Source organism: Gossypium arboreum, chromosome 1, assembly GCF_025698485.1.
Source record: "Gossypium arboreum isolate Shixiya-1 chromosome 1, ASM2569848v2, whole genome shotgun sequence".
NCBI lineage: Eukaryota > Viridiplantae > Streptophyta > Magnoliopsida > Malvales > Malvaceae > Gossypium > Gossypium arboreum.
In genome coordinates this window covers 96,116,585-96,188,673 of record NC_069070.1, presented here as the reverse complement: position 1 = coordinate 96,188,673, position 72,089 = coordinate 96,116,585, and the positions used below count along the sequence as shown (strand labels likewise).

General features: G+C 36.7%; 1 protein-coding gene across 1 annotated transcript; it reads left to right on the top strand.

Moving 5' to 3' along the window:
• Positions 1–54,607: 54,607 nt before the first annotated feature.
• LOC108464938 (uncharacterized) lies at positions 54,608–55,042 on the top strand. The gene has a single exon (XM_017765220.2). The coding sequence runs from the start codon at positions 54,608–54,610 to the stop codon at positions 55,040–55,042; it is 435 nt and encodes a 144-aa protein (XP_017620709.2).
• Positions 55,043–72,089: the final 17,047 nt, after the last annotated feature.

Below are 72,089 nucleotides of genomic sequence, written 5' to 3'. Positions count from 1 at the left end.
TATTATTATTATTTTCATTGTAATTACGAGAAGTTGAACATGAATTTCTTAAATTATAGTATGTTTTCTACGTTTCCGCAACTAAGTTTTTTTAAAAAATCAAATGTTTTAAACAAGGCTTTCGTAACTGAAAGGTCTTTTTCTAGTTAATCAGGGTTTCTTTTATTTAAGAAGGGTTTTCAATTAAAACACGATTTTCACTAAAACACTTCAATGTGATACACCAAATTCTGCCATAACGTCCGGGTTGGGTTTGGGGTGTTACATTTACTGGTATCAGAGCCCAAGTTGCAAAACTAGGGTTGTGAAGTGGGCCTTATTACTATTTTTTTCTGTTTTAGAAATATGTTGAATCACACTGTTATGGAAAAAGGGAAATCTTACTGAGCGGCGCACTGAGTCTCCAACGTCGAACCAAGTAAGTACTTTTATTTAATTTTGTTTAAATTATTATACAGTAGATAGTTAGAGGGCTACTTTAGATGATTGTTAGAACGAAACTAAAGCCCGTACGGTTTGGAAACTATAGAGAATTTTCGAAAATAATCTTCTCTTTAAATATTTTCATAAAACATCGATGTAATTACTTAACTAACCAAAATTTCATAAAATTTTAATCCAGATAATACCCGAATCGATGATGAGTGCTAGAGAGGTGCAAGGGGCCGTGGCTAAGGCCGCGGAAGCGTTAGGGTTGAATTGTCAGCATCAGGCCATATGCCCGATGTTGGAGTAGAAGAGGCTCCGGCCTCACCTGTGGCTGGGAATGGACAGTATGATTGGGTTGCGTGAGAAGATGCATTGTCGTAGGCAATGTTGAGAATTTTGGAAAGGGTCGCTGGGCCCAATAATGGCAGCAGAAATCGGGGGTCCATTCCGGAGTGACTTTTTTCGAACGAGGCTGAGATCTTTAAAGGCGTGGCTGGTGTGGCTCCTAATGTGACGAAATATTGGTTGGAGGCCACTGAAAGGATAATGGAGGACCTGGACTACTCACCTGAGAAAAAGTTGAAAGGATAAGTGTCACTGCTTAGGGAAGAAACCTACCAATGGTGGTTGACAATGAAAGAGGGCACCCAACAGGAGCGGGTCACTTGGGAGTTTTTCAAAGCTGCATTCCAAGGGAAGTATGTGGGTGCAAGCTATGTGGATGCTTGAAGGAAGGAGTTCCAGAACTTGACCCAAGGAAACAAATAGGTGGTGGAGTATGAGGTAGAGTTTCTATGCTTTGTAGGTATGCAAGAGTAATGGTGGAAACAGATTATGAGTGTTGCGTTAGGTTTGAGGATGGACTTAGAGATAGCCTCAGGGTGTTGATAGCTCCACAAAGGGAATGAGTTTTCTTAGAATTGGTGGAGAAATCAAATATAGCAGAGGAGGTAAATCACACTGAGTGCCTAAATCGGGAGAAAAAAAGGGGTAAGAATAAGAAGGAGGCTGAGGCTCCTGGTGTGGGACAAAGGCCTAGGGCTAGGGCCAGGGCCAGAAATAATGGGCCAGTTAGAGCAGGGCCCCCTGCTGCTAATCCAGGGGTGCCACATTGTGCTGATTGCGGGAGAAGACATGGAGGCGAGTGTTGGAAGAGAATGGGAGCTTGTTTCGCGTGTGGGTCTATAGAGCATAGGATTAAGGATTGCCCTAGAACACTAGGTCGAGAGCCAGTAGTGGGTCAAGGTGGTGCTCAGCCACCAAGGGGTGGACAGCTGCCGCCAAAGGGTCGTGGACAGGCCAGGGGCGATAATGGCAATGGACAAGGATGTGGAGCACCAAGCGAAAATGCAGGCCATACTGAAGTGAGACAACCAGCTTTGGTTTATGCTGCTCATTGCCATGAGGACGAGGATGCCCCAAATATGATAACGGGTATGTTCCTTATATATGAGTTACCTTACACAACCTTGATTGATATTGGATCGACGCATTCATATGTTGCATGCAATAAGACTGAGTCTTTGGGTGATATGTTTGAGATTATTGTGAATGAGATGACTGTGATAAGTCTGTTAGGGCAGCCTGTAGGAGTGAATAAGTTGTTTAGGGAGGTACCCTTAGTAGTCCAAGGGGTTACCTTTTTAGCGAATTTGATGGAGCTTTTGTTAGCGAATTCGACTTATTCTTAGGTATGGATTGGCTGGTGAAGCACCGAGCCACCTTAGATTGCGCTGCAAAGTGAATGGTGTTAAGAACGATGGTAGATAAGGAGGTGGTGGTGATTGTTGAATGTCGGAATTACCTATTGAATGTAATTTTAGCGTTGAAGGCTGAAAAGTTAGTACGAAAGGGATGCGAAGCCTTTTTGGCTTATATTACTGATACGGATGTTAAGAGCCTTACTGTTAATGAGCTGAGAACAATTAGGGAATTTTTGGATGTCTTTCCCGAGGGGCTGCCTGGGTTGCCACCCAACAGAGAAGTGGAATTTGGAATCGAGTTGTTACCTGGGACAGCTTCAGTGTCTATTGCTCCTTATCGGATGACACCAAAGGAGTTGGTAGAACTTAGGGCACAAATTCAGGAATTGTTGGATCAAGGATTCATCCGACCAAGTGTATCTCCATGGGGAGTACCGGTGTTATTTGTGAAGAAGAAGGATGGAACCTTACGAATGTGCATCGATTATCGATAGTTAAACAAGTTAACAATTAAAAACAAGTACCTTCTACCGAGAATTGATGATCTTTTTGATCAATTTAGGGGAGCTTCTATTTTCTCAAAGATTGATCTGCATTCAGGATATTACCAATTGAGGCTTAAGGAGGTAGATGTTCATAAGATAGCTTTCAAAACTCGTTATGGGCACTATGAGTTCTTGGTGATGCCATTCGGGCTGACGAACGCACTTGCCGCTTTCATGGATCTCATGAATTGGGTTTTCCAACCCTACTTAAATCGGTTCGTGGTAGTTTTTATAGATGACATTCTGGTGTACTCAAAAGATGAGGAGGAGCATGATGCACACTTAAGGATTGTGTTGCAGACTTTGAGGAAGAAGCAGCTGTAAGCCAAATTCAGTAAGTGTTAATTTTGGCTAAGGGAGGTTACTTTTCTAGGACATGTGGTGTCAGCCGAGGGGATTAAGGTGGATCCTTGGAAAATTGAAGCGGTGGTAGACTGGAAAACATCCAAGTCAGTATCGAAAATCTGAAGTTTTTTGGGCTTGGCAGGATACTACAGGTGGTTTGTTGAGGGCTTTTCAGTAATTGCTGCACCCTTAACTAAGTTGTTGAGGAATGGGGTACCGTTTGTTTGGATGGACAAGCAGGAGGAGAGTTTTGGAAAACTTAAGAAAGTTTTAACTGAGGCCCCTGTGTTGGTTCAGCCAGTGCCTGGGAAGGAGTTTACGGTTTATAGTGACGCGTCGTATGTGGGCTTAGGATGTGTCTTGATGCAAGAAGGAAAGGTGGTTGCATATGCGTCACGACAACTTAAGAATCACAAGGTGAATTACCCAACCCATGATTTGGAGCTAGCTGCGGTGGTTTTTGTGCTTAAGATATGGGGGCATTACTTATACGGGGAGAAGTGTACAATTTATTCAGACCATAAGAGTTTGAAGTACCTCCTTACCCAATAGGAGCTAAACCTTAGGCAACGTAAGTGGGTGGAATTATTGAAGGATTATGATTGTACGATAGAATACCACCTTGACAAATCAAATGTGGTAGTCGATGCGTTGAGTCATAGGGTTAAGTCAGACTTGAGGGCTATGATCGCCCGTTTAAGCTTGTTGAATGATGGTAGCTTATTGGCTGAGCTTTAAGTAAAATCGGTGTGGGTCGAGCTGATAAAGAGCAAGCAATTAGTGGATGCGACTTTGAGTGCTTATTTTAAACAAGTAGAGAGTAGAGAGACATCAGACTTTAGGATAAATAGTGAAGGAGTATTGTGTTTCCGTGGGACGATGTGTATACCAAAGGACGATGATCTAAGGCAGTCCATTCTGCGGGAAGCACATAGCGGTGTCTACGCAATGCATCCTGGTGGAAACAAGATGTATCTGAATTTGCGTGAGCTTTATTGGTGTCCTGGACTTAAGCGCGAGGTTATAGAGTTTTTAGGTAAATGCTTGGTTTGACAAAAGGTGAAGGCAGAACATCAGTTGCCTTCAGGGTTGCTTCAACTAGTAAAGATTCCACTCTCGAAGTGGGAAAGGATCACTATGGACTTTGTTAGTGGGCTACCCTTGACGCCTACTAAGAAAGATTCGATATGGGTTATAGTGGATCGGTTAACCAAGTCTGCCCAATTTGTACCGGTTCGCACCGACTACTCGTTGCAAAAGCTGGCTAGGTTGTATGTGGTGGAGATTATAAGGTTGCATGGAGTGCCAGTGTCCATAATATTCGATAGGGACCCATGTTTCACTTCACGATTTTGGATGAAGTTGCATGAGGCATTAGGTACTAGGTTGAACTTCAGCATGACATTCCACCCTCAAACTGATGGACAGTCAGAAAGGGTGATCCAAATGTTGGAAGATATGTTGAGGGGATGCGTGATTGAGTTCTGAGGTAGTTGGGAGGACTATTTACCGTTAGCCGAATTTGCGTACAATAATAGTTACCAAGCAAGCATTGGGATGGCTCCGTACGAATCACTGTATGGGCGAAGGTGTCAAACTCCAACATGTTGGATGGAGTTGGGCGAACGAAGAGTTTTGGGGCTTGAGTTAGTAGCCGATACTGAGGATAAGGTAAAATTGATTCAGAATTGTTTAAAGGAGGCCTCGGATAGGCAGAAGTCGTATGCTGACCGTAAGTGTCGAGAGATAGAGTATACAGTGGGGGACATAGTTTTTTTTAAGGTCTCTCCGTGGAAGAAAGTGTTAAGGTTTGGACGAAAGGGGAAGCTAAGCCTAAGGTTTATTGGGCCATATCAGGTTATAAGGCAGATTGGGCCAGCCGCTTATCAGCTAGAATTTCCTCCTGAACTAAGCCAGATCCATGATGTGTTTCATGTTTCCATGCTGAGAAGGTATCGCTCAGATCCCTCGCATGTCGTGGCGGTTGCAGAAATTGAGGTCAGGCCAGACGTAACTTTTGAGGAAGAGCCTATACAAATAATTGATTGAGATGTTAAAGAGCTGAGAAGGAAGTCCGTTCCATTAGTCAAAATGCTTTGGCAGAATCACAAAGCTGAGGAAACTACTTAGGAACCTGAGGAAGCGATGCGACGCCAATATCCTCAATTGTTTGAATCAGGTAAAATTTCGAGGACAAAATTTCTTTTAGGGGGTAGAGTTGTAATGCCCTAAAAGTCCCGAAATCTTGAATTTTTTTTTTTGTACTTAGCATGTAACATCCTGATTTTCGGGTTTTTCACGATTCTTGATATTTTAAGTAAATTTCTAAAATTTGGTATGTGATTATGGAATTCATAATTTGGGTATGTAAATGGGCTTATGGAAGGCCCATGAGTTGGCCAAAACCCTGTAGAATTTTTAAATTTTGGACTTAGGAGTTAGGGGTTCTGGCTAGGTGCCCTTATATAAAGTTGTGGGTAACATGCATCACAAAAAGAGCTGTAGTAAAGTGGCAAGGGTGATGCCACTAAGTTCCTGAAAAGGTGGCGTGTGGAGCATAAGGGAAGACCTGGGATCGATCCCCTGTGTTGGCAATAAGAGTATTTATTTTTATGTGTAGGAAGGGTAAGTGTTGGAACCTAAGTGGATTCTGTAAGAGGAGAGTTGGATCAAGTCAAATGCATAGATTAAGGAGGGATAAGGGGAGAGATTTTAGGGATTTGATATGGAGATAGAGTTGGCCGAATAAGGGAGATTGGGAGAGGGGATTTTCGGCAGAGGGGTTTTAGTTAGGGATTTTTGGCACTTAGGTATTGGTGTGCCGTTTTCTCCCTTGAGGTTAGCCTTCTTCTCTCTTTTTCTTTTTACAGCCGAACCTACCATCTCTTCTTCCATCTTTTCTTCCTTCTCTTTCTTTCAAACCAGCCCATTATTTCCCTTCATTCACCCATTATTTCTTTCATTTATCTCTACTTCTGCCGAAATACCGCAAAAGCCGAAATCAGTGAAGCTAGGGGGGGTGCCGATTCTTTGTGACCAGCAACCTTTTCTTTCCTTTTCAATTGTTGGAGTTCAATTCCTTTACCTTTTAGGCATCCGGATTCAAGAGGAGAAAGACGTGGTAAGTGCCCAAACTCTAAACGATTCCTAGAGTAATCATGGTTAAAAGCAAAACCCTATAATTTAGGAGATGGCCGAATATGGGTATAGGATTTATGGGGTCTTCTTTTAATATTTTTTGTGGTTTATTTAGTGGAGGAGCAGAAGGGTGTAGTGTCGACTTGGGGTAGCTTGGATCTCCGGAGTGGCTAGACCTAGTCATCAATCGCGACAAAGGTAAGATTCCTAAGGCCATTATAGATGGTGGCCGAATGTGTAAGTATTAGTATTAGATGATTTTTGGTTTGGTTCAATTATGGGAAGTTGATTATTAACAATGGATTATAGGAGAAATCGTGTAGGAGATATTGTCGAGGAATATCGCCAAACAGGTGTCTAACGAACCCTTTTTCATAGCTTAAAGCGATAAATGCTGAAAAGCCGAAATGCCGAAATTCTGGCATTTCGAGGACTGGTGAGCAAGCGAACGCTCACTAGTTAGTTAGAATCGATGAGATGATGATCAGGAACAATGGAAATGGTAAGAATGTGATTTTTGGCGTTCTCGGTAAGTTGGGCCTCGAGGGGCCGAAGTGGGGCCCATTGGGCTTTCGGGCCCATTTGGGTAAAATTGGTAGAAAAGGAGAACTTGTTAAATTACACATCGTGACTGATAAAATCGTTATGGAATATAGGCTAAATGGGCCTAGATGACGAAATTGGCTAAGTAAGGCCTATTTGAGGTTTTTAGGCCCAATAACTCAATTTCGCTAAAATGGGCGGACTCACTTGTTTGCACACATGAATTGTTAGTATGTAGTTAATGAACATGGAAACCCTAATTTTGGTAAAATTACAAGATTACCCTTATAACATGAAAATGACCATTTTGCCCCTAGGTAAAAATGACCATTATACCCCTAGGGTTTATGTATGAATTTAATACATGGGACTTTGATAAACATGGTATGTATGATATGCACATGACATGTATGATATGCACATGATGTAATCATAAATGCATTGGGTTGGGTTTTATATGAATGGAGGAAGTGAAAAAGGGCTTATGCCCCAGTTATTAAAGGGCTTATGCCCCAGTTATTAAAGGGCTTATGCCCAGTTATTAAAAGGACTTTTGCCCCAGTTATTAAAAGAGGCTAGACCTCTAGTTATATGATAAAGCAGCTATGATGCCAGTGGAGAGTTATGGCGGGGTGGGTTGAGTTAATCCCCACATGGTGTGTTGGTTGGTACGGGTGGAGAGTAGCGGATGGTGGGTTGAGTTGTCTCCCCAAATGGGCTTGCATTCTTTCATTGACATTATATGTGATATTGAAATGGGCCTATGGGCCATACCATTTACAGTAAAGGCTTCGGCCCAATAATATGAAATATGAAAAGGCTTCGGCCTAGTGTTATGAAATATGAAATATGAAAAGGGCTATGGCCCAGTACATGTTGAGATTGGATTTGGGCTTAGGCCCAACAGGCTGTTATTGTTTTGGGCTCTGAAAGGGGCTTGTTGCACACTGAGTTTCCAAACTCACCCCCCTTTCCTTAACCTTGCAGGTGAGCCTTGATGTGGGGACTTGGGCCGGAGGGGATTCAGAGTAGCCACGGCGATCGCCTTTGGACTTTTAAATAAACGTTGGTTTTCATTAAATTTCCTTTAATTATTATTTATTTTTGGGTTGTAATAAGGCCATTTTAACTTTCCTTTTATTTCTTTTTGGGATTATTTTAATTTTAATAACTTTAAACCTGGTTTATAATTATTCAAATGGGCTAGACTTAGGACGTGTTTTCAAAATGATACTTGTTTTCAAAATAGCTCAACACCACGATTAATCGATTTATCAAAGACGTCCACTTAAACAATTTTAAACTCGATATAACAAAGTGTGGCTATGGTTGTGGGCATGTCTAGGATTGGATCCAATCAAAGAGCTTGGCACTTAAGCAACCTTCATGGCTCACCTCCTCTGTCTCGGATACCTACCTGGTGCCCAGCTTCCATACACTTTGTTAACTCAACAAAATATATGGTTTTTAAAACACTAAGATGGAACGTGGGTTTTCAACTCCAATGTGGCACGTCAGATTCTACCATAACGTCTGGGCCGGGTTTGGGGTGTTACATAGCAATTCCAGTTAAGTGTTAATTACGCAAGGGTAGGTCTTGGTCAAGGTTTGAGTTCGAATTAAGGGGTAGAAGAAATTATAATTTAATTATTAAAAGAATCAGGGTTGGCAAGTAGTTGGGTTTTTCAATAAAGATAGGAAAAAATAGCATCAAAAAGCCTTGTGAAGGAGTGGCTAAGTGGTGCCACTTAGAGTGTAGGGAGGTGGCGTTAATAGCTAGCAAGGAGGTGCAAGGTTCGAATCCTAGCTTAGTGTTTTTAGAAGTTTAATTTTGGCCTTCTAGAAGGCTGAAAGTGGCGTGGAAATGAACTCCAAGGGAAGTGTTCAGGAGAGAAATCTGAGGAAAAGATCAAAGGGTTATCAGGGAGAAAAACGATGAGATAAGAAGTGAGGAACAAATGGAGCCAAAATGGGAACTTGGGCTTGAGGAGTTCGGCCATAAGGGTTATAAATAGGTGCTGAATGCAAGGGTATGAGGCTAATGCCGAAATCTTTTTCTCACCTTGTTGCCAGAAACCCTCTTCCCTAAAAGCCAAAAACCTTTCTGTTTTCTTCCTTTTCTTTCTACCGATTTCTCCAAAAGTCAAAAACCCTTGTTCTCCTTTTTATTTTCCTTGTGCTGATTTCTTTGTTTCACTTTTGGGTTTAGCCGATTCTTCTTTCTCTCTCCCTTGGTGCCGAATAAGCAATTGTTGCCATTCAAATCTCTAGAGCTGAATACTCTTTGACCGAATCTAGTGTAAGTGTTACTCTTCCAATCATTTTTCTTTGCTAAGGATCAAAAATTGTCCCTCACTCTTTCTAATCAACTGTGGTAGGGAATTAGTATCAGATCTCGGATCTTAGCTCATTGCCGACTTGCTCCTTAGGAGTTGTGGTATTGGTAAGTATTCTTCTCTTGTTGGCTAAGGTGGCCGAATATTCATAGTTAAGGTAAGGGGACTTGTTTTGGATATGAGTCATCTATTATTCTGGTTTTAATGAGTAAGATTAATGCAGATCTAGGGAGTACGTGATCAAGGAAAGCTATTCAGGATTGGTGTTCAAGGCAAGGTCAAGGTAAGGTTTCGGTTTTTGGGTAGAATATGGATTAAGTATACGATTAATGGAAGGGTGATATCGTTGTAGGTTGGTGACTAAGGGAATCGCGACACGCTTGCATATCAGGTGTGTACATACACTGCAAACACAATATGAATCGACAAAAGCCGAAATGCCAAAATGCCGAAAAGCTGAAAGTTTGGCTACGGTAGTCTGGCGAGTTCACAAACACTCGTAAGGGGGAGACCAATAGGTTGCCTGAGTCCCACGGGCGATTCCGTGGACTTGGGTCATGATTTGGCCATACGGGCTAGGATTGGCTAAATAGGCCCGATGGGCTGTTGGACCCATAATAGGCAAAAACTGAATATTGATGCTATATGATTGGAATTTGTATGTGAGCATGAATATGAATGTGACTGGGCCTAACGGGCCATATAAATGTGATTTGGGTCTAATGGGCCATATACAGGTGATTTGGGCCTAAAGGGGCCATATGAATATGGTTGGGCTTAATAGGCCAAATACAGGTATGTGAATTTGTTTGGGCGTTGTAAGGAGTTTTGAGCCTAGTATATGATAAGTACATAAGACTTAATTAATATATTGCGACCGTGGACAAGTCAAAGGGTTAAGGTGCATGCATACATAATTAAGCGGGTATATGCATGTCTAGGATTGGATCTACGAAGAGCTTGGTACTTAAGCAGTCTCAATAACCCACCTCCTCTTCTCTGGAATCCTACCTGGTGCATAGTATACATTCTTCTTAGCTCGCGGGACTTATTAATGGGTCAAGGTAAGTGAAAACCATAATTAAAGGAAAATTACCAAAATGCCCTTAAGGGCGAAAATGGCCAAAATACCCCTAGGTGTTGAATGTAAGTTTTATGGATGTGACATGCATACATATGATGTTCTGCTTAGGTTGCATATAGGGTGGGACCTATGGAACAGAGGAAGTATATGAGGATCGCATGGTTGCCTGACAATCGTGGATCCACTAACGGCTTTTAAAGCCCAATATGTAAATAAAGGTAGTTCCGCAACCGGGCTACCATTGGTGTGTGGGCTGGGTGGGTCAATATCTATATCCCCACATTGTGTGACAGGGGACGGAGCTAGTGTGTAGCGGATGGATAATTTGGATGGGATTGCATTGCATGTTTGATGATTTCTCCTTGAATGCTTGTTTTTCATCGAGGGTTGTACATACTGAGTTTGCAAAAACTCACCTCTTCCTTTATTTTATTTCCAGGTGATGCTCAGTAGAAGGTTCGATGTTTGGAGGGACTCTGGGTGGCTGGCTAGCAAGATAATTCAGACTAGGTTTTTTTTAAGCATTTAAGTTTTTTTTTATTTCTTTTTAAGTGTGTTCAGACCAGATTGTAATAAGGTTTTCATTATGTTATTTTTACTTGAATTATTATTATTATTTTCATTGTAATTACGAGAAGTTGAACATGGATTTCTGAAATTATAGTATGTTTTCTATGTTTCCGCAACTAAGTTTTTTTTTTAAATCAAATGTTTTAAACAAGACTTTCGTAACTGAAAGGTTTTTTTTAGTTAATTAGGGTTTCTTTTATTTTAAGAAGGGTTTTCAATGAAATCATGGTTTTCGCTAAAACACTTCAATGTGACACGCTGAATTCGGCCATAACGTCCAGGTCGGGTTTGGGGTGTTACAGTTACTTATGATGAAACGAGATTCATAAAGGTATGAAATAAATGTTTTATAATGAACATGTTAATGATACACGGTAACTGATATGTGTGTATTTATGAAAGTTAAATTTTGAGTCTTACGATCTCCACCCACTTACTAGTATAGTGTTATACAATGAAACTCACAAGGTTTATATGGATTAAGCTTATGAATATGGAACTAAAGAGTTCAAAGGCTGAATGATTAATTGTAACACCCCTTACCCGTATCCGACACTGGGATAGGGTCGAGGCGTTACCAGACTTAAACATTCACAATCATGCAAAATCGGGTCACAAAATTTCGTCCAAAATTAAAAATTTTCAAATACATATATTGTCTCTTATATGGGCCTTCGAGGCCTAAAACATACATCGGGGTGGTTCGAGACTAAACCGAGAACTTTAGAAAGTTTTGGGAAACTTATAAAAATTTTCATGAAATAGGGTCACACACCCGTGTGTACACAGGGACACACCTGTGTGCCTCTGACATGCCTATGTCCTCAGGCCTTGTAACTCTCTGTTTATGACGTCGGCAAAATAAATTAAGCCACTCGGCCAAATCACTCGCCCTTGTGCTAAGCGTGTCCTCCACACGGTTGAGACACATGGCCGTGTCTCTGCCCGTGTGGCTAGCACTTAGGCTATTTTCCAAGCCTTTTTGTTACCATTAATACATCACATACTTAAATACATTATAGACACATACAATGTAGCATCAAGTAAATGATTAAACATCCTCTATTAAGACCCAATTGTAATATTCATATATCATCATACATGTGTTTTGCTTACTCATTTTATACCAAGTCTAAACACACCAATTCACGATCAATTGAACATGTCATTTTGATTATTACTTATACATTTATACCACGCTTGCCTAAGTCATTCCACACCAATTTCATGTTCAAGCATTATTGACTTATTGCCATAACACACTTTTATTTTCTGATTATGACCATTTCATTTAGTCATAAGACATTCATCAAGCATACATACCGTAACACTAACCATTCATATCGAACAAATATAATCACATGACCACATCACAAAGCATCAATAAATAGCTTGGATAAATAGGCTTACAAGCCATAGCCTATACAAGCCACATCTCATGGATAAACACAACGAATCAATTTAAGCCAACATCTTGGCCAAATCAAAAGAATACACATCATAATGACTAAGTCTTTATACATGCCACTCACTTGAAGACATTAAGATTCAACAATACTCCAAAGGTGGTAGCCTGATAGTGTGATGCTGCCTCCGGCGATCTCCAACCCCTAGTTGACCTGACAACACTAAAGAAATGGAGAGGACGGAGTAAACTTAAAATAATAAGCAAATTACCAACATGATTCCATGGTAATATAGCCATAATTATACTTTTACTTATATTCTGGTCATGCTATTTTCTAGAGTCATAGTAACTAAATTATTTATATCAGGAGCTACGGAACTCCAAATAAAGATCCACTAATTTTCCCTAAAACTAGACTCACATATCTTCTTATCATAAAATTTTCAGAATTTTTGTATTAGCAAATAAGTATAGTTTATTCTTTAAAGTCACCCTTGTTCTGCTGTTTGATAGCTTTGAACCTTCTTTAATAAAAATCAATTATCTCTTAGTACAGGATTTGATTAATGTTTTTGTCTATTTATCTTGAAAATATACTCATTAAGGATTTAGTCATATAAATTCTAACCCATAATAATTTTTTTACAATTTTTAATGATTTTCCAAAGTTGAGATAGGGGAGCCCGAAAACACTCTGACTCTTTCTCACAAAAGTTCAAGTATCTCATAATATGAAACTCTTTTGCTTACATTGTTTATTCTACGTGAAACTAGATTCAATAAGATTTAATCTCATATCTTGTTCAGTCTCTAATTCTATTTTCACAATTTATGGTGGATTTTCAAAATCACACAACTGCTGGTGTCCAAAACTGTTTTAGTGCAATATCACGATAACTATCATATGATGGCATAATAACATAATCATCGAGATTATTCATCATTTAAGCATTCTAGCTCATTAATCACATATTCATATACATATACTTGAATATACCTTTTCGTCATATGTCATCCTATAACAAAGCGTTACTTATAAGTATAACAAACGTACCTGTACGTATATGTAGCATATCAAATAACTTTACCTTCATTACCATGCCCATCTCGGGACTCTCATCGCATCATTCATTATAATACTCGCTAAACACTTCGAATACTTTTAGATACATGGAAACTTGCACATAATTTCCACATAAACATACGTAGCCAAAGCTACCTTATAACATGTAACACATCCGTAATGAACTCAGACCTCTCAACGAGCTCGGATTTCTTAATTCCTAGTGACATGTCACATGTATCCTAAACTATTCCTAAGTTTCAAACGGGGGTTTTTCTCATTGCACATAGCATCTTCATCGTACTTGTTAATATCGTCATGGATAACAACCATAATATCATTCATGCTTACAAAATCACCATTCTCTCATATTCATGAAATAATCATGGCATTGTTCATAATAACGTTTAGGCATTTGTCACATAATACAATCATCATACCAACTATATAAATATTCACCACATAAAGTTAACACATCAATTTAAGTTCAAGCATAAACAATGAGATTATTGCATTATTATTGACATACAAACTTACCTCGAAAGCGAGCACGGCTATTTATTCTGATTTAGTCCATAATCTCATCATTTCCAATCTATGCCCGAATCTCATTTTCCTTAATCTATAATATCGCATTTAGCTTACTAATTAGTCATATTATTCATATGGGTCCAAAAATCATACTTTTACAAATTTTCATTTTGACCCCTAAACTTTCACATATTTGCACTTTTTCCCTAATGCTCGTAAAATGATTTTCATTCAATTTCTTCATACTTTAAGCCTAGCCGAACCATTTTCATAACTATAGTAGCCCCTAATTTCCACTCAATCAGACTTTTATGAAAAATTTTGTAACTTTTACAAAACGGTCCTTTTTGACAATTTCACCGAAAATCACTTAGTAAAACTCGTTTATTACACACCGAGCATTCATATTCTACCATTAAAAATTAAAACAAATGCATGTCATCCATGGGTTAAAATTTTAAACACAAACCCTAGCTTAAAATAATGGTGGAAATAACTAAATTGAGTGTTACCGGGACTTCAAAAATGTAAAGAACATTAAAAACGAGGCTCGGGATCACTTACAAATGAGCTTGGAAGCTTGAACCAAACCCTAGCCATGGCTTCCATGCAAATTTCAGCTGAATGGGGAAGAAGATGGACAATTTTGGCTTATTTTCCTTTTTTAATTCTTTTAATTATTAGATTACCAAAATGCCCCTAACTTAAAAATATTCTATTTCACCCATTTCATGTCTATTTTTGTCCAAAAATTAACCAATGGTCTAATTACCATTTAAGGACCTCGAATTTAAAATTTCAAATCAATTTGACACCTCTAACATGTAGAACTCAACTTTTTCACTTTTTATAATTTAGTCCTTTTGACTAAATTGAGTGCCCAAACGTCAAAATTTTCGAACAAAATTTTCACGAAATCATCCAGCGAAATTGTAGACCATAAAAATATAATAAAAATAAGTTTTCTTACGTCAAATTTGTGGTCCCAAAACCACTGTTCCGACTAGGCCCTAATTCGGGATCTTACAATTCTCCCCTCTTTAGGGATTTTCGTCCCCGAAAATCTGACCAAAAGAGTGGTTTAGCTTACACATAAACTCCGCTATCACAGAATCATTGCTAAAGAATTTTTACTCAGGCTATGTTTAATACTTAGCTCTTAAATTTCTCATACTAAAGTTATGAACAATTCTGTGTTATACAATGCATTAATCGAATCTTGACTTCTATTAGAGATTTCATGTATACAAGGGTCGAACCCATACCGTCATAGAATATATATACACATCATACTTGAATTCTCTCAGATTCAAATGGCATAGCCAGCCCGATCATCATGGCCTTAAGTCCTCTATCATTTTATAAGCCTGACAATTTACTAATTCGACCTCTGGTCATCATTAAAATTCAGAGCCACATTTAGCTTTTTTTTTTTAATAATTCACGATATAAATCCTAGATCTCAACCCAATTAACAAAAACTAGAATTTTAAGAAATTCAACAATCTCAAAGATACTTAATCCCATAAGTCTGATGAGCGAAAATTCAGTACTTACCAACATGATTTGCAGATTCATCAATTACTTAACAACAAGTCACATGACATCTTTCTCTTTCAAAGATAGGAATAATTCTGATATGAAATCTATAGTAATCTTATTCTCATTTCCATTCAATTACCACAACTGGCGAAAATCGTTCTAACATCACCTGATATTTAACTTTAACCCTGATAACATTGCATGTATCAAACACAAAGATCAGAAATGTCAAGTTCCAAACTTTAACACCAACACATTACTTCCGTGAGCTTCCTTGAAACTCTCTGTATAAGCTCTGGACTTTCTATCGAAGCACTTGTAACCAAATTTTCCTTTTCTCAAAGATCATACAATAGTAATCTTAGATCATCTACCCTATCTCAAACTCAAATCTTTCTATGACAGCAGATACATTAAGCTATCATATTGCCTTTTTGTCCCAAAATGCATTACAATCCGTTTACTGACACATCACAGAAAAATCAAGAATTTCTTGCTTGATGTAGGCTAAACCAAGTCTAATGTTTTGATTAACAATGTTCTCGTCTGTTCTAAGCTTTACTAACATGTAATAGACCGTTCAAATTTCACAAGGCGATAACTTTATCATTCATAACAACTTTAAATCATATCAAAGTCTGCTAGGAAATATACACTTTTCATTTAGACTATTCGTCCTTTACCCATAAAGAAATGAAATTTTATTCCCAGACATAAATATCTCATTTAATCTTTCAAACAATAACCAACATTGATTGAACAACCAAGTCAGTCTTAATCATCAATAAATGACATTTCAAGAAATCCTCTCTTCTAGTCGATAGAATGATTCAACATGTAATCATTCAAAGTTCATTTATCATGCTAATCAAAAACCATTTCAAATGCATTAACTCAAGTAAAAAGGATATCTCAACTAAAGGCATCAATTTCAATTAACTTGCTTGAGAAAAGAAATCCACCATGCAAATTCTAACTAGCAATTTCACCACTTATGCCTTTGCCGATGTCAAAACCTTACACAAAGTTTAAAGATATCCGAATACAAGAATCATCACATTACTACTATCAACCCAGAGGCATAATCATAATTGACATAGTCATCATAGGCCAAAGTATACACTTTAGATACGAGTCATGATTAATAATTTTCGGAATAAAGATGACAAGAAGACCGAAATAAAGAAATCCAAGATAAAAAAAATCCAAGATGAAGAAATCCAAGATACAAAAATCCAATATACAATACCGTACCAATAGATCAAGAGCAGAACTCTTAAGAAAATATGAAAGATCTCGATAATTTCTCAAAAAAAGAAGTCCAAAAGAATACATCATTCAAACTCATGGAATTAAATGCTACAAGGAAAATGTACCTTCCCATGTATATATATCGAATAGAATATCAATTAGAAGAAACATAATCATAGCATCATGTGCATTTTCTCATAAAATCCCAACAGACGGAATGTAACAGAATACCAGAGAGAAATAAAGCAGTGCTGATTATAAACCAATCAGGTTATCAATACTTTCTTCTATACATCATGATTAGAAAACATTCCTATACAATAAAATTTTATTAGAGGATAGATAGCCACAAGAATACCTTTGAGAACAAATATTCACAAAGAACACCTTAAAAGAGACTGCAAAAATCTGTTTAGTTATAACTGCCACACTCAGATATCTTTATCTTTCAAATATTATTCCTTCAACCACTTCTGAATAGATCTATTCACCGAAGTTAACTTCTTCCAATTGTGATATCGTATAAACCAAGAGATTCTTTAGATCAATCCGATACCATTCTAATTCTACCTCTACTCATTAACCCATCTCAATCTCTAATCATATTTGTAATCATTCTACAGCTGAACTCTTAGGTCTCATACTTATGAACTTATTCAATATGAATCTCATGAAATTCCTTTACAAAATACCACTCTGGTAAAGGGGATGGGGTCGCAAGATCCCTAACTCGTCTCTCATATACATTTATATATAACACCATTTTATCATCATAGTAATATTTTTCACAAGCACATCATTCACTTCAGACAAATCATCATTCACATTTGCATTACTCGAACTTTCTGATTATCTTATTTAAAGAGGTGCATTATGCACACATTTTGTGAATTCTAATTAGCCTTACTTATCATTTTCATTGACTCAAACAAGTCATACACATGACATCACATGGGTGCTAAACAAACATGAATAAGCATACCGCAATCTATACTTTCATCTTGTACATCATTATATACATATCATTACATTCTTATGAATCAATCCATCAATTTAACATAGATAAGCTCATTACATTATAATCCCTTTTGTCTCATTTACAGATATCGTTAAAATTCATCAACATTCAACTTCCAATCAGGAAAATGACATTTTTATCCGTAACATGATATTATAAACCTTTATTCATACCTTTATGAATTTCTTTTCATCACATTCACTTAATCAAACAAGTCAAGTACACAATATCATATAAACATCAAACAAGCATGAGTATTCCTTGCAACATAAACTTTTATCTCACATGTTATCACATACATATCATGAACTTTTATTCATACTTTTCTGAGTTTAGACTCATCATAACTGTACTTTACCTGAATACCTTAGCTTCACATTTAACATGGTCGGTGTAGCTTGGTTGGAGAGTACCTTTGTCTAAACAAGAGGGTTCTCATTCGTTCCGGGAGACATCACACTATCACGGATTGGTGGCATGTATAGCTAGACTCTCATACATGCTAGGTTAGTCCGAGAACCAACTAAACCATAACTCTGATACCACTAAATATAACACCCCTTACCCGTATCCAACACCGGGACTGGGTTCAAGGCATTACCGAACTTGGATATTGTTGTCTCATAGTATATTCGGGCTCTCAAGTAGCCTGTTCAATACCATATCGATGCCACATCACTTTAACTAATGAAATTTTCTTATTTTGTAATTCTTTAATCTCACAAGCTAAAATACAGATCGATTTTTCGTCATAGGTCATATCAGACTGAATTTCAATCTCAGACGGAGGAATTACTTGCGAAGGATCGGATTTATATCGTCGAACCATCGATACGTGAAATACATTGTGAATCTTTTCTAGCTCAGGTGGCAACAAAATCTATAAGCAACCGGCTCGATATGCTCAGTATTCTCATACGACCCGATAAACCTTGAACTCAATTTACCTTCTCTACCGAACCGAAGTACTTTCTTCCACGAGGATACTTTCAAAAACACTTTATCACTGATCTCAAATTCAATGTCTTTTATTTTCAAATCTGCATAAGATTTCTGATGATCGGAAGCTGCTTTCAAACTATCTCGAATCACTTTTACTTTCTGTTCAGTCTCTTTTATCAAATCAACCCTGTATATTTTATTCTCACTGAGCTCAGTCCAATACAAAGGTGTACGGAATTTACGGCCATATAAGGCTTTGTATGGTGCCATTTTAATGCTCGATTGAAAACTGTTATTATAAGCGAATTCAATCAAAGGCAAATATTGTTCCCACGTACCTTTAAACTCAAGAATGCAACATCTCAACATATCCTCAAGTATCTAAATAATTTGCTCGAATTAACCATCCGTCTGTGGGTGAAAAGCAGTACTGAAGTGCAATTTCGTACCCAAAGCATCTTGCAATTTCTTCCAAAATCGCGATGTGAATCTCGGATCTTTGTCTAACACAATAGATAATGACACACCATGCAATCTCACAATATCAGAAATGTATAAGACAGCTAACTTATCAAGTGAGTAATCAGATCGCACAGGAATAAAATGGGCTGATTTCGTCAATCGGTCTACCACAACCCAGATAACATCTTTCTTCCTCGGAGACAGAGGCAAACCCAAAACAAAGTCCATCGTCACTCTATCTCATTTCTATTCTGGAATCAGAATTGGTTGTAACAAACCAGAAGGCACTTGATGTTTAGCTTTAACTTGCTGACAGATTAAACATTTAGAAACAAAGTCAGAGATATCTCTTTTCATTCCAGACCACCAGTAATGTTGTTTCAGATCATTATACATTTTCGTACTACTTGGATGAACAGATAAACAACTGTTGTGAGCTTTATTCAAAATCATCTGAATCAATTCTGGATTTCTCAGAACACAAATTTGATTTTGTAACCTTAAACAATCATATTTATCAACTCTGAATTCTAAATCAGAATCTAAATTACATTGAGCTCGTTTTGCTAAAATCTCATTATCAATATTCTGAGCTTTGATAATCTGTTGAATGAAAAACGGTATTGCTTTTAATTCAGCTAAAAATGAACCATCATCGGACATAACCAAATGAGCATTCATCGCCCGCAGAGCAAACAGTGATTTTCTGCTCAATGCATCAGCAACAACATTTGCTTTCCCCGGATGATAATCAATAACAAGCTCATAGTTTGTTAACAGTTCTAACCATCTTCTCTGTCGTAGATTCAAATCTTTCTGAGTCATCAGATATTTCAAACTCTTATGATCAGAATAAACGTGACATTTCTTACCGAACAAATAGTGGCACTAAATCTTCAAAGCAAAAACAATCCCAGCTAACTCAAAGTCGTGTGTCGGATAGTTCTTTTTGTGCGATTTTAAATGTCTTGAAGCATAAGCAATGACTTTACCTTCCTACATCAAAACACATCCCAGAATGTTCAATGAAGCATCACTATAAATCACAAATTCTTTACCCGATTCGGGTTGTACTAACACTGGAGCTTCAGTCAATAGGGCTTTCAATTGATCAAAGCTTTTCTAACACTTTTCAGACCATTCAAACTTCACATCTTTCTGAAGCAGTTTCGTTAACAGAGTTGCAATCACAAAAAAGCCTTTTACAAACCGGCTATAATAACCGAAAAGTCCTAGAAAACTGCGGACTTCAGAGACATTTCTCGGAGGCTTCCAATCTAAAATAGTTGAAATTTTACTCGGATCAACTTGGATACCTGATGCTGATACAATATGGCCCAAAAAATTGACTTTTCATAACCAGAATTCACATTTGCTAAACTTCACATATAATTGCTTATCACGCAAAGTTTTTAATACTATTCTTAGATGCCCGGCATGCTCAGATTCATCACACGAATAAATCAATATGTCATTAATGAATATGACAACAAATCGATTTAAATACGGTCTGAAAATTCTGTTCATCAAATCCATAAAGATAGCAGGTGCATTTGTTAATTCGAAAGGCATAACTAAGAATTCGTAGTGGTCGTACCTCGTTCTGAATGCAATTTTCGGAATGTCTAAGTCTTTCACTCGCAACTGATAATAGCCTGATCTCAAATCTATCTTCAAAAATACAGCAGCTAATTTCAATTGATCAAACAAATCATCAATTCAGGGAAAAAAGTATTTATTCTTGATAGTCACCTTGTTCAACTAACGATAATCTATGCACATTCTTATCGTGCCATGTTTCTTTTTCACAAATAGAACTGGTGCACCCCAAGGTGAGAAACTCGGTCTAGTAAACCCTTTACCGGTCAACTTTTGTAACTGAGACTTTAATTGTTTTAATTCGGTTAGAGCTATTCTATACGGAGCTATCGAAATCGGAGTAGTTCCCAGAACTAACTCAATGCCAAATTCAACTTCTCGTATCGGAGGTAATCTCTGAAGTTCTTCAGGAAACACATTAGGGAATTCACAGACAACAGGCACTTATTCAACTCTCTTTTCTAATACTTTCAAATCAATCACATAGGCAAACTAAGCTTCACAACCTTTTCTCACAATTCTCAGAGCTTTCATTGACGAAATCACAGCTGGTAACCCATTTAAATCACTGGATTCAATCCGAACTATTTCATCATTCTTGTATCTCAAATCAATAGTTTTTCATTTGCAATTCACAACAGCATCATGCAAGGTTAACCAATCCATAACCAGAATTATATCAAACTCATCAAAAGGTAATAACATCAGATCGACCGAAAAAAAATTTCTCGAAACATTAACGGGCAATTCTTGCAGACTTTATCAAGCAAAACACATCTGCCTAGGGGGTTTGATACTTTAATTACGAACTCAGTAGACTCTACAAGCAAAGTCTTACTATTCACTAAATTCATGCATATATAAGAATGTGTTGATCAAGAATCTATCAAAGAAATCACAAAAGTATCATAAAGTGTGAAAGTACCCGTAATCACATCTAGAGACGAAGCTTCCTAACGAGCTCAAATGGCATAGGCTTTGGTAGGTGCACGAGCCTCAGATCTAACAGCAGTGTCTTTAGTTCCCCTCTGACTCCCACTGACATTACTCGTATTTCTAGGAGATCTACTACGAGATGTATTGCCACTTGGCTTGGATTTTGCACAATCTCTTGCTCGACAGATTCGGGGCAGTCACGGATAAAATGGTCTAATGATCCACATTGGAAACAAGACCGATCATACAATCTACAATTGCCATAATGTCGTTTACCACAGTGCTCAGGGCGATCAGATCGAACATTTCCATCACTGGCAACAGATGTAGCTGGAGCTCTGAAACTCGAATGTGATCTAGCACGATCTTTACTCGAATGTCCCAGATTAAACTTTGAACGACTATAATCATCTCTAAACTTCTTTGATGCAGATTGAAATGACTTGCTCAATGATTTCTTTTGCACTTCTCTAGCTTCTAAATTAGCTTTTCTTTTCTCTTTCCCGAGCTCTTTAGCTTTACATGCTCGTTCAACAAGCACAACGAATTCTTTGATCTCAAGAATCCCGACTAACAAACGAATATCTTCATTCAAACCATCTCCAAATCTTTTTCACATTATTGCCTCAGTAGATACACATTCTCGAGTATACTAACTCGATCTTACAAATTCCCGCTCGTATTCTGTAACAGACATACAGCTTTGTTTAAGCTCAAGAAACTCTTTACGTTTCTGGTCGATAAATCTTTGACTGATATATTTCTTTTGAAATTCAACTTGGAAGAAATCCCAGGTGACTCGCTCTCTCAGAACAACTGATATCAAAGTCTTCCACCAGTGATACATCGTATCTCTCAAAAGTGAAACGGCACATGTTATGCATTCATCCGGATTCAAAAAAATTCTTTGAACACTCGTATCGTATTCTCTAACCAGAAATCGGCTCTCTCAGCATCATCACTAGTGGTAGCTCGGATCTCTTCGGCATTATATTTTCTAATCTTATCAACCGAAGGTGTGACAGCCCAAAATTGACCCTAGTAAGGAAGTGGTTTTGGGACCGCTAAACCGAGTCACCGAAATGTTTGAACGTAATATTTATTGTCTAGAATATGTATTTATGAATGTGTGAAAATTTTCAGAGTGGATTTGACTAAAGACGCTGAACAGAAAGTAAAAGTAATCCTTGAAAATCTGAAGATAGCCTCCGATCGTCAGAAGTCGTACGCGGATCTGAAACGAAAAGACATTGAGTATCAGGTGGGAGATAAAGTGTTTCTTAAAGTTTCGCCTTGGAAAAAGATACTCAGATTTGGCCGTAAAGGCAAATTGAGTCCGAGGTTCATCGGGCCATATGAAGTATCCGAACGAGTCGGTCTAGTTGCATATCGATTGATTTTGCCCCCTGAACTTGAAAAGATTCACGACGTCTTTCATTTTTCGAATCTTTGACATTATAGATCTGATCCATCACATGTAATTAGTCCATCAGAGGTTGAAATTCAAGCCAATATGAGTTATGAGGAAGAACCGATTCGTATCCTAGCACGTGAAGTGAAAGAGTTGCGAAACACGAGGGTTCCGCTAGTGAAAGTGTTATGGCTCAAACACGGGATAGAAGAAGCTACTTGGGAACCCGAGAACTCTATGAAAGAGCGATACCCAAACCTATTTACCGGTAAGATTTTGGGACGAAAATTTTTAAGTGGGGAGAGTTGTGACACCAAAATTGACCCTAGTAGGGAAGTGGTTTGGGACCGCTAAACCGAAGTCAACGAAATGTTTGAACGTAATATTTATTGTCTAGAATATGTATTTATGAATGTGTGAAAATTTCAAGCTTCGATTTAGTCGATTGCATGTGAATTCAGTTATTAGGACTTGTGTGACACTTTTGAAATGTGATAGGCTAATCTATAAGGACCTAATAGTGCATGTAATCAAAGGGAGGACTTGCATGTCAAATTCCCCCTAATAGCTAGTGGTAGGCCATGACAAAGGAGGATGGGCAAAACATGTCATAGACATGTTTTGTTGGTGCAATATGGGAAGAAACATTAAACTAAGGTGAGGAATAAAGAAATGAAAAAAAAAGAAGAAAGAAGGTGTGTGATCCCCCCATTGCCGTGAGTTGAAGAAAAAGAAAAAAAAAATTTGTTCATCCTTTCTTTGAGCCAAAACTAGGAAGAAAAATAAAGAGAGAAAAGAAAAGCTTCATCCTTTGGTTCTTCTTGGCCGGTTTGAAAGGAGAAAGGTTGAAGATATTCGGCCATATTTGCATCTAAGTTAAGGTATGTTTGATGGTGTTCCATGAGATTCATGCATGTTTTTAGTTGCTAGCTTGAGTTCTAATTAGTCCATGGTTCAAAACTTTGCTATGTCATGGGGATGATATTCGGCCAAGGTGGATTTTGTGTTGATGCCATTGCATGTAAATATGAAGCTTGCTAATGATACATGTGATGGTGGATTGATGGCTTTTGGACCTTCTTTTTAGCATTTTTGGAGTGAGACATTAAGTTCTTTGTTTAACCATAACCAAAATTGAAATGATATGGTGTTGTGATGTATTCGGCCATGGTATATCCATAGGTATGATTTATGCATATTGCATGGTAGGTAAGATTTGAGCTTTGGATATATGTTTATATTTGGTTATAAGCAACTTGGGATTCGGCCCTTGCACCTACATGTATATATGTTTGCACATGATGTTTTGGTATGACATATATACTATCTCAAGGTATATATTTTCATATGATGATGTTTCGGTTATGAAGTAAATGATTGATGCGTATTGAGTTACAATATGGAATGCGTTAGTTAGTAAAATGAATGCCGTTTATGTGTGGTATTAAGTGTATAATTGGCCTCAACATGGACATGCATATTCGGCCACATGAGGGGGAGTGGTGTGCATGCATTCGGTTAGAGGCAAGCATATTGATGCCTATTCTTGGCTTGGAAAATTCGGCTAAGGAGAGTACTAACTAATGTGTTGAGTTTGATTCATGATTTCCGTACATATGTGACTTCAATGTCTAATGAAAAAAAATGTGGGCTAAGTACCTTGAATTCCTCTTTCGATGCTCAAATGATTAAATCAATTTATTTGTTAAATTAAGCTCAAGAGCAAAGGGGAGCTAAATCCGATAAAGGGAAGGAAAAGGTAGTCGAATAGCCGTCAAAATCGCTCGACCACGTCCTAGGTAAGTCTTCGAGTAATGATCCTACTTGTATTATATTGAAATGATTTGTCATATTATGGCGGATAGCCGAATGTGCGTAGGGACTAAGTGGTAAAGTCAATTGAAATCATGCTCTTTGTGTGTGGCTATTGAGCCGAAATTGGAAAGGTTTGATAAATGTTTTGTGTTTGAGCCTTAGTAACGAAAATGAAATATGGACGTGTCGTGATTTTTGATATATATGTGCGTGAGCAATTGAATGATACCCGGGCTAAGCCCCGAAGGCATTTATGCTAGTGATTATATCCGGGTTAAGACCCGAAGGCATTTGTGCGAGTTGCTATATCCGGGTTAAGACCCGAAGGCATTTGTGCGAGTTGTTATATCCGGGCTAAGACCCGAAGGCATTTGTGCGAGTTGCTATACCCGAGTTAAGACCCGAAGGCAATTGTGCTTGTGGTTATATCCGGCTAAATTCCGAAGAAACTTGGTTCGAAAGTGAGCGTTTTGTGCTGCAATAAATTCAATTAATATGCTCGAAAAACCCAAATGATAAGGTATGTTTGCATGTGCATCGGAAAAGTCGATTCGTTTGAAATAGTATTCGTTCAATCGACTAACGAACTTTCGGCTCTTAGATAGGTTGATACCTTGTGTGTGTATATGTTGATGAAGTGTGAAATAAGTATGATTATGAGAATGTGTATTACTAAAGTGATTCATTTAGCTATGTGAATGTAATACTTTAGTCAAAGCTGATTTCATTACTTGAGACTTACTAAGCATTAAAATGCTTACCCCGTTGCTTTGGCTCTCTGTTTTATAGATTTTGCTCGTTAGCTATCGGATTCAGGATCATCAAAGTCGAAGTCATCCACACTATCAAAGCCCTTTTGGTACTCTTTAGTTGAACTCTGGATATGGCATGTATAGGACTACCCTTTGTTGTTTTTCAAGTACTTTTTGTGATGTATGTGTGTACAACCATGCGAAAATGGCTCGTATAAGTGGAGTATGGCATTAGACCATTTGTGTTTATGTATATATATATGGTTTCATGATGTGACTATGGACTGGAATGGAAGTTTTGGGCAATGATCAGCCCTTGGAATGGCTAAATATGATCATAGGTGGACCTATGTATGACAAAACTCTAGTTGGTCCATGGAAACCACAAAATAGGTAAAGTTTACACGAAAACAGATCTGACAGCAGCAGTGGTGTGGATGTGAAAATCACTAAAATAGCAGGAATGGAATTAAATAGTGAATAAATTATGTATATGAACCTTGATGAATCTACTTTCATATGGAAGGAACGAAACGGTCATATGAGTTGTATGTTAAGAGATATTTAGGTTTTCGTGAAACAGGGCCAGAACGGTTTCTAGATTCCCTGTTCCGACTTTGGAAATTCATTATAAATTAACCAGAGATAATTAGGAGTCATTCCATATATTTATAGATTCCTCTTTGAGTCTAGTTTCTATAGAAACAAACGGTATCAGTATTGAATCCCTGTACAGGGAGATATTCAAGTTGTAAAGTGTGAAGGTCAGTGTAGTCGATCCCTGTAACATGGGAGAATTTAACTAATAAACTATACTAATTGGCTCGACCAAAAATTCTAGAAACAAATCTGTAGATGGAAATATGAGTCTAGTTTCAGGGAAAAATTGCGAAACTGATTTTTGAGTTTTGAAACTCAAGATATGATTTTTAAGGCGACAGTGACGCAGTAACCAGCTTGTCTGGAAATTTTTATGGACTGTGAAAACGATTAAGTTAAGTCTGTGTGCACCTTGTGTTCGACTCCGGTAACGGACTCGGGTACGGGGTGTTACAGAAGGCTTAATTAACTGATTCGGATTAGCTTGTGTCATAACAGGAACTTGCGGAGGATTAACCAGGGTTGGGGGTTGTTGAACAGCCGGATTAGTTCTAATATATTGGGTGAACCAATCATTCATCATCTGATAGAATGCTTGTCTAGCCTTTCCATCATGGCTACTCATAGCCGATCTAGAATTGGATGGAGCTGTCCCTTGCGCGGGAGCAGACGTATTGCTCTCGACATCGTCAGCTACGTCTCGTTTGGGATCCATTTGCTATATAAAAACACATTTTCATTGTCAGGATTCATCACACTATTGCAGTTCATAAATATGTCATGTATAGCTAGACTCACATACTATGTTAGTCCTAGAATCGACTAAACCGTAGCTCTGATACAACCAAATGTAACACCCCTAAACTGTACCCGTCACCTGGTTAGGGTTAAAGGCATTACTGGACATAGCGAAATATTTAGCATTCATTTCACAAACATCATAGCATCAAAGATCATACATCAACATAATGTCCTTTATTTAGGTTATTGAGACCTTAAACATGCTTTAAAACGGGATAGGGACTAAACCGACCTCAATCAAAATTTTTCAAAAATTAAACATTTTTCAAAGTTTTACATGTCACACGCTCGTGTGAATAGGCCGTGTGCTTCACACGGCTTTAGACACGTCTGTGTGTCTAGGCCGTGCCAAAACAGGGCATACATACTGACTTAATTATACGGCCACAAGACATGCCTATGTGCCTTGACCGTAGTCGAAATTGACTTGTGTCACATGGCTAGCCACATGCCCGTGTGCATTGCCCGTGCTCAAAACTGACTTAAAATCGTAGGGTACCCCAGGGGACACATGGACGTGCAACATAAACGTGTGTCGCACACGGCTGAGACATACGCTCGTGTCTCTGCCCTTGTGGACAAAAGTTAGACCATTTGAAAAGCCAATTTGCCACCCAATTTAGGTCAATCCTAGAAGCATCAAACCAAGCACAATTGCAATATAATTTCAGCCAATTTTAATACCAATACATACATCATTCATGCCATTACATTATCAACAAATTCCTTTCTCAATTCACTAACCAAATCATACCAAATCTAAACCAAAATCATACCAAAGCATATGTTTCAATACTTCAAATTACATTATTCAATCTCATGACCAAAACTTACCACTTTCTCAAATAAACATATACCATTACTTACCAAAATGACCAATTTCTATTACCATTCAAAACACATCATATTAATCATATTGCATCACATATTTCATACCGAGAACTCATTCATAACACAACCATGATCAAGCCAAATCACATGGCTAGATATATATACATTACAAAACATAACCAAAAATCCTCTAGCCTATACATGCCATACTTCAATATATACATTATCAAAAGGTACCAAAATAGAGTTCGATAGTGTGGTGATGATCTTTGATGATCCCCGAGCTCCCAGTAGCTTCTATATCTATAAAACAATGTAAACACATAGAAAGTAAGCTTTCAAAAGCTTAGTAAGCCATATACGAATAAACTTAACATTCAAAGCATGAAAGCATCATCAAATTGCATATAATCCATTGTCAATTACTATCTCAAACCTAAAAGTTCATATACATTTCACATATTCCAAATTCTTTAACACATATAACATATTTTCTCATGCTTTTATCACATATCAACATTTGTTCACTAAAATACATATACTTACCTTTCATCATCAAATATGATACTCAATTCAAATGTACCTGAATTGGATACATGTTCACATAATAATTCATTTACTTGGAATGCCTGTTGAACCATTTGGAATCATAAGGATACGCTGATAACTCGGAAAGCTCGTACAATGCCAACGTCCCAAACGTGGTATTACATGTAATCAAATATCGATGCCACTATCCCAGACAGGGTCTTACACGAAATCAAATACGATGCCAACGTTCCAAACATGGTCTTACACGATAACACATATCGGATCCTATGTCATGACATATATTTCCTAACTATTCCTAAGGTTCGTATAGGGCTTTTCAGACATCGGGACTTTGTCTATACTTTCTCGGATGTCTCATATTCAAAGCATAAAGCCATTCATCATTGTTCAATAACATATAAGCATAAATAAAGCATTTAAAATACATTTATTTGTATATAGACTTACCTCGTATGGATTTGGATAGACGAAATCGACTACTCGAAGACTTTCGACTTTCCCCGATCTAATTCCGTTTTCTTTGGTTCTTGATCTATATAAATTCAAATTTAACCCTTTTATTCACCAAATCACTCAAATCAATCTACAAACACACATTTAGGGCATTTTACAAATTAGCCCTCGTATTTTTCATATTTTGACAATTTAGTCCTTAATTCACAAAATCACAAAATCACAAAGTACACAAAATTTCTTTGTACACATGCCTAGCTGAATTCTCATAATGTTTATACAAGCCCATATGTTTCATTTTTTTTTCACATTTTAGTCCTTCAAAATCTCCTTTTTACAATTTAGTCCAAATTACTCAAATTCATCAAAAATTCAAAGACAAAACTTAGTAATCTAACACATATCTTTAATTTACTAATATCAAACTTCATAAAGCTCATAGTTTCATCAATGGCATAACTCAAAATCATCAACAAAATAAAAAATTGAGACATCGCTTGATAGTATACAAAGCAACGATCACAAAAACGTAGAAATTATAGAAAATAGATCAAAACACATACCTCAATCAAGCAAAACCTTAGCCGAACCATAAACTCTTTTTCTTATTCTTTTACTTAGTATTTTCAGCAACCATATATGAAAATGAACAAAAATATGACTTTTTTAATTATAATTCATTTTATAATCAAATACCATTTTTAACCTTAATAATTAAACATATAATCCATATTCATTAAGGCCATTTATGACCACTCATGCTTTCAATGGTTTAATAACAACATAAGGACCTTTCATTTAAAAAGACATAGCAAATAGGCACTTTAACAATTACCAAGCCACATTTACACTTTATGCGATTAGGTTCTTTTATCAAATTAAGTGCACAAACGATTAAATTTTCATACGAAACTTTCAAACATACTAATTCACATATATTAAGCACAGAAAATAATATTAAAATATTTTTCTAACTTGGATTTATGGTCCCGAAACCACTATTCTGACTAGGGTCTAAATCGAACTGTTACAATTCTCCCCCTTAGGGATTTTCGTCCCCGAAAATTCTTACCATTGAACAGATTTAGATATTGTTGTCTCATAGTATTTTCATCAGAGTCAGTATATATCACACTATCGCAGGTTAAATGTGGCATGTATAGCTAGACCCACATACGCTATGATAGTCCTAGAACCAACTAAACCATAGCTCCGATACCAACAAAATGTAACACCCCTAACCCGTATCTGTCGCTGGACTAGGCTTAAAAGTGTTACCGGACAAACGTAACATTTTGAAATCATTTCACAATCAAAAGTCATGCATATGCATATCATATTCACATCAACATTAAGTCCCTTACTTAGGTCAACGAGACTTAATCATGCTTTAGGAAGAGGTCGGGACTAAACCGAACACATACAAAAAATTTTCAAAATCTTAACAATTTTTCAAAATTAAAGAGGTCACACGCCCGTGTGTCTAGGCCGTGTCAAATTAGACCATACATACTGACTTATTCACACGGCCACAAGACAAGTTCGTGTGCCTTGGCCGTGGTGGAAACTGACTTGAGTCACACGGCTAGCCACACATCCGTGTGCCTTGGCGGTGCTCGAGACTACTTAAAATCGTAGGGTACCCCAGAGGACACAGGGTCATGCTACATGACCATGTGTCACACACGGTTGAGACACACGCCCGTGTGCTACCCGTGTGGACAAAAATAGGCCATTAGAAAAACCAATTTGCCACCCATTTTGGGTCATACCTACAAGCATAAAACCAAACACCAATATATCACATTTTCAGACAATTTCAATCTCAAAACAAACACCATTCAAATCATGTAATCATCAATCTATTTCATGCTCAACATTTATACCAAAACATACTAAAATCATAAGTCAAATTCATTCAATCATACATCACCAATATCTCAATTTCTTATCCATCTTTATGCCAAACTTAAACCAAATTTAAAAATTAAGCACAAACCAAATTGACCGTTTCATTTAGTCATTCATATGCATCAAAACATACCATTTTCGCATCACGTAAACTATAACAAAACCAAACCATAATCACATCCATTATCAAGCCATATCACTTGGCAAAACATATATTTACATCTCAAAGCATATTCACATACTTCTAACCTATACATGCCACATAACTAAAACTCAAAACATTATTTACCGAAATGATAACAGGATAGTGTGATGACGTCTCCATCGACTTCCAACCTGAGCAGAACTTCGAAAATCTATGAACATAGGAAAAACACATAGAATAAGCTTCGAGAGCTTAGTAAGCCATAATCAAATAAATCTTCTCAAGATCATGTATATAATTCAACTTAAAAAACTAATTTATTTAACTTCAAACACATATTCAATCACTTTTCTTATATAATCCAATATCAACACATTAGGTAACTTCATTAGACTTTTTTATCGATGAACATATAAACCATGCTCCATTTTTCATAATTCTCATGTTCGAAACATAGGACCACAATTTCATCTGATGAGCATATAAAACATATCGTTCATTATCATATATTTCACATAACATCATTTGAATCATAGTCACATTTCATACAAAAATTTCATATTCAAATCACATGTACCTGAATCATATATGGCAATGTACAATTACAATTCCACATTTCTCATATATTTCATTAGATCAAAATTCACTTACTCCACATCTCATTTTCACATATATCATATATCAATTGATCATAATCATACTCACTTTCATATCAGAATTTCATATACATCACAACATACTTGATTCGGATGCACATCCATAAACTCATTTATTTCTTGGAATGCCCGTTGAACTGTTTGGAATCAATAAGGATACTCAGATAGCACATAAGCTTGTATAATGCCAACATCCTAGACGTGGTCTTACATGTAATCAATTATCGATGCTACTGTCCCAGACAGGGTCTTACATGAAATCGTATACGATGCCAATGTCCTAGACATGGTCTTACACGTAAATTACAAATCGATGCCAACGTCCCAGACGTGGTCTTACACGATAACACATATCAGAATCCTATGTCATGACATATGTATCCTAACTATTCCTATGGTTCGTACGGGGCTTTTCAGACGTTGTCGCATTATCAAAACTTTCTCAATTTCACATATTCTAACAATCCACAATCGGAATAAATTCTCCAAAGCTCAATTCAATTCGGTATCACGTATATATATATTTACAGCTCAATGCATCATATGTAATGCACATATATTTCAATTTAACAACATTTATTTACTTATGACCTTACCTCGTACTAACACGAACGGACTGAAATGGTAATTTTCGACTTTCCCCAATCCAAATCTAATTTTCTCATTTCTTGATCTAATTCAATACAAATTAAACTTATTTAATAACATATTTACTCAAATTCATCCAAAAACACATAAAAGGGCAATTTACACTTTATCCCCTAACATTTTACATTTTTCACAATTTAGTCCTTATTTCACAAAACACAAAATATGCATAATTCAATTCAATCAATGCTTGGCCGAATATTCCTACACTTCATATAAGCCCGTATATGTCATTTATTTTACATTTTAGTCCCTCAAAATCCCCTTTTTACAATTTAGTCTAAATTACTCAAATTCATTAAAAATTCAAAGACAAAACTTAGTAATCTAACATATATCTTTCATTTACTACCATCAAACTTCATAAAGCTCACACTATCAACAATGGCATAACTCAAAATCATCAACAAAATCAGAAATTAGGGCATGGGCTTGATAGAATACAAGGCAACGATCACAAAACGTAGAAATTATCAAAAATTGAGCAAAACACATACCTGAATTAAGCTTCCATATTGCTGAAACCCTAAATGGCCATGAACCCTTTTCTTTCTTCTTATTTCAGCAAGGATGAAGAAATAATGAACACATTTTTGGCTTTGGTTAAGGAATCCACTTTATAAAAACAATATCAATGTAACACTTTAACAAATGGCAAAACACTTTTTTAATTTACGCGATTAAGTCGTTTTTCACAAATTAGCACTCAAACGATAATATTTTCATACGAAAATTTTAAACATATCAATTCACATCCTCTAATCACAGAAAATAATACTAAAATATTTTTTGGACTTAGATTTGTGGTCCCGAAATCGCTATTCTGACTAGGTTCTAAACCAGGCTATTACAACTCTCCCCCTTAGGGATTATCGTCCCCGAAAATCTTACCGAAAAGTAGATTAAGAATTAGTTTCCACATATTACATTTCAAATTCACACATAGTTTTGGATTTCAATCTCTCTAATCTCACAACTAAAATTTCGATCTGTCATTCATTATACGTCATAATAGGTTGAAACTGTTTATAACTGTATTCAGTTACCTTCATTTTCTGCTTTATTTCACTGATGATATTAATCTCATGAATCATTTACTTACAAAGCTCGATCCTAAAAATGGAGTTAGGTAACTGCCACACAATATCTCATACAATGTCACTTTTATACTCACGTGATAGTTTATCAAACAGTAATAATCTATCTTAGTTGATTTGAAACTCTAAAACAGAGGGACGAATAAATAATATTTCGAGAACTTTCAAAACAACCTCGTACTCACAACTTACTGTAGTTTCTCCCAGAATTACCAGATAAATTTTTAGATTTTAATCTAAAACAATGATGTTTGACACCATATGCAAACTGACAGCCTCTATACGAATAACTCAGTTGATTTATCAAAAGAGAAATTCATGCGTATGGAAAGACTTATTCAGACAGTTAGCAATAGTTTAGATAAAATCTATCTTTTTCAATGATAAGAGATAATCCCGATACAAAATTCATCAAAATTCTATTTCTCCATTACTCAGATGTCAAAACATGCTGAAGTAGTCCTGAAGATGCTTAATAATTAACTTTAATTTGTTGATAGCCCAGACATTTAAACACAATGTCAGAAATATTACATTTTATACTCATTTAACAATACCACTTTCTTAGATTATCATGCATCTTGTTACTCCTGTATGAACATTCTAACTAACACTGTGAGCCTCTTGAAACAATGGTTATACAATCTCAGAGCTTCTAGGTATACATACTCTATCTCAAAGCAACAAGAAATCATAGATTCCACATCTAAAGTTCTGAATTAGAAATCAATTTATGTTGAACCACTTTTTAACTTATAATTTATTGACACATTTCTGAACTTCACAACTTTGCTAAATAAACATTTATTTAGCTTCTAATTCAACTAACAACTGTTCATAATCTAATAAGATCAATCACATATTCATCGCTCGTAAAGCACAAAAAAATTTTCTTATTCAGATAATTCGAAACTATAATCATTTTCCTCGGATAATAATATTTACTTACAGAATCAAAAGTTGTTCGATGATTCGAGTTATCTTTGCTGTGCCGAGTTTAGATCTTGCTCTGTAACATCAAACATTTTAACTCTTGCAGTCATCAAGTATATCACATAACTCTTTTCCTGCAGCTTAAACTGTATGGAGTCACGAGATATCTCTGTACACTGTTTTATTGGAACACACTTCAAACTGTTCATTGATGCAAGTACTGATGTTTCGGTTGACAATATCTCCGTGCAAAAAGGAAAACTTCAACAATCGAACTAACTTTAATTTACCACAACATTTCTCAGATAGATTCGTTCTGACAATATAATTTTGTATCAAGTCTTCAAGAATACAACTTCTTCCTCCTAACTGTCCTTCAATTTTACACTTGTGCGTTCATAGTTTATTTCCAATTCGGTGAATAGATTCAAACACATATAGCCCAATTATCTTTTTAATCAAATAATTCAAATCAAACTAACCACTAAATCAGTCTTTTTGAAGAAATCTTTTCTTCTCATTAAAAGGATAACCCAAACATATCAGTTTATAGATTTGATCTTGATCTTCTATCATTTTCACTTTTGCCGATGTCGAACCTTTCACAAGAACTAGAAAATAGTTTATAATAAAATTGTCTCATATTTTAATTATCGAAGTTTTAAATTATACTGAAGTCACCTTTTTTATATAGAAATCATAATGTCATAATAAGACCAATGTCTTACCCCTAAAAATAGATAATATCCCAGCTGTTAAATAAGCATTTGAACCCAGAAGAAAATCAAATATGATTTGAACAACAACTAATATAGAAACACAACTTTTATAATTCTGATAACGGTACTGTAGTACTTTCAAATTTCAAAATAGAAATTATGATTATGATAGATGTAGCCATTTCCGTCAAATAGATATCTCTTATTGATAATCACATAGAATCATGAGAAAACCAGAATAGCAAAATTTTCAACATCTGAAGCTACACAGAATATCAGAAAATTAAAACCCATATAGAATGATATCAACCCCGATGATATCCCATAAAATGTCCAAAGAGAACAATTTCGTTCATAAATATTGAGATCCATAGTAACAGAAGTAATATAATCTTTATGTATTTTCAACAGAACAATAGCCAGAAGAAACAGAGTATTAGCATCATATAGATTTTACCGTCGATTTTCATATCCATACAAGGGAATCAATACCAGAGAAAGACATAGCAATATTGAACATAACCCAAATGGACCAATGATGCTTTCATCTATTTATATTTTTAGCTAATATTCTCATACGATAAGAATTCTCTCTGAAACTAACCAATCACATATACTTCTAAAGATAATTGTACACACAGAATGTCCAGAAGAAGTCATAGTAACTGCAGACTATAACTACTGTTCTCAGCTACCAATGCAATTCAACCATTATTCAACTGACTAATTTTGTCATCATTAAGCTCATATTATCCCCATCAATAATAGAAATCCATTCAAAAGAACTTTCAGCTAATACCTTTTTTTTAGATAACATACTTGAATAGGTCATTTAATCAGAGTTAACTTCTTCTGTAATAGTGATTTTGCATAATCTGAATAATCTTCAGATATATCCAATATCTCTTTTAATTTTGTCTTCATTTCTGATTCATTCACTTTTTTGACCATATAGTTCATATACATTTCACATATTCTCAAATCAATTACACATAGCATATTTTCTCATACTTGTATCACATATCATCGCTTGTACATATGCATACCTTTTATTCTGAAACATAGTATACATTTCGTACTTACCTAAATCAGATACACATCTCATATAATCATTCATTTCTCAATTTGGAGTGTCATCCTTACACAAGGGTCTATAATTCCACACTCGTAGGCTTATTCAACCCAAATCTTACATATTTTATTTTAACATTTTACGGATAAGGGGGTGAGGGTAGTAAAGCCTCAAGTTTAACTCTCTTATACATAAATGCACATAACACATGCTATCACAAATAACCAGTTCATTACGAATTTCACATTCTCAAATCATTTAATAAACATTTACGTTTAATCACTTTTGTTCTTAACATATTGTTCATATGCCAACTCAAATCACCAATTCACAATCAAAGCATTTCAAATATTAATCATAACTTAAATATCATAACTTATATGCTTATATAATTATAACATTTATCAATACCAAAATGTCATACTCTTTGATCCATATATTTATGAGTTTCAACTTATAATCAACATATTTCCATTCAAACATTTGAGTACATATTCTGTACTATCATAATTAGCTAGGTTAGAAAACTTATCTGTCTCATCAAAAATAATTTTCATCAGAGTCAGGAGATATCACACTGTCGTAGGTTAAATGTGACATGTATAGCTAGACTCACATACACTATGGTAGTCCTAGAACCGACTAAACCATAGCTCTGATACCAACAAAATATAACACCCCTAACCTATATCTGTCGTCGGACTAGGGTTAAAAGCGTTGTTGGACAAATAGAACATTTCAAAATCATTTCACAATCAAAAGTCATGCATATGCATATCATAGTCAAACATCAACATTAAGTCCCTTACATAGGTCAACGAGACCTTAAACATGCTTTAGGAAGAGGTCGGGACTAAACTGGACACATACAAAAATTTCTCGAAATCTTAACAAATTTTCAAAATTACAGAGGCCACACACCTGTGTGAACAAGCCGTGTGCCCCACACGACATTAGATACACCCATGTGTCTAAGCCGTGTCAAATCAAGGCATACATACTGACTTGTTCACACGGCCACAAGACACGCCTGTGTGCCTTGGCCGTGGTCAAAACTGATTTGAGTCACATGGCTAACCGCACGCTCGTGTGCCTTGGACGTGCTCGAGACTAACTTAAAATTGTAGGGTACCCTAGGGGGCACACGGCCGAGCTACATGACCATATGTCGCGTACGGCTGAGACACACGCCCGTGTCTCTATCCATCTGGACAAAAATAGGCCATTTGAAAAACCAATTTGCCACCCATTTTGGGTCATACCTACAAGCATAAAACCAAACAGCAATATACCACATTTTCAGCCAATTCAAATCATGCTGAATATTTATACCAAAACATACTAAAATCATAAGTCAAATTCATTCAATCATACACTGCCAACATCTCAATTTCTTATCCATCTTCATGCCAAAATTAAACCAAATTTAACAATTAAGGACATACCAAATTGACCATTTCATTTAGTCATTCATAAGCATCAAAACATACCATTTTCTCATCACGTAAACCATAACAAAACCAAACCATAATCACATCCATTATCAAGCCATATCACTTGGCAAAACATATATTTACATCTCAAAACATATTCACATACTTCTAGCCTATACATGCCACATAACCAAAACTCGAAACATTATTTACTGAAATGATAACCGGATAGTGTAATGACGTCTCCATCGACTTCCAACCTGAGCAGAACTCCAAAAATCTATGAACATAGGAAAAAACACACAGAATAAGCTTCGAAAGCTTAGTAAGCCATAAGCAAATAAATCTTCACAAGATCATGTATATAATTCAACTTGAATAAACCAATTTATTTAACTTTAAACACATATTGAATCACTTTTCTTATATAATCCAATATCAACACATTGGTAACTTTATTAGACTAATTTATCGATGAACATATAAACCATGCTCCATTTTTCATAATTCTCATGTTCGAAACTTAGGATCACAATTTCATCTAAAAAGCATATATAACATATCGTTCGTTATCATATATTTCACATATCATCATTTGAATCATACTCACATTTCATTCCAAAATTTCATATTCAAATCACATGTACTTGAATCATATATGGCAATATACAATTACAATTCCACATTTCTCATATATTTCGTTAGATCATAATTCACTTACTAGTATCCACATATCATTTTCACATATATCATATATCAACTGATCAAAATCATACTCACTTTTATATTAGAATTTCATATACATCACAACATACCTGATTCGGATGCACATTCATAAACTCATTTATTTCTCGGAATGCCCATTGAACCGTTTAGAATCAAAAAGGATACTCAGATAGCACATAAGCTCTTACAATGCCAATGTCCCAGAGGTGGTCTTACATGTAATAAATTATCGATGCCATTGTCCCAGACAAGGTCTTACACGAAATCATATATAATGCCAATGTCCCAGACATGGTCTTACACGTAAATCACAAATCGATGCCAACATCCCAGACGTGATCTTACACGATAACACATATTGGAATCCTATGTCATGACATATGTATCCTAACTATTCCTATGGTTCGTACGGGGCTTTTCAGACGTTGTCGCATTTTCAAAACTTTCTCAATTTCACATATTCGATAATTTTTTACTTTCCGCGATCCAAATCTGATTTTCTCATTTCTTGATCTAATTCAATACAAATTCAACTTATTTAATCACATATTTACTCAAATTCATCCAAAAACACATAAAAGGGAAATTCACACTTTAGCCCCTAACATTTTACAATTTTTACAATTTAGTCCTTATTTCACAAAACACAAAATATGCATAATTCAATTCAATCAATGCTTGGCCGAATATTCCTACACTTCATATAAGCCTGTATATTTCATTTATTTTACATTGTAGTCCCTCAAAATCTCCTTTTTACGATTTAGTCCAAATTACTCAAATTCATCAAAAATTCAAAGACAAAACTTAGTAATCTAACACATATCTTTCATTTACTACCATCAAACTTCATAAAGCTCACACTATCAACAATGGCATAACTCAAAATCATCAACAAAATTAGAAATTAGGGCATGGGATTGATAGAATACAAGGCAATGATCACAACAACGTAGAAATTATCAAAAATCGAGCAATATACATACACGAATTAAGCTTTCATATTGTCAAAACCCTAAATGGCCATGAACCCTTTTCTTTCTTCTTATTTCAGCAAGGATGAAGAAATAATGAACACATTTTTGGCTTTGGTTTTATTATAATATCATTAATTCACATTTTACCTTTTTACCCTTAATGAAATAATATACTAACTTAGTAATGGTCGTCCAGTTTTGTCCATGCATATTTCCAAAGGTCAAATTACATCTTAAGGACTCCACTTTGTAAAAACAATATCAATGTAACACTTTATCAAATAGCAAACCACTTTTTCAATTTACGCGATTAAGTCCTTTTTCACAAATTAACGCTCAAACGATAAAATTTTCAGACGAAAATTTCACACATATCAATTCACATCCTTTAAGCACAGAAAATAATATTAAAATATTTTTCTGACTTGAATTTGTGGTCCTGAAACTACTATTCTGACTAGGTTCTAAACTGGGCTGTTACATTTTACTACATCAGTTTTCATCATGCATAATCACAACAATAATCAAACACTTTATGGCATATTAATTGTTCAATACATAATAACAATAAAGTTGTATTATTTATGTACAACTTACCTCGGTATACAAAAAGTGGGCGACTAGATTGAATTAGTCTACTAGCTTGGTCTTCCCCCGATCTAGGTCCAGAATTCGTATTTCTTGATCTATAATGATAAAATTCACTAATTTAATCATCACATTAATCAAGACATTTCATAATTCATATTTCTGCAAATTGACCGTTTTGCCCTTAGACTTTCACAAAATTATGATTTTTCCCCAAGGCTCGTAAATCGATTTTTATCAAATTTCCTCATTAACCAAACCTAGCTGAATCTATTTTAAGCTTATTTCAACTCACAAATCCAATTATTTCACACCTTTACTACTTATTTTGTATCTTTTACAAAATGACCCTTTTAGGTGTTTTCATGAAAACCCCTTTCACTAAAGTTGTTTATGTAACAACCATGATTCATTTTCTACTATAAAATTTCAGCAACCAACATGAGTAATCATGGAAAAACCCTAAACTATCAACCATTTTGCAAAATAGTCCAAGCTACAAGTGGCCCAAAAGTACAAAAATCATCAAGAAAGACCATCAAAATCACTTACTTGCAAAAGTCTAAAGTTTTTGAAAATTTCAAGCTCCCATGGCCTTTTTTCTTGGAGAAAATCGGTGAAAAAGAAAGAGAGAATGAAAAATATGAAAGCTTCTCCTTATTTTATTATATTTCTAGTCAAATTAGTCACCAAATTTCACCTAACTTTGACCTTACAATTTCTTTGTCTCCATGTTCAGCCACTAACAAATTTGTGGTCTATTTACTCAATAAAGACCTCTAATTTAATGTTCCATAGCTATTTGACGCCTTTAGTAGTAGAACAAAATTTTTGCACTTTATGCAATTTAGTCTTTTTCAAAATTAAGATGCAGTCACTTAAATTAATTCAAAAAAATTTTCAAACACTCATATAATCATGCTATAACACATAAAATAATATTAAAATAATTTCCCCGACCTCAGATTTGTGGTTCTGAAATCATTGTTCTGACTAGGCCCAAAATCGGGCTGTTACACTTTCTATTTCTACTCATTGAAGCCTTGAATTGCGAATGTACAAGTTATATTGTAACACCCCTAACCTGTATCCGTCGCCGGAACAGGGTTACGGAGTATTACCAAATTTTCAGAACAATTTCGGTTAACTTATGTCATTTACTATTCATATTCAAAATTGAACATATTTAATCTTATAGTCCTTTTAATGGACCATCGAGGCTCAAAGCATGCATTAGAAATGAATCGGGACTAAATCAGAGTCTTAGAGAATTTTTTGCAAAATCATAAATTTTTTTCCTAGTTACAGGGAATACACGGCTAGGCGACACGCCCATGTGCTAGGATGTGTGTCACACATGGCTGAGACACACACCCGTGTCTCTACTTGTGTGGACGAAAATAGGCTATTTTCCAAGCCATATTTTTCACCCAATTTGCTCTTCACCAACACCTATACTTAAACACATTCATAGACCATTCCAAGACAATTAATTTATGCCAAAACCCAGTCTCATACATGTTATTTAATCTCATTTAACCAATGTACCTGTAAGTACCTCAGATGACAATTTATTTCCATGTCAATTTATACTTATATTTACTAGATACTCAGTTCGTTTTTATGCAGGTTGTAACAAACATGTTAACCAAATTCCATCATTATTATACTAACATGATTTCTATAAATTAATCATTTCAAACATATACCATAATATGATCTTTTATACGTAAACATCGAAATATGTTTATCACTAGCCATTCTAATGGCTAGTTATAACCAAACCTTTACATGCCATTGTTGACCAAATTAACCTATACATGCCATTATAACCATAAATAATTTACCATATATATACCGAAATGGGCCGATGGATAGTGTGAGTGATCTACTCCAAGCTTCCAGTCTAACGAACTTCCGATTTATATTCATTCATTTCAATATAAACATGCGTGGCACATTTAATCCTTTTGATCACAAGCCCTAACACATATCCTTACCATATCTTGTATGCCTATAATGTTTTCAAAACATATCTCTATATTTCAATTACATTTTCATATTAATTCATCTCAAGTTCAATCTATTTCATGTCATAACTTTACTCATTAATCAATTGAGATACAATAACTATACTGATATTACACTCAAGGTGTACAAATCTAGTCTCATAGATGAACGTATTCAACAAACCATTTCATGTTCATATATAAACATTTCATATTTCATATTTCATGTAACATTATTTTTATATATTTTAGGCAGATACATGTAAAAATAATTTCTTTTCATGTCACATTTTCATATCTCTTATTTCATTCCATGGCAACTTATCTTTAGTTCATATTTAACCCTGTCAGAACTTTTCCCATTGAATTTATTAGAAATATCGATGGATACTCATATAGTACAATTAAAGTGTACAAGTCTGTAATCCATCAATTTGTATTCAGTGGTACCCCTTTAGGGCACATAATCAGAAAGCACATTCTCGAGCCACATATCAGGATGCTCATTTGGGTTAAATCTCAGGAAATTCACAAAGAACTTTTAAATCAGGAAACTAATAATTGCTCTCAAAGAGCCATGTAACAAGAGCACCAGATAGCCATGTCTCAGAGAGTTCAAGTGAGCCATGTCAGGATGCTCACAAAGAGCTGTGTTTGTGTCTGCAAGGTATGCAGGATCACAACCGTTCGAATCATGTAACAGGATGCTCACAAAGAGCTATAGAAGTGTGCAACACATGCAAATTCATTACCAATTAGGATGCTCACAAGAATTATGTAGTAGGATTACCAGTCCAGGCTAAATCCTGTCTACAACATATAATCAGTGAGATCAGGCTTACCAGTCTAGGCTAAATCCCATCTCCAACATATAATCAGGATTACCAATCCAGGCTAAATCCTGATGTAACGCCCCAAAAATTGGGCCTAGAAGAGTTAGGCTTTGAGTCTGGGATTCGGATAGAAGAAAACCTGAATATTGAGAAGTTTTAAATATTACTAGTGTTTAAAAAATATATATTGATAAAATATTTATGTTATTACTAATATTTTAATTTTTATGAAAATTATTATCATTATAATTATTAGATACAAATATATTTATAAAATTATTGTTGTTAATTTAGTGTTTAAATTAACATATTATTAGAAAAATTTATTGTATCTATTTTTATTGATTTATGGAAATTATAATTATTATTAGGAAAATATATATATATTATCGTATTTGAAATTTTCATTATTATGGTTATTATTATTATTTTAGTTTTAAATAAATTATAATGTAATTAAAGTGTGGGAAAATTTGGACCAAGACTTTAGCAAAAATTATTATTTTTGCTCCTTTAGGGATCTGGGCATTAAGGTTTATTAATAAGTTGGGCTAAACTGGACATAAGGAGGAATCGCCTAGTGGTTAGGCGTGTTAGCGAAGAGGTAGTGAGCGGGGTTCGATTCCTGCGTGCGCAAATGTGAGTTTTTATTTTAGATATGCGATCGTGGCTGGAACAAGGGTTAAAAGGAGTTGCGGGTATAATTTAACATAAAGAGCGCTGTGGCGCGATGGCGGCAACTTCTTTGGACATATGGAGAGGGCAGTTCGATTCCATATGCGAGCGAATCTGTTTATTTTTAAAGTGGGCCGAATCAAGCGGTAAGGTTTATAATTTATTGTGACCGTATATAAGTAAAGAGAGAAGCATGGTGCAGTGGCAAGCAAAGACAGGCGAAGGCACAAGGCGAGCGAAGGTCGGGGTTCGAGCCTCACCTCGCGCATGGAAGGCTTGGATTTTGCTGCTCACGTAGAGGAGAGTCGAGTTTGACCGAAACTCTTCCCAGCAAAGCAGTCAAGCGGTCAAACGGTGGGTAAGGCTGCTAGGAGGTTGGATAAATTTCAAATGCCTAATTCATGGAGCAAAGCAAGGGAATTTGAAATTAGAAGGAATTTTTATTAAGCATTAAGTACCGTATTTTATTCTTTTAATTTTGGCTTTTATGAATTATTCCCTTTTTGTTCATCTTTCCTTCATTGATAATAACCGAACCTATCTTCTTTTACTCTTCTTTTCTTTCTTTTCTTTTATCTCATCTCTTCCTTCTTTAATTTCCTTCAAAGAATAATCAGATCGTCATCTCCTCTTTTCTATTTTTCTATTTTCTCTTTTTCATTATACTAAAATCTGAAACATCCATATTTTAGTGATTCGGGAGTTAATATTTAGATCTATTTTCTACGCACGTTTAAGTTGGATTCACAACGGATATGGGGTAGGAAGGTATTTGGAACGTCTTCAACGAGTAGATCTCTTGGTAAGTATTCGAACCTTCTTTCCATTTGTATCTTGTGGTTTAAGAAAAGCTGAAAACCCCTCTGTCGACTAAGGCTAAAAGGGTTTTTGGTGTTATTTGGTCTGTTGGTGCTAGTGAGGATTAAAGGCTACCGATCGAGGTGTGTGAAAAGCTTGGATCATCGGAGTGACTAAATCTAGTCATCAACTTGCAAAGGTATGAACCCAAGGGCCATTGTGGATGGTGGCGAATGTGTAAGTGATGATAATAGGTAGTTTTCGATTTGGTTTAATATTAACATGGTCTAATCTATAAGTGGCTGATTATAGGAGAAATCGCATAGGAGATCTCGTCAAGGAATATCGCAAATTAGGTGTGTAACGAACCCTTTCATAGCTTAAAGCGATAAAATGTCGAAAGTCGAAATGCCAAAATTTCGGCATTTCGAGGACTTGTGAGCAAGTTTAACGCTCACTAGTTAGTTAGAATCGATGAGACGGTGATCGAGAACGATGGAAGCGGTAAGAATGTGATTTTGGCATTCTTGGTAAGTTGGGCCTCGAGGGGAAGTGGGGCCCATTGGGCTTTCGGGCCCATTTGGGTAAAATTGGTAGAAAACGAAATCGTTATATGGCATGATAAGATTGTTAAAACCGTTATGGAATATAGGCTAAATGGGCCTAGATGACGAAATTGGCTAAGTAGGGCCCATTAGGGTTTTAGGCCCAATAACTCGATTTCGCTAAAATGGGCCGAATCACTTGTTTGCACCCATGGATTGTTAGTAATCGTTAATGAACATGGAAACCCTAATTTTGGTAAAATTATGAGATTACCCTTATACCATGAAAATGACCGCTTTTGCCCTAGGTAAAATGACCATTATACCCCTAGGGTTTATGTATGATTTTAATACATGGGATTTTGATAAATATGGTATGTATGAGATGCACATGACATGTATGATATGCACATGATATGTATGATATGCACATGATGTAATCATAACTGGATTGGGTTGGGTTTTATATGGATGGAGGAAGTGAAAAGGGCTTATGCCCTGTTATCAAAAGGGCTTATGCCCCGCTTATCAAAAGGGCTTATGCCCTGCTTATTGAAAGGGCTTTTGCCCCGATTATTAAAAGAGGCTAGGCCTCCGGTTATATGATAAAGCAGACTATCTTGCCAATGGAGAGTATGGCGGGGTGGGTCGAGTTAATCCCCACATGGTGTGTTGGTTGGTACGGTGGAGAGTAGCGGATGGTGGGTTGAGTAGTCTCCCAAATGGGTTGCATTCTTTCATTGAAATTATATGTGATATTGAAATGGGCCTAAGGGCCATACCGTTTCTGATAAAGGCTTGCCCAAGAATATGAAATATGAAAAGGCTTGACCAGTGTTATGGAATATGAAACATGAAAAGGGCTATGGCCCAAGATATGTTGAGATTGGATTTGGGCTTAGACCCAACAGTCGTTATTGTTTTTGGGCTCGAAGGGGCTTGTTGCACACTGAGTTTCCAAACTCACCCCCTTTCCTTAACCTTGCGGGTGAGCCTTGATGTGGGGACTTGGTAGGAGAGGATTGAGTGGCCACGGTGATCATCTTTGGGCTTTTAAATAAGTGTTGGTTTTCATTTAATTTCCTTTAATTATTATTTATTTTGGGTTGTAATAAGGCCAATTTTAACTTTCCTTTTATTTCTTTTCGAATTATTTTAATTTTAATAACTTTAAAATTGGTTAATAATTATTCAAATGGGCTAGACTTAGGACGTGTTTTCAAAATGATACTTGTTTTCAAAATATCTCAACACCACGATTAATCGATTTATCAAAGACGCCCACTTAAACAAATTTAAACTCGATATAACAAAGTGTGGCTATGGTTGTGGGCATGTCTAGATTGGATCCAATTAAAGAGCTTGGTACTTAAGCGACCTTCATGGCTCACCTCCTGCTCTCGGATACCTACGGTGCCCAGCTTCCATACACTTTGTTAACTCAATAAAATGTATGGTTTTAAAACACTAAAACGGAACGTGGGTTTTCAACTCCAATGTGGCACGTTAGATTCGGCCATAACGTCTGGGCCGGGTTTGGGGTGTTACACCTGATTTCAAAGTAAGATCAGAATTACCAGTCCAGGCTAAATTCTGTCTTTAACATATGCTCGAGAAGGCTTATATGACGATTATCCATCCGGGCTAAATCCTTTTTGTAATGAGGTCAAGGATTACTCGTTCGAGCTAAATCCTATCCGCAACACATTCAGGACCTCATTCCATATGGGAAATCACCTTTATCCATCGATATTCAATATTCAACTGGAACTTGTCACTTATTGGGCATTGTTGGACATATGCGAATAATTTCAAATATATTCATCGTATTTATATAATTTATATGCACACATCTAATACAAGAAAACTCTACTATAACATCATTTCCATGCTTTTTCAATAATATCAAACTTTAAAATATATTCAAATCTTGATGTTCTTACCTTGTTCTATTAATTTCAATCTTTAACTTGATTTTCTCTCTCCTCTAGCTTTTATTTCTTGAATCTAACTTGATATTCTAGCTCTCCATAGCCTCCTTGTTATCTTTCTTTCTTGATGGCTATGGAAATTCTTTTGATTTCTAGGTGAAAATGGTAGATTTTTGGTGAAAGGACCAAATTGTAAAGAAAGTAAAACTTTCTTTCTTTCCCTCTTCTTCTCACGTTGATGCATGGGAAACAAGATTTTTAAAAAAATTCTTCATATTTCTTTTCTTATATATTACATGAAATAATAATAAAATAATAATAAAATATAATTTAAAAAATCAAATTAAAATATTAATAAACTAATATTTATTTATTTTACTAATTTAAAATATCTCCACATCATCATTGCCTTCTAGATTTCTCTCTCCTTTTAATTGACCATTTTTCCCTTTAGGATCCTTTAAAATTCCATCCTTGAGTCATCATTTAATTTGGTATATTACAATTTAGTCCCTCACAATTCTTCACTTATTCAATTTAATCCTAATTCATCCATTTTCCTTAGTTTCTAGATCATTCCACCCTCAAAATATTTACACTATTGGTCCTTCAACTTTTTCATATTTATACTTTAACCCCTCATATTTTGAGTATTTACTCTTGTGCAACAAAACTTTTCTCACTTTTACAATTTAGTCATTTCTTGAATTAGTATATCATAATATACTTCCCAATGTTGACATAACTCAAAATTTCCCTTTTTGTCACTTTATTTCCTTATTTTACTATATCAAGGATAATATCTTACTATAAAAATTTTTGGCATATTACATATATTGTCTTTATCATAGTTGTTTCTATTGAGCATGCATGATATTATGTAACACCCCTAACCAGTATCCGTCGCCGAAATAGGGTTACGAGGCATTACCGATCAAACCACAACATATAATATACATTTCTCATACATGAATCAATTTCACAAAAATATCAATCTAACATAATCATATTGTCCCTTATAAGGTTCTACGAGACCTTAAAACATGCTTAAACGAGGTTCGAGATTAAACCAATAATATTTGCAAACTTTAGGAAACCTATAAAATTTTCATGCATATAGGGTTCACACGCCCGTGTGAACAGGCTATGTGCCTCACACGACCACCAGACACGCTCGTGTGAAAATAGGGCATACATATTAACTTGCACTGTAACGCCCCAAAAATTCTGAAATCCAAAAATCTTGAAATCTCAAATTTTTCTTTTTTTTTTTGTGCTTAGCATTTCTAGTTAAGTGTTAATTATGTGATGGTAGGTCTTGGTCAAGGCTTGAGTTCGAACCTACGGGTAAAAGAAATTATAGTTTAATTATTAAAAGAACCCTGATGGAAAGTAGGTGGGCTTTTGAATAAATTAAGGGAAAAATTGGACAGAAAAAAGCCTGCTGGCCTAGGGGATAAGTGGTGTGTTGTTGGTGTCAGAGGTCTGGGGTTCGAATCCCACTTTGCTCAAAAGAGGGATTTATTTTTGCTAAAAGATGGACACAGGTGGCGTTGGATTTGAACTCTGTATGGAGTGATAAGAGGAGAAATTTGAGGAGAGGATCAATGGGTTATCAGGGAGAAAAATGAGGAGATGAGGAGTGAGGAAGAGGTGGAGCTGAATTGGGAATTTGGGCTTGGGAAATTTGGCTATAGAGGCTATATATAGGTGCTGAATAGGAGGTTGCCATGCTAATGCCGAATTCTCCTTCACCTTGTTGCCGTAAACCCTTTTTCCTAAAAGCTGAAAACCCTTGTTTTTCTTTCTTTTCCTTGTGCCGATTTCACATCCTTCCTCTACTCAATTTTATTTGATTCACTTTTGGTTTAGCAGACTTCTTCTTCCCTTTTTCCTTGGTGCTGAATAATCTTTTGTTTGCCATACAACCCTCAAGGGCCGAACACCTCTTTGGTCGAATACTCTTAGTGTCACCACTACCCTTTTCACTCAGTCGATTCTAGTGTAAGTGTTTGCTCCCCCAATCAGTTTTTGCTAAGTATCGATTACTCTATTCCTCATTTCTTCCAATCGATTTTGGTAGGATTAGTATCAAATTTCAATCCTTTGGATCCCTGCTGATTTGCTCCTCAGGTGAGAGACTTTGGTAAGTGTTCTTGATCTTAGTTGGTTGAATGGTCATAGTTAAGGGAAGGGGGGCTTGTGTTGGATACAAGTAAACTATTATTCTAGTTTTAATAATTAAGATTGGTGCAAATCTAGGAGTTGATCATGGTTAGTGATTAAAGAAGGGACTATTATAACCTGTCGCGTAAGGTAAGGTAAAGGGTGAGGTTTCGATTTTGGTAAAGATATGTATTAAGCACGTGATTATCTGAAGGGTGATATCAATTTTAGCTTCGGGGCTAAGGAAATCACAGCACACTTTATTACCAGGTGTATACATACACTGCACACACAAGTAGATCGGCAAAAGCTAAAATGTCGAAAAGTTGAATTGTCGAAAAGCTGAAAGTTTGGCTATTGTAGTCTTGCGAGTGCGCGAACACTTGTAAGAAGGAAACTGATAGGTTGCCTGAGGCGCAGGGGCGATTCCATGGACTTGGGCTGTGAATTGGCCAACCGGGCCAGAATAGGCTAAATGGGCCCAACGAGCTATTGGGCCCATAATAGGCAAAAATTGATAATTGATGCTATGTGATGGAAAATTGTATGTGAGCATGACTGTAAATGTAATTCAGGCCTAATGGGCCACATAAATGTGATTTGGGCCTAATGGGCCACATAAATATGATTGGGCTTAATGGGTCATATGAAAGAGATTGGGCCAAGTGGGCTATATACAGGTATGTGGATTTGTTTGGACTGTGAAAGGGGTTGGGCCTAGTATCTGATAACTGCATGAACAATCATAAAACTTAATAAATTAATTAAAAACTGTGGACATGTCAAAGGGTTAAGGTGTGGTAACGGGTATATGCATGTCTAGGATTGGATCTAGGGAGAGCTTGGTACTTAAGCGGTCTTAATGACTCACCTCCTCTTCTCTGGAATTCGATCTGGTGCATAGTATTCATTCATCTTAGCTCTCGGGATTTGTTAACGGGCCAAAGTAAGTAAAAACTCAAAATAAAGAAAAATTATCGAAATACCCCTATGGGTGAAAATGACCAAAATACCCTTATGTATTGAATTTAAGATCTATGAGTGCTATATGTATACCTGCTGCATATATACGATATTCTGTTTAGGTTGTATATGGGTTGGGAATTATGGAACGGAGGAAGTATATGAAGGTCCCATGGTTGCTTGACAACCGTGGATCCACCGATGGCTTTTAAGCCCATTATATGATCGACAGCTTGCTACAATGAAGGTAGTTCCACAATCGGGCTGCCATTGAAGTGTATCAGTTGGGTGGGTCGATATTTATATCCCCACATGATGTGTACTGGGGGATGGAGTTGATGTGCAGCGGATGGATTATTGGGGTGGATTGCATTGCACTGCATTGCATGTGTGATTTTATGATGATTGATGAATGCTTGTTACTCGACGAGGGTGTACACACTGAGTTTTCGAAAACTCACCTGCTCTTTTATTTTTCTCAGGTGAAGCTTAGTAGAAGGTTCGATGTTTGGAGGTATTCGGAGGTGGCTGACTAGCAAGACAACTTAGACTTGTTTTTCTTTTAAGCATATAAGTTTCTTAAGTGATTTTCAGTTTGGATTGTAATAAGGCCTTCCCTTTCTATTATTTGGGTTATTGTTTTTGTGCGATGTAGTAACGAGAAGTTGAATACGGTTTCCTAAATCATAATATATTTTTCTACGTTTTTGCAACTAAATTTTTAGATGATAAGTTTTCTTAAATCAAATGTGTAATGCCCTAAAATTTAGGGTTTGTAATTTTTTGAGTTTAACGCAAATCGTGTAGGGTTGTGCTGGATTAATGTTTAGGGGCGGGCTTGGGGCATCTAGAAATGTCTGGGTTCAAGCCCTGGCCTTTGAAAAATTTTGTTTCTCTCTTTGAAAGAACCTGAGCGTTGGCACTTGGGCCTTATAAATTAGTGTGGTCGCTTGTTATCACAAAAAAGCCTTGTGGCTTGGTGGCTTGTTGCGTGATTTGGGAGGTGAGGAGACTGGGGTTCGAATCCCATGGTGGGGAAAAGGTGTTATTTTTACTACTTGGGACAGCAATAGTTAGTAGTGGACTGAGACTCTGTCGGATGGCAGTTTGAATGAGTCTTGGAGGTTGTTGTGGAGTGATAAGGGGAGAAAATCTTGGAGATTTTCATGGAATTTGAGGTGGGAAAGAGTTGTAGCCGTTTGGGAGTGTGTGAGGGTGCAATTTTGGCTAACAGTTTAGGGAGTGTATTTTCGGCACTTAGGGTGGTGAGTGAAAGCTGAAACCTCTTTTGCTGCTATTGTTTTTTTCTTGTTTTGATCTTTTTGGGTGTTAATTCCTCTGCCGACTCCTTTAGGTACCTTTGGGGAAGAGCCGAATTCTTTTTTTACTCTGTGCCATTTGGTTAAAGCTTGTACCTCTCTTTTCTGTTCTCTTCTATGTTCCTGACTGAACATTACCCCAGGTCTTACCCAACACTGTGCCGAAATCCCATTCTTCTTCTTATTCTTTTCCTTACTCTCAAACCCTTCCGCTATCTCGTCTCCTTTGCGTTTCTACTTTCAGAACCTTAGCCGGATATCTTTTGTTCATCTAGATCATCTTCTATGTTAGCTGAATACCCCCTTTTCTCTTTTTGTTAAATCTTTTTATTTCTTCAGTTATCTTTTTGATCTCTGCGACTGACACCTTGTTAGTTTTGATTGAGTGAAGTCGGCACCTCTTTGTTGTAGTAAGAGTATCGTGTAGCAATGGTTAATATTATTTATTTTATTATTTACCTTAAGCCAAATATTCCCTTTTTAAGTTTTCTATGTTTGACGTATGGTGACCTTTATTCTTTGATGTATGTTCGTGGGGTTCAGCCATTACTGAGGGGCTGGAGGCACGTAACATTCTTGAGCCATCGAAACCCTGACTTCCAACACTTGGGTAGGCCGATTATCCCTTGATTTAAGAATGTGATGTTTTGGGGCTTTAGGCTATTTTTATCAATTCGTTGAATCTGCTAAACTATTGTATGTGTAGTTGAGGGTCAAGATACGCAAGGGCGTTCCGAGTTAATCCAGACACTGTTGATCACCTTCTCTTCGATCGAGGTAAGTAGAGGAGTAGGGTTAAGGTGGTTGTTGCGATTGATTGTAGTGGAGACTAACTGAATGATAGGTTGCTTGTAGGCTTTGGATTCGTGGTGGTTTCCATCGCTTTGGGAAAACCAGGTGTGTAACTGTACATTACCATTAATACTGTCCAAAAGTCGAAAGGTGTGTATTCACACGCCTGTTTTACTACAGAGCGGCAAAAGTCGAAAGTCTGAAACGACAGTGTTTATGGACTCACGAGCGTACGAACGCTCACATGGTGAACCGAGACCAAGTCATGGGTGACAGACTATAGAGGCCGTCACGAGCATCCTCGTGGGCTAGGGCTGTTGTGGGCCTTGTTGGGCCGAGTAGGGGGCCTTAGGCCCATTTACACTGTTTTGGCCATATGGGTTTGCTCAGTTGTCGGGATGATTGTAGACCCTCTGAGGGGTCGAACACTATTTTTAAAACCCTAAAATAGGGCAAATGACCGAAATATCCTTGAGGGGAAAAATTACTATTTTACCCTCCTCTCTTATACAAAGATCGATACAATGCTAGGGGTAGGTGAGTGTTGTGTGTATGACTCTTATATGATTGTTTCGGTACTAAATACTGCATGCATGTGATATTTATGACACGACATTTGCATGGGGTTGGGTATATGGTATGGAGGAAGTACTGTACTGGTGACTATGTCACGATGATTATTACTGGTGGTTTACCACGCTTACTGTTACTGGCAACTATGCTGCGTTATTATTATTACTGGCAGCTTTGTTGCGATATTGGTATGCTGGTTGGGTGGGTCGATTGATATCCCCACAGGTGTGTTGGTTGGTACGGATGGTGTGCTGGCTGGTATGGGATGGGTTGAATTATGCATTTATATCGACATCAGTATTGGGCTTAGCCCATATTGTTATCGCTAAGGGCTAAGGCCCGACTATATTATTATTGAATAGGGCTTTGGCCTGATTGAACCGACATCGTGTTATTCATCGCTTGTTTGTTATTAGGATTACACATCGAAGTTTTCGTAAACTCACCTCGTTTCTAACTGCAAGGTAATCCACGAGCTTAGATGGTTTGGAGCTGCGAGGACTCGGAGATGGCCACACTATCGCTTCATTTCCTTTAATTGTAATTAGATTTCGTTTTGGGTTTTAATTTATGTTATAAGGCCGTTTGTGGGTTTTATGTTTTAATTTGGATTGTGATTTCTTTTACCAAATTGCTAGTCAAGGAAAACTCGAGTTTTCAAAATAGCATGATTTTCTAAGGAACACGAGTTCCAACAACAAAGTTTTTAAAATGGTTCCGCAGTTTTAAATGAAGTAATATACCAAAGGCAAACAAATTGGTAAAACATTTTGATGAGAACTTTAGTTAAATATTAATAAAAGGATTTAGATTCAGTAATGGATTTTTACCAGAAATATCAAAGTTGAAAAACGATTTGATGTGACGCACCAAATTCGGCCGTAATGTCTAGGCTGGGTTTGGGGTGTTACATTTAGTGGTATCAGAGCCAGGTTACAAAACTCGACTGTGGTGTGGCTATCTGGAATTGGGGTTGAAAAAAAAAGGTTTCTTTAAAAATTTTGGTTTTGAAATTTTTCAACGGAACTTAAATTTTTTCTGAAATAACGTTATTAAAAGTGTGGCACACCGAGTCTCCGGTGCCAAATCTGTAAGTTCTCTGCTAATATCTACTGTTTAAGATTGTGATACTGGAAAACTGTTATAGATGGTAGAACTATATTGGAAATTTCTGGTTACAGAAAATTGAGATTATAGAATACTGATATTGGTAACGAGATCTCGATCTGCGGAAACAAAACTCTAAGTTCTATTTTTCATAAAATATCTTTTAATAATAAACTGGAATTATAAACTGATAGCATAAAACTTCTAAATACAGACAAAGCGTATTTCGATATGAGCATTAGAGGTACTTGTGGAAGGGGTACACGAGGCCGTAGTAGAGGTCAGGTGATGCTGCGGGTTCTTGAAAAGGTTGCTGGAGCGAGTACGGGTTTGTGGCCCGGGGGTCAATTTCTGAGCGACTCTGATCCAATGGGGTGGAGATCCTTAGGGGTGTTTCTAGAGTAGCCCCGAACGTGGCAGAATATTGGTTAGAGGCTACAGAGCGGATAATGGATGATCTAAACTGTACCATGGAACATAAATTGAAAGGGGCAGTGTCGTTGTTGTGAGATGAGGCTTACCAATGGTGGCTCACTGTGAGGGAAGGTACACAAGCTGACCATCTGACATGGGACTTCTTTAAAACGTCTTTCTAGGGGAAATATGTGGGCGCAAGTTATGTGGACTCCCGAAGGAAGGAATTTCTAAACTTAACTTAGGGGAATAGGACTGTGGCGGCATATGAGGCAGAGTTCTTACGATTGAGTCATTATACTTGTGGGATAGTAGCTACTGAGTATGAACGCTGTGTGCCGTTCGAAGATGGACTTCGCGATGAATTGAAAGCTCTGATAGCTTCACAGAGGGAGCGAGACTTTGCTGCCCTTGTCGAAAAAGTGAAAATTGCTGAAGACGTGAAGCGCTCTGAGCGCCAAAACTGAGAGAGAGATAGGGGTAGAGTTAGGAGGGACTTTGGATCCTCGAGTTCTAGAGGTAGGCCTTTTAAGAGGACCAATTTGGATGGGCCAGTTCGAGTTGGAGGTCCTGTTGTTGCTGCAAGACCGCAGCTCTGTGCTGACTGTGGAATATTTCATTTGGGTGAGTGCTGGAAAAAAATTAGAGCGTGTTTCAGATGTGGGTCCATAGAGCATCAAGTTAGGAATTGTACTCAGAGGCCTACTCAGATGCAAGCTACAGGACAGGGTCATGTTTAACCTGTGAGGGGTGGTCAGCCACTGGGAGGTCGTGGACAGGCCAGAGGTGGAAATGGGTTGGAAAGAGATCATGGAGCACCGGGCAGGGGCACAGGTAATGCTGAGGAGAGACAACCAGCCTTGGTTTATGCTGCTCGTTACTGAGAGGATGGTGACGCCCCTGACATCATAACCGGTATGTTCCTGATTTATAATTTGCCTTATGCTGCCTTAATTGATATTGGATCCACGTATTCGTATGTTGCGTGCACTGTGTCTGGAATGTTGGGTATTCAATCTGAGTGCACTGCTAGTAAAATGATGGTGTTAAGTTCGCTAGGACAATCGGTCAGGGTGGATAAGTTGTTCAAGGATGTGCCCTTAGAAGTTCAAGGGGTCGTACTTTCTGCGAATTTGATGGAACTGGCATTCGAGGAATTTGATATTATTTTGGGCATGGATTGGCTTGTAAAGCATCGTGTGAAGTTGGACTGTGCTGTTAAACAGTTGGTGTTGAGATCTTCAGAGGATAAGGATGTGGCTGTAATAGGGGAGCGAAGGGATTATTTGTCTAATGTGAGATCGGCGTTAAGAGCTGAGAAGTTAGTTCGCAAGGTTGTGAGGCTTTCTTAGAATATGTTAGCAATTCTGAGACTAAAAGTCTTACTGTTGGAAATGTTAGAATTGTTAAGGAGTTTACAGATGTTTTTCCAGAAAAGCTTCCGGGCTTGCCTCCAGACCGAGAGGTTGAATTTGAAATCGAGCTTCTACCAGGAATAGCTTCAGTGTCCATCGCCCCATATAGAATGGCATCAAATGAGCTAGTGGAGTTGCTGGCTCAAATTCAAGAGATGATAGATCAAGGATTCATTCGACCGAGTGTGTCTTCGTGGAGAGCACCAGTATTGTTTGTAAAGAAGAAGGATAGGTCCATGCACATGTGCATTGACTATCGTCAACTGAATAAGCTGACCATAAAAAACAAGTACCCTCTACCGAGGATTGATGATCTATTTGATCAGTTACGAGGAACTGCTGTGTTCTCCAAAATAGATCTTCAATTTGGGTACCATCAGCTGAAGGTTAAGGAAGCTGATGTGTATAAGATAGCGTTTAGGACTCGTTATGGTCATTACGAGTTCCTAGCAATGCCGTTCGGGTTAACGAATGCACCAGCTGCTTTCATGGTCATGATGAACCGAGTATTTCAACCCTATCTGGATTGGTTCGTAGTAGTGTTCATAGACGATATTTTGGTGTATTTGGAAAGTGAGGAGGAGCATGATGAACACTTGCGGATTGTCCTTTAAATTTTGAGACAGTAACAGTTCTATGCAAAATTCAGTAAGTGTGAGTTTTGGTTGCATGAGGTAACATTTCTGGGTCACGTGGTGTTTGCCGAGGGGATTAGGGTCGACCCTTAGAAAATTGAAGCCGTGTTAGGGTGGAAACCACCAAGGACAGTATCTGAGATTTGAAGTTGTCTGGGTTTAGCAGGTTATTACAGACATTTTGTGGAAGGAATTTCAGTGATAGATGCACCGTTGACTAAATTGTTACGAAAACGAGTGCCTTTTGTTTGGTCCGATAAATAGCAAGAGAGTTTTGAGAAATTGAAGAAAGTTTTGATTGAGACCCCTGTTTTGATTCAACCAGAGTCTGGAAAGGAATTTACTATTTATAGTGATGCGTCACACATTGGACTAGAATGTGTATTGATGGAAAAAGGGAAGGTGGTTGCTTATGCGTTGAGGCAGCTTAAACCTCACGAGGCGAATTATCGCACTCATGATTTGGAATTGGCAGCGGTGGTGTTTGTATTAAAAATTTGGAGGCATTATTTATATGGGGAAAGAACGATTATTTTTACGGACCATAAAAGCCTCAAGTATCTCCTTACTCAGAAGGAGTTAAACCTTAGGCAACGGAGGTGGATTGAGTTGCTTAAAGATTATGATTATTCAATCAAGTACCACCCAGGCAAAGCTAATGTGGTAGCTGATGCACTGAGCCATAGGGTTGTCTCTGATTTAAAAGCAATGTTCGATCGTTTTAGCTTGTACGATGATGGTATCTTGTTAGCTGAATTACAAGTGAGACCGACTTGGATTGATCAAATTAAGGAGAAACAGTTGTTGGATGAGTCGGTAGTTCCTCATTTTCAGCAAATGGAGAATGGTGAGACTTCAGATTTTGAATTGAATGGGGAAGGGGTGTTATGTTTCCGTGAAAGGGTGTATATACCGAAGGATTCTGATTTGAGGCAGGCTATCTTGCGAGAGGCGCATGGTAGTCCTTATGCTATGCATCGTGGTGGGAACAAGTTGTACTGAGATCTTCGTGAGTTGATTGGTGGCCTGGGTTAAAACGCGAAGTTACCTATTATGTGAGTAAGTGCCTGATGTGTCAGCAGGTTAAGGCGGAGCATCAAGTACCTTCTGGGTTGCTGCAGCAAGTTAAGATTCCACTCTGGAAGTGGGAAAGGGTGACTATGGATTTTGTGAGTGGGTTACCCTTGACGCCTTCTAAGAAGGATTCGGTTTGGGTAATTGTAGACCGTCTAACTAAGTCTGCTCATTTTATACCAGTCCACACTGATTATTCATTACAAAAGTTGGCCAAGTTATATGTGGTTGAGATTGTAAGACTGCATGAGGTACCAGTGTCTATCATATTGGACAGAGATCCTAGGTTCACATCTCGTTTTTTGAAAAGGTTACACGAAGCTTTGGGTACACGATTGGATTTCAGTACTGCGTTTCTTCCGCAGAAGGATGGACAATCTGAGAGAGCAAGTCAGATATTGGAAGACATGTTAAGAAGTTGTGTATTGGATTTCAGGTGAAGCTGGGAGGATTATTTTTCGTTGGTAGAATTTGCGTATAACAACAGCTACCAGTCCAGTATTCGAATGGCACCATACAAAGCTTTGTATGGTCGTAGGTGTCATACCCCTACTTGTTGGACTGAACTGGGTGAGCGTCGAATTTTGGGGCTGGAGTTAATTGCTAATACAGAAGACAAGGTAAAGCTGATTCGAGATTGGTTAAAAGAGGTGTTTGATAGGCAAAAGTCCTATGCAGACTTAAAGCGTAAAGCGATCGAGTACTCCGTAAGGGATTATGTCTTTCTTAAGGTATCACCATGGAAGAAAATTATGAGGTTTGGACGGAAGAGCAAGCTAAGCCCTAGATTTATTAGGCCTTACCAGATTCTTAAGCGAGTAGGACCGGCCGTGTATCAACTTGAGTTGCCTCCAGGGCTGGAGAAAATTCACGACGTGTTTCATGTTTCAATGCTTAGGCGATACCATTCTGATCCCTCGTACGTCGTACCAGTCGAGGAAATTGAAGTTAGGCCTGATCTAACCATCGAGGAAGAACCAGTGCAGATATTGGAGCGTGATGTTAAAGTATTGAGAAAGAAGTCTGTTCCACTGGTCAAAGTGCTTTGGCGCAATCATGGCATTGAGGAGGTCACTTGGAAACCAGAAGAAACTTTACGGCATCAATAACCTCACCTTTTTGGATCAGGTAAATTTTGAGGATGAAATTTCTTTAAGGGGGTAGAGTTATAACGCCCTAAAATTTAGGGTTTGTAATTTTATCGGGTTTAACGCAAATCGTGTAGGGTTATGGTGGATTAATGTTTAGGGGCGTGCTTGGGGTGTCTAGGAAGGTCTGGGTTCAAGCTCTGGCCTTTGGAAAATTTTGTTTCTCTCTTTGAAAGAACCTGAGCATTGGAACTTGGGCCTTATGAATTAGTGTGGTCACTTGTTATCACAAAAAGCCTTGGGGCTTGGTGGCTTGTGGCGTGATTTGAGAGGTGAGGAGACTGGGGTTCGAATCCCATGGTAGGGAAAAGGTGTTTTTTTTCTGCTTGGGACGGCAATAGGTAGTGGTGGACTGAGACTCTGTCAGATGGGAGTTTGAATAAGTCTTGGAGTTTGTTGTGGAGTGATAAGGGGAGAAAATCTTGGAGATTTTCATGGAATTTGAGGTGGGAAGGAGTTGTAGCCATTTGGAAGTGTGTGAGGGTGCAATTTCGGCTAAGGGTTTGGGGAGTGTATTTTCAGCACTTCGGGTGGTGAGTGAAAGCCAAAACCTTTTTTTCTGCTATTCTTCTTTTCTCGTTTTGGTCTTTTTGGGTGTTAATTCCTCTGCTGACTCCTTTAGGTACCTTTGGGGAAGAGCCAAATTCTTGTTTCACTCTTTTCTGTTTGGTTAAAGCTTGTGCCTTTCTTTTCTATTCTCTTCTAAGTTCCTGACCGAACATTACCCCAGGTCTTACCCAACACTGTACTGAAATCCCATTCTTCTTCTTCTTGTTCTTCTTCTTCTTTTCCTTACGCTCAAACCCTTCCACTATCTAGTCTCCTTTGCGTTTCTACTTTCAGAACCTTAGCCAAATATCTTTTGTTCATCTAGATCATCTTCTATGTTAGCCGAATACCCCCTTTTCTCTTTTTGTTAAATCTTTTTATTTCTTTAGTTATCATTTTGATCTCTGCGACTGACACCCTGCTAGTTTTGATTGAGTGAAGTCAGCGCCTCACTGTTGTGGTAAGAGTATCGTGTAGCAATGGTTAATATTATTTCTTTTATTATTTACCTTAAGCCGAATATTCCCTTTTTAAGTTTTCTGTGTTTGATGCATGGAGACCTTTATTCTTTGATGTATGTTCGCGGGGTTCAGCCATTACTGAGGGGCCGGAAGCGTGTAATGTTCTTGAGCCATTGGAACCCTGACTTCCAACACTTGGGTAGGCCGATTACCCCTTGATTTAAGAATGTGATGTTTTGGGGCTTTAGGCTATTTTCATCAATTAGTTGAATCTGCTAAACTATTGTATGTGCAGTTGAGGGCCAAGATACGCAAGGGAATTCCGAGTTAATCTAGACACTATTGATCACCTTCCCTTCGATCGAGGTAAGTAGAGGAGTAGGGTTAAGGTGGTTGTTGCGATTGATTGTAGTGGAGACTAACTGAATGATATGTTGTTTGTAGGCTTTGGGTTCGTGGTGGTTTCCGTCACTTTCGCAAAACCATGTGTGTAACTGTACATCACCGTTAATACTGTCCAAAAGCCGAAAGGTGTGTATTCACACCCCTGTTTTACTGCAGAGCGACAAAAGCCGAAAATCTAAAACGTCAGTGTTTATGGACTGACGAGCGTGCGAACACTCACATGGTGAACCGAGCCCAAGTCGTGGGCGAAAGACTATAGGGGCCGTCACGAGAGTCCTCCTGGGCTAGGGCCATTGTGGGCTGAGTAGCGGGCCTTAGGCCCAGTCACACTGTTTTGGCCATATGGGTTTCTTGAGTTGTCGGGATGACTGTAGACCCTCCGAGGGGTTGAACACTATTTTCAAAACCCTAAAATAGGGCAAATGACTGAAATACCCTTAAGAGGAAAAATTACTATTTTACCCTCCTCTCTGATACAAAGATCGTTACAATGTTAGGGGTAGGTGAGTGTTGTGTGTACGACTCTTATATGATTGTTTCGGTATGACATACTGCATGCACGTGATATTTATGACACCACATCTGCATGGGGTTGGGTATATGGTATGGAGGAAGTACTGTACTGGTGACTATGTCACGATGATTATTACTGGTGGTTTACCACGCTTACTGTTACTGGCAGATATGCTACGTTATTATTTTTACTGGCAGCTTTGTTGCGATATTGGTGTGCTGGTTGGGTGGGCCGATTGGTATCCCCACAGGTGTGTTGGTTGGTACGGAAGGTGTGCTGGCTGGTATGGGATGGGTTGCATTATGCATTTATACTGATACTGTATTGGGCTTAGGCCCATATTGTTATCGCTAAGGGCTAAGGCCCGCATCGCATCTTATCGAATAGGGCTTTGGCCCGATTGAACCGACATGTGTTATTGATCGTTTGTTTGTTATTGGGATTACACACTCGAAGTTTTCGTAAACTCACCCCGCTTCTAATGTCTTTGGTAATCCCCGAGCTTAGATGGTTTGAAGTGCGAGGGACTGGAGATGGCCACACTCTTATCGCTTCGCTTTTAATTGCAATTAGATTTCGTTTTAGGTTTTAATTTATGTAATAAGGCCGTTGGTGGGTTTTAAGTTTTAATTTGGATTGTGATTTCTTTTACCAAACTGCTAGTCTAGGAAAACTTGAGTTTTTAAAATAGCACGATTTTCTAAGGAACATTAGCTTCCAACAACAAAGTTTTTAAAATGCTTCCGTGGATTTAAATGAAGTAATATACCAAAGGCAAACAAATTGGTAAAACATTTTGACGAGAACTTTAGTTAAATAATAATAAAAGGATTTAGATTCAGTAATGGATTTTTAGCGAAAAGATCAAAGTTGAAAAACAATTTGATGTGACGCACCAGATTTGGCCGTAACGTCTAGTTTGGGTTTGGGGTGTTACAAAATGTTTTAAACGAAGCTGTTGCAACTGAAAAGAGACTTTACAAAGTAATAGAGATGAATCTTTTAAGGAAGGGTTTTCAATGAAAATGAGGTTTACGCTAAAACACTTCTATATGATACGCCGGAGTAGGCTATAACATCCATGCCGGATTTGGGGTGTTACATGCACCACACGGTCGAAGACACACTCGTGTGCCATGGCCATGGGAAATTTGGAGGGGTAACTGACTTGGGTCACACAGCTAGCCACATGCACATGTGCCAACCCGTGTGCCACACACGACCAATAGACACGCCCCTGTGTGTAGGCCGTGCCAAACCTGTAGGGTATATTGTCTTAATTCGAAGGGCTACCCCACAGGACACACGGCGTGTAACATGACCGTGTGCCGCACACGACTAAGACACATGTCCGTGTCTTTGCCTGTGTGGACAAAAATAGGATATTTACAAAGCCAATTTGCCACCCTTTCCTCATGCACACCTTGCAACCAAAGTGGTACCATTTCAATACATTTCTAAGCAGTCAAAACATGCCAATTCATAAATAATTCATGCCATTCAGAAACCATCCTCTTAACTACTCAAATCCATGGCCAAAACATACCAAATCAATATGCCAAAATCATCAAATTTACATAACTTCTAAATGCATTTCTTCATCATTTTAATTACTATTTCTTGTCACAAAACATACCATATCATCATCTCATAATCAAACCGCTACATGCCATTTTCCAAACATTAATATACCAATTGTCAACTAGCTACAGAAGCAAACATATAACCATCACAAAATATGCCAAAACATAAGACCATATATATATATACATCACATATATCACTTATCAAACACATAATTCAAGCCAACTTAAATGGCCATACACATGAACATTTACAAGCCAAATCTCATGGCTAATATCATAACCCAAAATATACCAAGATGACACTAGCCTATACATGCCATATACCATATATACAAAGCTTCAAAAGTACCAACAAGATGATCGATAATGTGATGACGTTCCCCGGCAATTTCCTGAATCCGAGCTAACTTCGATAATCTATAAAATAATGAAAAATAAACACAGTAAGCTTTAAAAGCTTAGTAAGCCATATACAAATAAAGTCATCATATGAATATTTGCATATCAATTCAAATATGTTAAGCATAGCTAAACACATTCAAGTTCACAAACCTTTCTCATTGTACTCATATTCAATATCATAATTGAAATCATCAAATACTTCCCTTTTCAATACTCGTATGAATTTCATACGTGCCTAAGTCACTTAACTCATTCATACTTTCTTTCTTTATTTGACTTTGCCCATTGAACCATTTAGAATCGTTAAGGGTACTCAGAAATCACAATAGCTTGTACAATGCCATATCCAAGATATGGTATTACATGTTATTACATATCGATGCCACTGTCCCAGACAGGGTCTTACACAAAATCATATAACGATGCCAATGTCCCAAACATGGTCTTACATGTAATCACAATACAATGCCAATGTCCCAGACATGGTCTTACATGTAATCACATCTCGATAACCTAATGTCATGACATTCGTATCCTATACTATTCCTAAAGTTTGTACGGGACTTTCAAATGTCACAACTCTATCGATTCTTGCTCGTATTTACTCGTTCAACATTCATAAAAATTTAATGACAATTAAACATGTATCATTCAATTTAAAGACATTTATTTGCATATGAATTTACCTCGTATTAGGGATTGACGTATCGGGTCAACTATTCAACAATTTTTGATTTCCCCGATCTAAGTCTGATTTTTTCTTTCAGGATCTATATGAATTAAAAATTAACTCATTTATTCATCGATTCATTAAATTTCATCCACAAACACATATTTGGGTATTTTTACACTTTAGCTCCTAAAGTTCCACATTTATTCAATTTAGTCCCTATTTCATAAATACATAAAATTCACAAAATTCAATAAGACCCATGCTTGGTCGAATTACCCCTATGCCCTTAGTAGCCCATGTCTTTCATTTATTCACACTTTTAACTCCACATTTTCATCAATCATTTATCTTCCATTTTTCATCATCAACCATCACAAAGCACATAGATTCAACAATGGCACTTCATAAAATCATCAACAAATTTAGAAATTAGGGTAGGATTGGCTAGATTATTAAGCAACGATCTCAAAAACGTAAAAATCATCAAAAATTAAGCTCAAACATACCTCAATCAAGCTATGCAAGTTCCAAAATTTCAAACCTTATTTTTAGATTTTTTTTTGCTTCATTCGGCCATAAAAGATGAACATAAAGATGGCTTTATGTTTTGTTTTATTAAAACATAAGTTAATTACTAATTTGCCCATTTGACCTTCGTTTAAAACATTAATAAACATCAAATATATACCTATTTATGACCATTCCCACTATCAATGGTCTAATATCAATATAAGGACCTCACATTTAATCAACCATAGCAATTAAACACATTTAACATATAGCATGCTAGTTTTGCATTTTACGCAATTTAGTCCTTTTCTCAAATTAAACATTCAAAATGATAAAATTATTTCACAAAATTTTCACACATATATAATCACATGCTATAAACACCAAAAATATTATTAAAATAATTTTCCAACTTTAGATTTGTGGTTCCAAAATCACTATTCTGATTTAGCTAAAACTGGGTTGTTACATATTACCCTTTTGAATTTTCTTTGAGATATCATCAATCTCTTTATTATTCAAACATGGTTTATCTGTGAAAGATATTCATCGGTTGGAGCTAATTACATTTATTACCGTCATAAATATTGACTCAATCATGAAGTATGGTGATAGAGATCACAGATTATAGAAACTGTATTACTGCATTGGTTATTATTGGGGCCACTTTCGGTTCTCCCTCTTTTAAGTTTAGGTGCACTATTGATGTTGAAGTGTTGCTTTATATATAGCACTGAAATGTCAGTCATATTATTGCACAATGGTTTAAAATCTATCTGATGGTTGTGGTTTTGGAAAAACTCAAAGCTTCAATGTTAATAATTGAAATAGCTACATTAATGACCCAGTCATTACAGAATAGAGGTAAGATTTGAATGGACCGATAAATATCAGTAAAGTTTTAACTAGTTGGAAGCTCTGTTGACTGAAGTATTAATTTTGGTTCAGCCTGAATCGGGTAAGGAGTTTGTTATTGTAGAGATGTATTATTGAATAGGATTAGATTATGTTTTGAAGCAGTAAGGCAAGGTAATAGCTTGTACTTTCAAATAGTTAAAAACCACATGGAAATAATTACTTAATACATGACCTAAAATTGGCAGCTATTGTTTTTGTGTTGAAACCTGACAACATTACTTGTTTGGTGAAAAATGTCATCTATTCACTGATTATAAAAGTTTGAAGTATCTGATGTTGCTAAAAGATTTGAATCTAAGATAGCATATATGGTTTGAAATGTTGAAAGATTATGATTTGATAATTGTGTATCACTTGGAAATAACAAATATGGTTACAGATACTCTGAATAGGAAATCTCTGCATACTTTGCAAGCCATGGATACCGATTACGATTGTCTGATAATAGATCAATTTTTGCTGAGTATAGAGCTAAACTGATGATTTTACGACAGATTAGTAAAACTCAGAAAAGTAATAATGAGTTGTAAGTTAAATGAATACAATGTGAAATAATTTCTAAGTTAAAATTTTAGAATGGATCTGATAAATGTTTGTTATTCAGAAATAGAGTCTGTATACTGAAGAATTTAGAGTTTATAAAGAAAATTTTACATGAATGATCATAGTAGTACTATGTCTGTTTATTTAGGAAATGATAAAATGCATAATGATTTGTAAAAGATGTATTAGTAGCTCAGAATGAAATGTGGTATTTCTGAATCTATATTTAAATGATGGATGTGTCGACAAGATAAGGATGATGCTTTCAGGATGGGTATAGTCAGTGAAAATACCGAAATGGAAATGGGACAAAGTTACCATAAATTTTATACCAGGATTATCCCTGTCTATGAAAAAGAAATATACTATTTGAGTAATTCTCGATTGTTTGACGAAACCTGCACATTCCATTCTAGAATGAGTGCATTGCACACTTGATAGATTGCTTGAATGATCTATTTTTTGAGATTGTCAGATTATATGATGTGCTAGTTTCTATTATTTCTGATAGAGATCTACAGTTTAAATTCCGATTCTGAAACAAGTTAGAAGAAACTCTGGGTATACAGTTACATTTTTGTACCATATTTCATTTTCAGACGGATGGTCAATCCGAACATATGATTTAGAATTTAGAAGGTGTGCTTCGATGTTGTGTACTTGAATTTGAAGGTAACTGGGAAAAGTATTTGCCTTTGGTTGAATTTGCTTATTATAATAGTTGACAGTTAAGTGCAAAAATTTTTACTGTATGAGGCTTTATATGGTCACAAATACAAAACTCCGTTGTTTTCGATGGAGTTTAGTGAGAAAAGATACATGTAGTAGATTTAAATTCCTTGAACCCAAAGAAGAATGAAAGTGATCTGAGATAGTTTAAAAAAGCAGTATTTGATTGTCAGAAATCCGATGTGAATCCAAAAAGAAAAGAAATAGAGTTTCAGATTGGCGACAAAATATTTTTGAAAGTTTCGCCATGGAAGAAAGTTCCTCGGTTTGGCAATAAAGACAAACTAATTCTGTGGTTTAATGGGTCACATTAGATCATTGAAAAGAATTAGACCTGTTGCATGTTGATTAGTATTATTATCAGAGTTCTATAGAATTCAAAATTTTTTTATGAGTATATGTGTTATGACAGTATCGGTCAGACCCATCATCTGTTATTGCTTTGATGAATATTAAATTCAGCCTGACACGACTTATGGTGAGGGACTAGTTGAAATTCTGGCATGTGAAGTGAAATAAACAAAAAATATAAAGGTAGCTTTAGTGAAAGTTCTTTGACAATGATATGATATAGAGAAAGCTAACTGGGAATTGGATGGAAACATGAGAAAGTAATGTCTGAATCTCCTTACTGGTAAAATTTTCAAGGACAAAAATTCCTTAACGGGGGAGAGTTGTAACAACCCAATTTCGGTGAAATCAGAATAGTGGTTTTGAGACCATAAATCCGAGCTGAAAATAAAATTTATTTTTATTTTATTATATGATCCGTATTATATTAGAAATGTCATCTGAAAATTTTGATAAGAAAATTTTACCGATTATGTGTTTAATTATGGAAAGTGTAACACCCCTAACCCGAAACCGTCGCAGGAATAGGTTAACAGGCATTACCGGTCTTATAATAATATTCAGTACAATCATTATCAAATAATCATATCATTACATTAAATAAGAACTTAAATCGAGTATACAAAGCCTAACTCTTACATACAGGACCAATCTGATAACATATAAAAGTTTCAGAAACTTAGAAAATTTTCAACTTTTAAAAGGTCACATGCCCGTGCGAACAGGCCGTGTGAGGCACTCCCGTGTGTCTAAGCCGTGGAAAAACAGGTCATACATACTGACTTATCCACATGGCCACAAGACACGCCCGTGTGCCAGGACGTGTGAAAATTAGGGAGGCTACTGACTTGGCCACACGACCGACCACATGCCCGTGTGCCATACACGACCAATAGACACACCTGTGTGTCTTAGGCCGTGTGAAAACCAGAGGGTATACTGACTTAATTCGTAGGGTAACCCAGAGGACACAAGACCGTGTAACATGACCGTGTGTACGGATGAGACAGATGCCCGTGCCTCTGCCCTTGTGGACAAAAATAGGCCAATTGAATAGCCAATTTGCCACCCTAATTTGGGTCAACCTACAAGCACCATATATGCACAACCATTTCAGCCATAATTCATGCTATAACATTACCAATAATTTCAAATCTCAATTCATCAATCAATTCGTACCAAAACTTAAACTAAAATCATACCTAACATATGATTAATACATCATTCAATCAAATGCTCAAAACTTACTAAAACTTCTCAACATTGACCAATTCTTTTGGCCAACCAAATCATACCACAATTTCACATTAGCATCACATATCATATACCATTATCAAACTCTAACTTCAAACACAAACTAGCCATATCACATGGCTAAATATATACATTACAAAACATAATCCACAACTTCTATCCAATACATGCCATACTTTAATATATACATTTTCAATGTACCAAAATAAGGTTCGATAGTGTGGTGACGATCATCGACAATCCTCGAGATCACAGTAGCTTGAATATCTATAAAACAATACAAACACACACAAGTAAGCTTTCAAAAGCTTAGTAAGCCATATACAATTAAACCTATCATTTAAAGCATATAAACATCATCAAATTACTTATACTTTGGAGCCAAATACCAACACAAACCTCATATTCATATACTTGGACCATTGACCATCATTTACACATATACTTACCTTTCATTTTCAAATATAGTACAAAATTCAAACGTACCTGAATCGGATATATATTCACTTATTCATTCATTTTCTTGGAATGCCCGTTGAACCATTCGGAATCATAAGGATATGCGGGTAGCTCAGAAAAGTCATACAATGCCAACGTCCCAGACGTGGTCTTACATGTAATCAAATATCGATGCCACTGTCCCAAATAGGGTCTTACACAAAATCAAATATGATGCCAACGTCCCAGACATGGTCTTACATGATATCACTTATCGGAAATCCTATGTCATGACATATGTATCCTAACTATTCCTATGGTTCATATGGGGCTTTTCGGACATCAGAACCCTGTCGATACTTTCTCGGATATCTCATATTTAAGGAAAATAGCCATTCAACATAATTCAATAGCATATTAGCATAAATAAACCATTTCAAATACATTTATTTGTATATAGACTTACCTTATAGGAATTCGGATAGATGGAATTAGTTACTCGACGGCTTTCGACTTTCCCCGATTTAATTCCATATTCTTTAGTTCTCGATCTAAATCAATTCAAATTTAACTTATTCAATCATACATTCATTCAAAACAATCCAAATACACACAATTAGGGCATTTTGCAAACTAGCCCTCATATTTTTACAGTTTGACACTTTAGTCCCTATTTCACAAAATCACAAAATACACATAATTTGCTTGTACACAAGCTTAGCTGAATTTTTTTAGGTCTCATACAAGTCCATACATTTCATTTATTTTACATTTTAGTCCCTCAATTTACAAATTTCACAATTTAGCTCATTTTACTCAAAATCATCAAAAATCCAAAGACAAAACATATAAACCCAACATCAAACTTTCATATTTCATCAATTAACAACATAAAGCTCATGAATTCATCCATGGCACATTTCAAAATCATCATCAAAATAAAAAATTGAGGCATGGGCTTGATAGTATTCAGAGCAACAATTACAAAAACGTAGAAATTATCAAAAACCGATGAAAAACACATACCTAATTAATGCTTGTATTTTTTGAATGTTCAAAGCTTAAGAACCCTAATTCTTTCTTCAAATATTCGGCAAGGATGATGATAATGGACAAATTTTTATGTATTTGTTTTATTAAATCAACATTTATTTATGAATTACTAATATAACCTTTTTAATTTCATTCAAAATCCACTAACTCATGTCCATACTTGTCCATGCATTAATTAAATGGTCCAATTGCATCATAAGGACTTCATATTTAAAAAGCCATGTCAATTCAACACTTTAACAAACAACAGACAACTTTTATATTTTACGTGATTAAGTCCTTTTTACCAAATTGAGTACACAAACAATTGAATTTTCAGACGAAACTTTCACATATGCTAATTCATACATCATAAGAACGACAAATAATATTTAACTATTTTTTTGACTTGGATATGTGGTCCCGAAACCACTTTTTCGACTAGGGTCTAAACTGAAATATTACAATTTCCCCCCTTTAGGGATTTTTGTCCCCAAAAATCTTACTGTTAAACAGATTCAGATATTGTCATCTCAGAGCATCTTTAGGCTCCCACGTGGCCTTTTCAATACCGTGTCGATGCCATATCACTTTTACTACCGAAATTTTCTTATTTTTCAGTTTATTAACCTCACGAGCTAAGATACGGATGACTTTTCTTCATAAGTCATATCAGATTGAATTTCAATCTCAGACGGGGAAATCACATGCTATAGATTAGATATGTATCGTCGAAGCATCAATACGTGAAAAACATCATGAATCTTTTCTAACTCTGGTGGTAACAACAACCTATATGCTATCGGCCCAATACGCTCGGTAATCTCATATGGCCTGATGAACCTCAGATTCAATTTGCCTTTTCTACCAAACCGAAGTACTTTCTTCCATGGAGATACCTTTAAAAACACTTTGTCCCCGATCTCAAATTCAATGTCCTTTCTTTTCAAATCTGCATATGATTTCTGATGATCAAAAGCTATTTTTAGACTATCTCGGATCACTTTTACTTTCTGTTCAGTTTCTTTTATCAAATCAATTCTGTGAATCTTATTTTCATTGAGCTCTGCCCAATACAAAGGTGTACGACATTTGCAACCATATAAATCTTTGTACGGTGCCATTTTAATGCTCGACTGAAAACTATTATTATAAACGAATTCAATCAAGGGAAAATACTTTCCCTTCAAACTCAAGAATGCAATATCTCAACATATCCTCGAGTATCTGAATAATCCACTCGGATTAACCCTCCGTTTGAGGGTGAAAAGCAGTACTGAAGTGCAATTTAGTACCCAGAGCATCTTGTAATTTCTTCTAAAATCATGATGTGAATCTCAGATCTCTATCTAACACTATAGACAATGGCACACCATGCAACCTCACGATATCAGAAATGTATAACTCAACTAATTTATCAAGTGAGTAATAAGATCAAACTGAAATAAAATGAGCTGATTTCTTCAATCGATCAACTACAACCCAGATAGCATCTTTCTTTCTCGGAAACAGGGGTAAACCCGAAATAAAATCCATTTTCACTCTATCCCATTTCCACTCTGAAATCATAATCGGTTGTAACAAACTAGATGACAGCTGATGTAACACCCCGAACCCGAGACCATCTCCGGTGTCGGACACGAGGGGTTAGCAAGCCAAGTTCACTTGTTTTGCCCATCCATTGGACATTTCCAGTCAGGCTGGAAAAACTGCGTCACTGTCGCCTTAAAAATCATATCTCGAGTTTCGAAACTCGGAAACTGGTTTCGTAAATTTTCCATGAATTTAGACTCATATATCCATCCATGGATTTATTTCTAGAATTTTTGGTCGGGCCAATTGGTACAGTTTATTAGTTAAAGTCACCCATGTTACAGGGATCGACTGCTCTGACCTTCGCGCGGTATAACTTGAATATCTCTCTGTACAGGGCTTTAATGCTGGTGCCGTTTGTTTCTAATGAAACTAGACTCAAAATTGAATCTGTACATATAAGGTATGTCTCCTAATTCTTTCTGGATAATTTATAGTAAATTTTTAAAGTTGAGACAGGGAACCCAGAAACCGTTCTGGCCCTGTCTCACAATAGCTTTAATATCTCTTAACATGTAACTCCTATGACCATCTCGTTTCTTCCATTGAAAATAGACTCATCAATGTTCATTTACATAGCTGATTCACTATTTAATACCATTCCTACAAATTTTGGTGATTTTTCACATTCACGTTACTGCAGCTGGCAGCATCTGTTTTTAAGGTAGGTCTTACCTATTTTGTAGTCTCCATGAACCAACTAGTCTTGCCTTACATAGGTCCACATATGATCATTTTAACCATGCCAATGGCTGATCATGTGACCAACATTCCCATTTCCAATTCATAGTCACATCATGACACCATATATATATATACAAACCGCAAATAGTTTAAGTTGATACTTCACTATTACGAGCCATTTTCGCATGGCCGTATACATATACATCATAACATATTTAAACCAACAAGGGTAGTCCTATACATGCCATTTCAAGTTCAACCAAGAATTTATACCAAAATGGGGCTTGATAGTCTGGATGACTTCGACTTCAACGATCCCGAATCCGATTGCTATCGGCGAAATCTAGAAAACCGAGAGCCAAAGCAATGAGTAAGCATTTTTATGCTTAGTAAGTCTCAAGGAATATAATCAACTCTAATTACAGCAATACATTCACATAGTTAAATGCATCATTTCATTAATGCACATTCACATAATCATACTTACTTCACCATCCCAACTCTTATGTTCATACACAAATAACGGCTTCATTAAGGCCGATAACTCGTTCCATCATAGGAGCGGATATTCACACGCTCTTACTCCTAGCAGCAAAGCACACACCGCAATTACCTTGTCATTGGGAAATTTCACAAGTGCATTAGCTGAAATTTTCCAGCAAGCTTATAATTTTCAAATCACATACCTTCGAGTTTAACCGGATGTCGCTACTCGATCAATCGCCGGGACATAGCCGGTTATGGTAACCCGCACCAAGGCCTATGGGACTTAACCCGGATATCACGATTTGCACAAATGCCTTGGTCTTAGCCGGATAGAATGACTCGCACGAATGCCTTGGTCTTAGCCGGATGTAGCCACTAGCACAATTGCCTTGGTCTTAACCCGGTTATAATTTCCAGCATAATTGTCTTCGGGGCTTAGCCCGGATATCATTCAATTTCTCATGCACACATACATCAATAATCATTGGACATACATATTTCATTTTCGTTACTAAGGCTCATACGCAAATATAATCACAAGCATATTCGCCTTCGGGACTTAGCCCGGGTAGAATTCAAATACTCATACACACATAATCAATAATCATACACATTCATATTTCATCTCACATAATTCAAGTAAGGTCACTTCTTGAGGACTTACCTCGGATGTTGTCGAACGGCTTTTACGGCTATTCGATTACTTTTTCCTTCCCCTTGTCCAATTGTGGCCCTCTTAGCTCTTGAGCTAATTCAAACAAATTCAATTTATCAAAACCTCATTGTGCTAGCTTATGGCGAATATGACAAGGAATTTAAATGGTCATATGGCCACCCTTTAGCTTGAATACACAATGGTCATGCACATTTTATACTACATCAAGCAATTCAATACAATTTATTCGAGCATCAAGGAAAAGCTAAGGCCTTCAATAGGCTACCCAAGGCCGAATATACTTGTCCATGTTGAGGCCAATTATGCACTTAATACCACACAAA

Bases quoted from the DNA above. Each gene is read 5' to 3' on its own strand.
- LOC108464938 (XM_017765220.2), top strand. From the start codon at position 54,608: ATGTTCCTGATTTATAATTTGCCTTATGCTGCCTTAATTGATATTGGA.